The sequence below is a fragment of the Arachis ipaensis genome, chromosome B10, assembly GCF_059453495.1.
Source record: "Arachis ipaensis isolate K30076 ecotype BB chromosome B10, ASM5945349v1, whole genome shotgun sequence".
NCBI classification, from domain to species: Eukaryota; Viridiplantae; Streptophyta; class Magnoliopsida; order Fabales; family Fabaceae; genus Arachis; species Arachis ipaensis.
The window spans coordinates 143,383,165-143,455,253 of NC_142435.1; the positions used below are offsets into that span (position 1 = coordinate 143,383,165).

The following is a 72,089-nucleotide window of genomic DNA, read 5'->3' on the forward strand; positions in this document are numbered from 1 at the left end:
AGAAAATCCAGGTTTCTTATTGTTGGGATCACAATGTCAAGCTCGTCCTTCAGCAAAGGCGTCGGCGTCACGGCGGTGCCGGCCGTGTTGGCGGGGCCTAGATTAGCCATTATTGTTGTTTAATTGGAGAGAGAAGAGAATGAAAGTGAATGAATGAAGGAATTAAAGTGTGAGAAGAGAAGGTGAAGAGTGAATGAGTTTTTGAAGGAAATAAGCATGTGCAGTGGCCTAAGTTATCGGCACCGGTATGGGGCTTTTAAACATTTAGAGATTGGGGTGTGTTTGTGTGTGTGGATTTTTTAATGTGTAAGGAAACTGAACCAGTGACTCCTTCAAAGGTGTTGCCGTGTAATGTGGTAACTTTGTGGATGTAAAATTCCAGAGATCAGAGATCATCAATTAAACCAATGAAATATATTCGTATTAGTCTACTCTTTGCAACCAAATCATGAATCATGATGATGGGTTCATAATTAGAAATGAAATGTGTGTTACATGTTTGACTCTTTTGAGCCAACAACGAACCGGATATTTCTCATTCAATTATGTATTGTGTTTTTTTTTAGATAATTAAGGAATTCAAAATCATGATTTTTTTAATGGAAAAATGTAAGAGAGATTTGTGTTGATAATTTTATTTAAGATTATAGTCCAAATAGTCACGAATAATCAATTTAGTTCTTAAAAAAAAAAACCTAGAAATCTCAAATTTGTACCATAGATGACGGAAAGTGTATGTATCGTTATCAAATTATTATTTGATACGAAACAAAAAGATAAATAAGAAAATAATTATTGGAATTGAATAAAAAAAGATAAATTGAAAATGAAAATAAAAATAAAAAGAATATATCAAAATTAAATACCAAGAGAATCATTTTATTTTTTATTCAATTTTTTTGATGCAATATGAAAGGAACTCATTCAATCTAACTTATCCATACCGTAGTTTGCGAATTGAATCGAAAGGAATTACTCAATCTTTTTTTTAATTCTCTGAAGTAATAAGAGAATGACTCACTCAACTTTACTTGTCCATACCATAGTTTTATCATGAAACTAAAAAGTGCCTCGTCACTCTTCGAATATCTCTATACGAAGAGTATAATAGTTTATGAGATATTTATAACTTCTTATTAAGTTAAAAATAGAAAATTTTAAACCCATAAATATAAAATCCAATTTAATAACTAGATAAATAAATTCAAAATAAATTAAATATTCTAAAAATATAAACTAATAATTTTTAAATAATACTTAAATTTTTCATATTACAAACATTTAGAACACGTATTATTATTTATTCGTGATATATAAATATATCAAATACGGATTCGTGGCTGCCTGCTAATCTTTTTTTTTTCACCTTTATCATATATTAAAATAGAAAATAAAAGATAACCAAATTAAATGATATATCAAATTTGTGTACGCATATGTATATAGGAGCAAATTTTTATAATGATTCCTAAGATTTATGCAATGATTTAAAATAATATTTGAAATTTAAATTTTTTTATGGTAGTCCCTCAAATAGAGTTTCGAACACCATAGCGATTTTTGCATTATTTCTGACATTAAGTTAGTTGTTGGAATGTTGATATGTCACTACAATATTTTGGGTCTATAGTTACGGTTTTTTTAGTTACAGTAATTTATGGTCACAATTTTTTACTATAATAAAAAAAATTATGGTCACGGTTTTTTAAAAAAGAGTGACTATAGAGTACTTATGGTCACGGTTTTTAAAAAAAAGGTGGCCTAAAATGGTGTATGATCACAGTTTTTTGAGGTGACCAAAAAAGATCTATGGTCACAGTTTTTTAAAAAATGGTGACCTAAAAAGGTCTATGGTCACGGTTTTGGAGGATAACCTTAAATGGTCTATGATCATAGTTTTTCAAAAAAGGGTGACCTAAAAGGGTTTATGATCATGGTTTTGGGGGTGACCTAAAGGGATCTATAGTCACGGTTTTAGGGGTGAACTAAAATGGTCTATGGTCACGGTTTTGAAGGGTGACCTAAAAGAGTTTATGATCACGGTTTTACGAAAGGGTGACCTAAAGGAGTCTATGATCACGGTTTTAGAGTGACCTAAAGGGGTCTATGGTCACGATTTTGGGGGTGACCTTAAATGGTCTATGGTCACAGTTTATCAAAAAAAAAAAGTAACTTAAAAGGGTCTATGATCACGATTTTTAGGGGTGACCTAAAGGGGTCTATGGTCACGGTTTTGGGGGTGACCTAAAATGGTCTATGGTCACGATTTTGAGGGGTGACCTAAAAGAGTTTATGGTCACGATTTTATAAAAGGGTGACCTAAAAGGGTCTATGGTCACGATTTTGGAGAGTGACCTAAAGGTACCTATGGTCACAGTTTTAGGGGGTGACCTAAAGAAGTCTATGGTCACGGTTTTGAGGGGTGACCATAGAGTACGATTTTTCAAATTTTTTTTAAAACCCCTCGCTCGTCGTTCTTCCCTTAGGAAAAAAGGGTGAAGACAACCCTTGGTGCCAAAATCCCCATTCCTTCTCTCCCAGCCATGCACAGTACCACCTCAGGTCGTGCTCCAACTCCTCTCGTCATTCGCAAGTCACCAACTTCTTCCTCGTGGTCGTCGAAGCGTCGTCTGTTGCCAGCCCCTCTCCTCTGCTCATCAGTCACTAGCATAGTTCTGAAAATCGAACTGAAATGGCTAGTCGAACCGGTCCAACCGTAAACTGATAGATTTTATGGTTTGATTCTTTAAGTAAAACCGTTGATTCAAAAACCGGATGCAAATCGCTAAACCGGCCGGTCAAACGGAATCATGACCCGACCAGTTCAAATGAAATGACGTCGTATCGCTTAGAGAACATTCAGAAAGCATGCGAGTGCCCCCAGCGCTAGAGCCTCCTTTCTCCTTTCTCCTTCTTTCTCCCCAGACCCCAAAGAAAAACGGAAGCCCTAGCCTCTACCACCGCCGCGTCCGTCGTGCTCAACCCTAGCCTCCATTGTCGCTACCATTCTTCTCACCGTCCGATAGTCTCTCCACTGTCCAACCGGTCGCCTCCAACCCCTCTGTACACTCATGAATCACAAGCTTTTCTGCGTCGTTCATTGCACGTCGTGGGTCGTCATGCTCGTCTCCCGTCATTAAGGTGGGGTGACCATAGAAGCTATGATCATGGTGAAAAGATAAGACTATAGTCACAGTTTTAAGGAGGGATGACCATAAAGGCTATGGTCACGGTAGGTGGGGTGACCATAGATAAGGTTATGATCACGATTTTAAGATGGGGTGATCATAGAGGCTATGGTTACGGTTTTAATAAAGGGATGGCCATAGAGCAACCTATGGTCACGGTAAAAAAGGTGGCCTAAAGTGCCAAAATTTGAACACTACAACTGTGACCATAGAAACTGTGACCATAGATAAAAAAAACAGTGACCATAGGTCTATGGCCACGACAAAATAGGCCACGGTAAAAAAATCGTGACCATAGGTCAAAAACTATGACCATAGACCTATAGTGACCCTTTTCACTAGCTATGGTCACGGTTTTTCACCATAACCATAGACTTTTTTTGTAGTGTGTCCTCTTTTACCATGCTGGACAATTTTAATGGCAGATGACGTGAATTCATTCTGATTTGGATTCAAGTTAGTCCCTCCCCCATTTTATAACCACAATTCTAAATGTGCAAAGCGTGTTTTTCATCTTTTTCTTTATCTCTTTTTTTCTTCTTCGCTGTCTCTTTAGTTCAGGTACTCACCCTTGTACTAGTTGTTCTTTTGAGCTGCTTCATAAAACTTTAGCTGCCAATCACTAAGGCACTGTTTGTTTTTGATTTATTCGTATGTTCTCCCCTCATTTGCCTCCTATTGGAATATTTTGTACATCTACTTTGATGCATGCATGCATGTTGCGTTGGGTTTACTTCAATCTGTGAGTTGAGATTTTAAATTAGACTCGCTTTATTTTATTTATTTTAATTCCTGGATTTTCTATTAATTTATTTGTGAACATGAGCTATCGTTTAATTCTTCATACAAGGGTGATTTTAATCGGTGAAGTGCTATGTTATTCAATTTTTGTTTTAGTTATAATGCTGCAATGCTATGAGATGCATTGAAATTGTTGTTCACTTCTATTAAGGATGGTTTTAGTAGTTTCAAATTGATTTAATTGAACATTTAATTAGAACCATACCTTCATTCTATAGAAATAAAGAGATGGAGAAGAAAAAAAAAGATAAAAAATATGCTCTGCACATTTAAAATTAGGATTATAAAATGACGAAATGATCAAATTGAAATGAATCCAAATTACCTAACCGTTGGGACGGTTCAACGTGTCAAAAGATAGCTACATCAACACTTCGACAGCTGATTTAATGTAAAAAATAACGTAGGGATCACTATAGTGCTCGAAACTCTATCTAAAAAATCATTATAAAAAAATTTAGATCTCGAAGATTATTTCAGATAATTACATGAATATCAGAAATTATTATAAAAATTTACTCATATATATAAGTGTCCTTAATATTTTTTTAAGTTACCGAAAAATAATATGAATGGAAATAAAAAATTACACAAAATTAATTTTTTAATTAATTAATATTAATTAATTTTAGTGTTTAAATTGATAATTTAAAATTTAAAATTTTTTATTTAGAGTTTATATTTTAAGATGAATAAAATAATTTTAAAAAAATTAATTAATATTGGCTAAAAAAATAGTAGCTATGATAATTAATTTGTGACAATCATGAAAAAAAGGTAACGTAAATGTTAGGGTTGAGTGTGATGACGTTGATATGTAAGGGAGGTAGGTGGCGTTGGATTCAATAATCTTGAGTATTTTCATGCAGAGGATCGGAAATGACGAGGAAAAACTCGAAAAGCGTATGAAATTAGCAAAATGGCTTAGCTAGCTAATTCCTAAAGTTTATTAAGATCTTCAAAGAAATATTTTTTTATCATATTAATGTGTATTTTAGTCACAAGTGCTATGAATGCCTGAATTCCGATTACTTTACCGCACATGAAAGGAATAATGGAAGTTTCTTACACTGCGATCCATACAGGTAATTAGATTTTACGTTCTAAATTCTAAGCAATGTAATGTTTGAGAACGTGAAGCCCATAACTAAATTAGTGGTTAAGACTAATTGATCAATCTCTTTGTCTGGTATACTGGACCCCTTTAACCATATTGGAAGATACCTACCTAAGTCAAACAAAATATCATTCACCATTAATATATATGATTTCATTTTTATTTCCCTTCTTAGAAAGAAGATTCTTAAACTAAACTTCCATAAATAATAACAATGCATGTTATATTAATATTTATTTTATTATCTTTAAATTTTGGTTTTTTTGTATGATAACATTGTCCTATTTTGATTCTTGAAGGGATTAAGTTTCACTCTTCTTGTCTGATGACGACGAAGTATACTTCAAAAAGTATTCTAAGTTCAAATCAGTAAGTATTTAAGAAGTTTATAAAAATTATAGAATATAAAATATTAGAAGTAATAAGAACATAAAATATGATATTAGTTTGTATAAGTTTATAGATTTTTCTTTTTGAGAGATAAATAATATTTTAAATTGAACATTAGATTGATCAAGAATATTAATGTATGTTATGACAGTTTAGTCATCAAAATAGAAATGATAGTCATTAAACTCATCCGTTACATAAAACTAAGAATAAATAATATTTAAGGTTTACTTATAATTCATCAGGATGAACAATTAAGTTTGAGTTATAATTCATATTGAGTAACCGATAATAATAATAATAATAATAATAATAATAATAATAATAATAATAATAATAATAATATGGTGAACTCCAAATTTAGTCATATTCTTATATCGGTATTTATTCAAAAAAATAATTATGCAATGAATTCTATATGCTTAAATTAATGGTAGAAAAAATACTGTGTGAATCTTAACAAATAATCGAAGAATATTTCTTTGCCAAAATTATTTATTAAATATTGGATGAATAATAAAAATATTATAACATAAATAAGATATGTTGAAAATAAATATACATAAATTATTATAAAATAGGAAAATAAAAAAATGAACCAATTATATATCCATATTTCAAGTAATGATATTTGAATTTGCTTGGTGATTTATAGTATCACCGCTAAAAGTAAAATCTCCAAATAAATGAATCATTATTTATTCATGAATAATGGCTATATTGATAGTTATTCAACTACATGACTTCTATGCTAGAAAACTATATTAAAAGGAAAAGTCTAGGGATCAGTAATTTTTGTGTTTTTTGGCCAGCACTTAACCATCAAAACAAAAGTAAGTGATCTCTCACCATTAGATATAATCTCACACCATTAAAAATATTATTGATGGTTAATTGATGATTACAAAACACCAAAATTACTGACCTCCTAACATTCCTCATATTAAAATTCATATGATGTTATGATGGTGTTTAATTTATTTTCAAATTTTGTAACAGAAAAATTGTATAATAATAATTAATAAAATGCATTAAAAATTATGGTTACAAGCTACCATATTTAATAATGATCATCATATAGTTCTTCTAAAACAAGAGCTTTATTAGTTATATTAGTTTTCAAGAATTAATATAAACATAACAAAAGAGAAGATTAGTCATAGTCTTTTGAAAGATATAGAATATAGAAAAATGATGTTCGTTAAAATATATGTAGTTATTTTTGAGTTGATTGATGATAATGGAATTTGTTTTTAGAATTGATAGAAAGTTGAGTTTTATTTTTGGATTGATTGATTATGACATGTAAAATGATAAGATAGGTAAAAGTGAAGCAATTCGAGTATAGAGTACATATTTTATAAAAAATCACTTTGTATTAAAACTTGTAATAGCTAAATATTGTACATATTGGAGTCCAAGACAAATATTTAGAGCTGCCTCCCATAATTCAAAAATCGAAGAAAATAACTTTTAAAGTCATTAAAGATAAAGTTCAGAAGTAGATTTTAGGTTAGAAGAGAAGCTTGTTATAGTCGATTTTGTTCTCGGAGGTTTTGCTCTGGAATTGATTGATTATGACATGTGAAATAATAAGATATGTAAAAATGAAATAATTCGAATACATAGAGTACATATTTTATAAGAAGTTACTATGTATTAAAATTTGTAATATTGCGCTAAACATTGTACATACTAGAGCCCAAGAGAAATATACTTAGAGCTGCCCTCCATAGTTCAAAAGTCGAAAGCAACTTTTGGAGCCATCAAGTATAAAGTTCAAAAGAAGATTCTAAGTTTGAAGAGAAGCTTATTATAGTCGATTTTGTTCTCAGAGTGATAGAAAGTTGAGTTTTACTCTCAGATTGATTAATTATGACATGTGAAATGATAAGATATGTAAAAGTGAGGTAATTGGAATATATAGAGTAGATATCTTATAAGAAGTCATTATGTATTAAAATTTGTAACATTCCACATATTGATGTTAACAATGATATTAATAAGCTAATAGTTTATTAAAAAAAAGTTGTAGTTGTTAACAAATAGCATAGTCTTCCCATACTTACTTAGAGATTGTGGGTTTGAGTTCTTACATATTACAGACCGAAGAGAACAGCTAATGGATGATAACAACGTAAGAACACAACACAAAACAACGTTGTTGTTGTGATTGTATTGTAATATTGTTAGATCAATTTTACTTCTTCTACACCGACCGAACCCAAACACCTTCTGGGGTCCAGGGTTCTCTAATCCAATTCTCTATTTCAATCGTTCTTTGTTTTGGTGTTGTTAGCTGTTTTTTCTTCTTCTTCTTTTATGGTTCTGTTTTGTTGTTTGCTCTCAACAAATCATCACTTTTTAGGTAAACTCCCTCAACATTCTCTTTGTCAAAATTATTTATTAAATATTGGATGAATAATAAAAATATTATAACATAAATAAGATAGGTTAAAAATAAGCATACATAAATGATTGTAAAATAAAAAAATAAAAAAATGAGCCAATTACTCATATTTCAAATAACATATTTGAATTTGCTTGGTGATTTATAGTATCACTGCTAAACGTAAAAGCTCCAAATAAATGAATCATTATTTATTCAAGAATAATGGCTATATTGATAATTATTCAACTACATTACTTCTATGCTAGAAATCCATATTGAAATTCACATGACGTGATGGTATTTAATTTATTTTCAAATTCTGTAACAGAAAAATTGAATAATAATTAATAAAATGCATTAAAAATTATAGTTACAAGCTATCATATTTAATGATAAAATTCTGTTTAAACCTACAGAGTTGAATGATAAAATAGTGAAGCAAGCACCATATGAGAGGGAAGTTCTGAAAAGAGAGAAAAAGTCAGTTGAGGATGAAAAGCTGTGTTCCCTTTGTCATTACTATTATCTATATATATACAAGAACATTAGATACTCTAACCTTAATAAACATGCTCTATCTAACCATCTATATATATCAGAGTACCTCAGAAGTACTTAAGGAATACCTAATTAACAAGATAAAATACTATTTAATATATAACCTTAATTACATTTAATAATGCTTTCATAGTTCCTCTGAAATAAGAGCTTATTAGGTATATTAGTTTTCAAGAATTAATATAGCAATAACAAAAGAGAAGGTTAGCCATAGTCTTATGAAAGATATAAAATATAGAAAAATAATGTTTGGTAGAATATATATAATTATTTTCGAATTGATTAATGATAACTGAATTTATCTTTTGAATTGGTAGAAAATCAAGTTTTATACTCTAGTTAATTGATAGTCCATTTTGTTGGCTGAGTGATAGACTGCTCATGCAAGGATGGGTGCGTGCACCCCCAAGTATTCCTGTCATATTATAAGTGTGAAAATAAGAGTGTTCTACCGGAGAATCTTGGAGCAGCCCATAAATGCATGTGCAAAGTCAAGAACTGTGCTAGTACCGACTGTGGGTGCCATCGCCTTCACATAAGGTGTAGTGCTGAGTGTCTATGCCGTAGTGGTGAGCGGAACCCCACAATTGAGGGGGGTTCTGGTTGCATTGGGGCTCAGGTAAGAGTTCGAGTCAATGAAGCAATTCGAATACACAGAGTCACGGAGTACATATCTTATAATAAGTCATTGTGTATTAAAATGTGTAATATTGCAAAGATGCTAAACATTATACATATTAGAGTCCAAGATAAATACTTGAGACTGCCCTCCATAATTCAAAAATTAAAAAAAACAAACTTTCAGAACCATCAAGAATAAAGTTCAGAAGAAAATTCTAAGGTGGAAGAGAAATTTATTATAGTAATTTTGTTTTGGGAGTGATAGAGTACATATAGAGTACATAGAATATAAAAAGTCACTGTTTATTAAAATTTGTAATATTACGTAAAAATTTGTAATATTACGTAAATGTTTGTGCATGTTGGAACCAAGACAAATATATTTGAGACTACCCTATATAGTTCAAAAGCCAAAAAAATGCAACTTTCAGAGACATCAAGAATAAAGTTTAAAAGAAAATTATGAGTTAGAAGAAAAATTTGTTATCTTTGGGAGCCAGACACGCTCTTGAGAGCAGTGAGTAAAGCAATCTCTATATATACCCTATCTTGCTTTAAACTTGCCCAAAGAACAAAAAGAGGAGTTATTTACAAAGCAAGACTACTTCTCACAGCTCAGGGCTTGGAAAGAGCACAAGGGAGAGGTGTCCAAACACCCTGCCGAGGGCTCTCCTAAGCAGGCAATATGTGGTAAATCTTACCTCTAAATTCTCTCTGTTTTCCTTTGATTTCTTATTCATTCCGTTAACTTCCTGATATGAGTATCATCCTCTCAATTTCCAAGTTCAAAGCAATTGTCCTGCGAATCATTTTGAAACTTTATCATATCAATCATAATATCATTGTCTACTTTTATACCACTTTACCCATTTATTTCTAATGCAAAATCTCAGATAATTTCACATATCAGCTAATTAGAAAAGAAAACTCAAATACGGGCAGCAACAAAGTAAATGTAATATATAAGCTTTGCTGAGTGGAACACCATGGAAGCAACTTGCAAGAATAGGACTCTAAAAACTGAACAGCAGTTTCAAAAGACCTTGAATTTGTACTCGCCTGCATGAACCAAGCCAGAGTTACAGGCCAAAATCCAAAAGTAAAGCTCACAGTATTATTTAAGGGATTAACATGCACAAATATTTTTTTGGTAAAAAAACATGCACAAATAAACCCCTGGACTTCTAAACTGAAAGCTCACACGACATTCCACCCCCTCCCCATCTCAAAGGTCTCGGGCTCAACTCCTACCAATTGCAACCAAGGAGAAAAAAGTGGAAAATACAGCTCCTGTGAACCCTTGAAGAACGGTCAGCATATTTTTCTTTCAAGTCATGCCTGTCTCCGATAATGCTTTTACTTTGAGTGAAAGAGGTAGATTAATATCATTGATAGAAAGCAATTCTGCAGTTTTCTCTACAACCAAATTCTTACACACCATATGCAAGAATGAATCAAGGGAATGAGAAGAAGATTGTCATAACTGGTTTCCACTTTTACAAAGAACAATATCTAGCAAATACCCATAGATAATTTCTTGTCATAAATAAAGATTCTCATCATACTAGACATTTAAGTGTTGAGTATTTATTTTCCCAGCCTGAAAATTTCATGGCAGTTACACTAAAGATAAAGACATCTTAAGATTGAGGCCTTTAATCCCTTACCAAGAACAAAAGGTATCGTAGAAAGAAATCGTATTAAATGTATATATAAACAATATACCAAAACCACTTAACTATGACACTAAAAAGCATAAAAAAAATATTACTCTCTAATGTAGGTGTTCCCTTTCTCGCAAATGTCTTCAATCTTAGCCTTTGATTTACATTCTGAAACATCTGAGGTCCCATGTGGACAAAATCCTTCGAATCATCATAGTAAAAAAAATAAAATAGAAGAACTAATACACAATAATGAATTACAGAAACTTTCATAGCAAAACTAAGACCCCAACCTACTATTAGAGTAAATCCCAAAAGATACTGAATAAATTGAAGGAAACCCTGTCTACAGTTAATACTTGCAAATCAATTGTCACAATGCGTAAGGGATCCCTTACCGTCTGCAACGGAACTTCTTCCATAACCCTCATCCGACCACATAATCGAAGAAAAATTTTCCAAAAAAATAAAAAAAAACGAGAAAATTCCATATAAGCTATGGCTCCGCGAGAATTCATGTCTTATAGATAGATAAATAGATTACTATCTGGCGTTTAGAACCAACAGTGGCAAGTTTCCAATAGTACTACTACTACCATTGCTATGCATTGGAAACAATTTTTGTACCGAAGTTTCTGTCTTTAGAATAACTACTACAAAACAAGTGATTAAGAGTGATAACAGCGATTTCAACAAAAAACAAAGGTTTATAATATAACAATTGCCACCGGCAAGCAGAATATCGCAGAATTAGTTCATATGAAAAATGTGATCATTATTTGGGGGGGAACATAAGGGGAACGGGAACGGGCAGGAAAAGAATTACAAGATTTTGGGAATCAAAAATCCTTTTGAGTGTTCTGGAGCTGCTGCTGGCGCAACAATTCTTCTCTGACTCTTCTGATCTCAGCTTCCTTCTCCTGCCTTTCCTTCTGCAATTTAGGGTTTCGAAACATAAAACGGAAAGAGAAAGTGTATAAGTGAAATTGGAGATGCCAAAGTGGTGAGAGTTAGAAGAGATAGAGAAAAATGGAGAAGAAAGGGAGAGGAGAGAAGGAGAACCTTTTCGTCCTGATGAAGTGCGATCCAGACATGGACTCTGTCCATGGACTGCCAGAAGATGAATGCTCCAAGAGTCATAGCAAAATACGTGGCCACTTTCACCATCCTTTCTTCTTTCTCCTTTCTCTGAGCTTCGATTCACTCGCACCTTCTTCTCACTTTTGGGAATTGCTATCCTTCCGTTCCCTTCAACTCTGCCTATTAAGAAAGATCGTCAAATTTCATTCTACCCTTCGGCACCGACGTCATCCGCCCTTCCCTTTCCGAGACTCGCCTCTCCTGCGGCCCAAATTCTATTTTATGGGCTTCATCCATATATTCATTTCTTTAGAACCATTTTTCTCAATATTCTTATTTAGACCCAAAACCAAACAAAATATATCACAGTTTACAAAAAATTAAAGACTATAGTTCTCATTTAGTTCCTAATATTTAGTCAAAGTTTTAATTTCATTTTTAATATTTAAAACATTCTATTTTTATTCTAAATATTTCATTTCATTTTATTTAAGATTTTTAGTTAAAATTAATTTTTTTTTAAAAAATACTTTCTATTTCTATTATTATCTTGTATCTTTATATTATTCTCTCATTTTTATTTTTAAATAATTATAATTACTACCATGACTACTATAATTATATTTTTTATTGTTATTTAAAAAAATATAATAAAAAAAAGTTTTTTTAAAATTTAATTTTGATCAAATAACTAAAATATAATAAAATAAAATATTTAAAATAACAATAACACGTTTAAAATATTAAAAGTAAAATTAAAACTTAATTTAAATATTAAAGATTAAAATAATACTTTGTTTTAAATTAAGAAAACGACACACACATGCATTTTTTTTTACTAAAGATATGAGACTCGAACTCGCAACCTCTTAATTGAGTATGGAGAGACTATGTCATTTGAGCTATTACTGATTGGCGACACACACATGCATTAAGCATATTAAAAGTTTCATTTTAATACTATAATATTAGTTTCTTCAATCATCATTGCTCCCATATATTAGAGATTCTTTCATATTAAATTATTTTAAGTTGTTATGAAATATTTTTATAAGCCCAATATAAAGAACTAGATTTAAAAGTATGAGAAATTTAAGGATTGATTTGATGATTAAGTATTTTCGGATTTTAAAAAAATTTTTATAAAGAGAACACTAATTCTTTATCATTTGTTATTAATGTTGGCAATTAGTAGGATAAGGTAGGGTTTGGACTTTACCCTAATCTTATTCGTAAATTAATTTTTTTTTAAATTCTATCTTACTTTATTCGCGGGTTGAGAATTTTTCAATCCTAACCCTACCCGTTTCTTAAAGTTCTAAACCCTACCCTATCTGATTCTATCTGCAGAAAAATAAAAAATTTTTAAACAAATATAAAACTCAACCATTCTAAATTTTATACATATTAATAAAATAGAAAATAAAAAAATAAATTCAAATTAAAATTAAAAACAATAAAATTATAAATAATATGATCATCAACTATTTTAGTAATTATTTCAAGTTTTTATAAGAGGATCACAATCACTTTCTTCACTACATACATAACTTTTACATATATATTATATAATATATTAGGGGTAGGGGTGCAGATAGAGTAAGGTAGGGTATACCCTGAACCTGTAACCTACCCTATCTGCAGGCAAATTCGCACCGCACCGTATCCTACCCTAGGGGTGTGCATGGATCGGGTGAAACCGGGTTTGATGTGACCCAAACCGGACCCGAAATACATACCGGGCCTATTTATTAGACCCGAACCCGGCCCTAGACCCGATGAAATCTATACACTTTCAGGTCACGATTATACCGGGTAAAAACCGGGTGAAAACCGGGCCGTTAACATTACATTACCTTGATACCTTCTTATAAGCTAGCATGTGAAAATATCCAATTTCCAAGACTCCAACCATTATTTGACATGGTAAAATTCACTTAGAAAAATATAACAATAACCAACTCTTCTCTAAAATTAAAGCATAATCATAATCAATACTAATATTGTCTAATAACACCAAATATTTAATTTAATACAAATAACACAATATTATGTATTAGTCTAAAATCTTATGCATTTTAAACATAAAACATTAACTTATAGTCTTATAATAACTAATAACTAAATATTAAGGTTTACAATACTTAAATTTCACATAAGAATAGCCATCATCCATCACTAATAACACAAAATATTAATTGTGTATGATGACCGAACCACCAGGCTGACTTCGGGTGACCCGAGCCATGGCCCGGACTCGACCCGAAATAATGACGAGGTCTATTTTTGAGACCCTTACCCAACCCTAGTCCCGGTGAAATCACACCAAAATAGCCCCTAAAATATTCGGGACCGGGTCGGGTCGGACCGGGTCGGACCGGGTCATGCACACCCCTTTCCTACCCTACCCGCAGCGGATCAGATCGGGTTGAGAAACCTATTCGAACGGGTTGGTCCGAGTTAGGTACCCGCGAGTAGGGTATATATTATAAGTCCTACTTGTTATAATACTTAATAACTCAATTTTACGAGGTTAATTACTATATTGTAATCAGCATTTTATTATTAAAGAGAATGTTACATATAAATTCAAAAGAAATGAGTGTTAGGAGACCAACAAATTTTGTGATGTGCAATCATCAATTAGTCATTAATAGTATTTTTAATGGTGTGAGATTTCATCTAATGATGAAGAATTACTCTTTTTTCTTTTACGGGCTAAGTGCTAGCCAAATTTTAATAAAAGTGTTGCCCCTAAATTTTCTCTTCAAAAGATGAGTATCATGAGAATAACAACTCATTTTTCTACGTCAGCTTAATCTAAAAGACAATTTATTAATACAGTATTAACATAAAATTAGACAATTGTAACGAGTGTTAAATAAATTTCAGAGATAAAATTAGATATTATCTCTAATTTAAATATAAATAAATACATAAAAATATTAATTATCTAACGACTTTTATTGTATAAAACTGTAAAACGATGAAGTGGATGCAGATATATAGTGTAGATTCCACTTACACGTAGAAAGACAGAGAAAGACAAAGTGCATTTATCTCTCAACATTAAAGAAAGAAGGAAGAAGCACAAAGACACGCAAACTCATTACCATTTCTTCCTTCTTGTTTCTCTAATAAAGAGAAACAACCGGTGTGATGATGAGTGAGGCGTCATAGGAAGGGAAAGCATGCAAAGAAGCAGCATCATCATGATGAAACTCTACCAACATTCTGCACATGATGGAGACTCTAGTAGCGGTAGTAGTTTCATTGATTCTAGAACAACCGTCATGATTAAGAACATACCCAATAAGTACAGATAAATTTAATTATATTATCTATGATTGGCAATTTCATAAATATATTAAAGTTTTACAAACTTCTTTATTGAACCATTCTCAAACATCTTACAAACTTTTTAATTATAAAATAGTTTTATTTGCATAAGTCCATTAGCTAGGTGCCTAATTATTAGTAAGATGACACCCTTATATGCAGTCCATTAGGTGCTGAAACTCGAGGAAATTTCACTAGTTTATCATCTCCTGCTGCTTCCCACCTGCAATCAAAATTAAATATAAGGTGTCAGCAAACACCATAAAATAATAATTACTATAAAATTTCAATAGACGAAGAATAATAGTTGTATAATATATTTATGAGCTAGAACAACGGTCAAAAATAAATATATTAGAAACTAAAGGGACTCAAATTTGTATATCTCTATACTTTATTTTGTGTAATTGGATATGGCGTTTCCTTTTATTTTATAATTCAACATAAAAATCTTTATTTAATTTTCCTACTTTTTAAATGTAATTTTTAAGTTTTTCTTAAATTCTACGAGTAAAGGTTTGTTGTTCTATAAAAAAAATGACAATTTTATCCATTGACTTAAGAAAGAAAAAATTTAAAAAGTATAATTATTGTTTCTTTGATGATATAACTTCTTTTTTCGATACTCATTCGTATATTTCTTTAATCTATGCGCGGAAAAAAATTAACTAGTAATTAACTATCATATAGAATATTTGATACTCAAAAGAAATATTAAATTAAACTATCGTAGAAAAATGTTTGATTATTTAGTAGTGAGAAATTTAATTATTCTATTATGATATGTTTAATAGTTTTGATAACTAACTACTTTATTAAAAAATATATGAAACATATATAAATCTACACAAATATAGTCACCAAAGAAAAATCTACACAAATATACACAAGTATTGACTTTTTGTGTTTATGAAATTTTTTTTCTATTATTTTGTTATATAAAAAATAGAAGATAAGTAAAGAAAAACAACTCTGTGAATGCAAATAGCTAAACTGACTATTCTCTAATAAGGGAATATAATTTTATTAGGTTTGCATATAAGCATAATGAATAGGAAAATTAGTCACCTGTATCTAGTTACAAGATAGTGCAAGAAAGTTGAAATTTCAGCTATCCCCAAATCTTTCCCTGGACACAATCTTGTACCTCGTCCAAATACCAAGAAGTGGTTTTTTGACTCTAGGCTCTGATCCTGCAATTTTCAAACTTAATGATATTAATATACGTTTGATAAGCAATAATAGACAATAGAAATGCTATTTGTATATAAAATTAGCCACTACAATCAACTACCAATGTATTTGTGTATAAATATATGTGTGGTTTAATTTATTTTCATAATGTATTTATATTTCAGCATATATTTTATATTGATGGCTGACTTTGATGATTAATTTTAGTATACACGTAGCATAACCCTAGACAAATTAACAAGAGAACGAGTCAGTTGGTACTAACCTGCAGCCATCTCCATGGGTTGAACTTTAGTGGCTCCGGATATAGAAAAGGGTCATAATTTATCTCTCTTATGAACACATATATCTTCCACCCTTTGGGAATCAAATAACCTGAAAAAAAAAAAAAAAGCTAGTTAAACTTTAGATTATGAACTACGATTTTTATTGAATTGTCGTATTTATATATCATACACATTTTAAACACAATATTTATTGACATTTGTAGACATATATATCTTTTATATTTAACCATATCTTAATAAATAATAAATTTTTTTTTCAAACAAATTTAGATACACATAAATACCATTTAACTCCACATCTTGAATGGTTTTTCTTAGGACGCCATTAACTATTGTGGCCAATCTAGCAGTCTCAAAAATCACCTGCACAATACAAAAAAGAAAAATATCAAAATCTATAGCAATGTTATGTGATGCACTTATATTTACAGGTATGTACACATATAAAATATATAATTTACTATTATCTTTATCAAAATTTGTATACGTAGGTTAATATAATTTTTATTTATTAAAAACAATTTAATATATGTACTTGCCAAATGATAATAACTAAAATTACTAAAAAGTGCTGCACCTAGAAATTTTATAAACCTATGTGAACATTCAATTACAATATAGTATAAAAATATTACCGCGCGAGTAAACCTCATTGACTTGAGATCGTTGAAATCAATTGGTTCGTCTGGTTTTTTCCTTTCTCTAATGGCCAAATGCTCTTCCTGAAAAACCAGAAATTTCATCAGTGTCACAAAGTAAAAGTAAATTAAATGAAATGAATAATGAAACTGCAAATTATTTATTATTATTATTATTATGGAGACTGACTCTGAGTTCTTCAAGTGCTTTGGGATGGTCCTGAAGATACTTCACTGCCATCATTGAAGTGGCTGAAACAGTTTCATAACCAGAATACATAACTGCAATCAGTAGATCAATGATTTCTTCATCACTTAGTTTGTGTCTACTTTCATCATCATTTCCCATTAATACTCCAAGCATGTCTTTGTGTGTTTCTTGGGATTTTCTTCTTTCCTCCATTACCTCACGCAGAATGCTCACAAGAGCTTTCCTTGCCTGCAACAAAGTGTTCGTTACTTAAAATTATTGGGGTAAAATGTATTTTTTGTACTTAAATATTTTAAAAATATTTATAAGTTTTATTTTGTTTTAATTTTATTTTAAATTTTTATTTGCATCAAATATATCTTTGACAACTAAATTTTAAAAAATTTAGGACTAATCTAGCAATAACGTATATATGATAATTATCTCTAATTTGCTTGTATTAATGGTTGTTCTTGTAAAATTATTACTGAATTGGTCCTAAATTTTTTAAAAAATTAGCTGACTGCGATATATTTAATGCAAATCAAAAACGTTTGGATTAAAATTAAAAGAAAAAAAAACTTAAAAATATTTTAAAATTTTTTAGCAAACTTCAATAATAAAAATATATTTATTCAATTATTTATTTAAAAAAAAAGAGCTCAACACAATAAAATAAACCATATTTTCATACCGAATAAACAAAAAATACTCAAACAAAGGAGTAACAAAATAAAAAGATAGGCAAAGATCAAACCTGACATCCGCGACGATACTTCGTCCTCGGAAGGTCAATAGGGAGAGAAATGGTTCCTGAAACCATTTTAAAGTACTCCGGCATGATTGAATCTGATATTCTGCTTGATTCCATGCTTACAACCATCATGAGTGATAAAAGGAAGGTCATCTGTCCATAAAAGTTTGAGAATGAATTATATAGTAAAAAATGTCTCACGCTCATAAAATACTCATGTTTCTGTTTTTTCTCTTGACTCATTTAGATCAAGATCTTTAATTGATAATAATTAACAAAGCAATTATTATAACTATTATCATAGCTATTTCTTTTAAGTTATGTGCAGCTAGGATGAGTAACCTTAAAATGTACAACCAATATTGCTTACAATTTTTTTAATAAGAATAAGAGTTTAATTTTGGCGTACGATCACATCTGTTCTTTTAAATGACGATAATTTGTGTTCAATGAAAAAATAGTTATTTTTATTGATGTGACATTATGTAATTAAATACACATTTAAAACCACTTTTGTTCCAAAATTAAATTCTAAGAACAATAGTGATAATAATAATAATAAGAATAGAAGGCAACCTCTTTGGTTTTGCGTTGAATGTCGAGGACTTGATTGTCCCAATTGCTAAGGTGGGATCTCATGAAGTGATCAATTTTTGTCAAAAGCTGATCTCTGACCATGGCGGGACCAATAATGGAAAGCAAGGCACCTCTCAAGTACTTGTGAGTGGAGCCATGAACGGCTGCAATGTTGCAGTTTCCCAAGATGTCTACCATGGATTTAGGGTATCCTGGAACAATCCCTTTTGATTCATTCATTAGAATGTATCTATTGAGCTCTTCATCCATTGATATAATTGTAGGAGATCCCAATATGTGTGTTTTGAAAAAACTGCCATACCTGCCATTCATTATTCACAAATCACAACCAAAAGAATAAGAATAAAAAGAATTGGTTAATAGAAGATAAAAATGATCAAAAGTAAACCATGGGGTAAAAAAGTACATGCATGAAAAGTGGTTTACTTCACACCCCAAGTAGAGACAGTAGAGTGTGTTTGGCAATGTTTTTCTTTAGACTCTCATTTGTAGTTGATAACTTTTGATTAGTTCAAAAAACTTCATCAAAGTAATAAACCATGTTTTCCAGTACTTTGGACACCAATAAAAATAAACATGAAACAAGCCAACCCAACTAACTTCAAGGACTACAACAAAAATTTTTTTATTAAAAAGTTTTTAATAGCAATAACATAATAATTATTGTATATCTTATTTAACTTATATTTTTGTAGTAATTATATATTTATAGTTATTATTATATATTATAATGACAATAATATATTTTTTGTGATCATTAAAAAAGTTTTTATTGACAATTATCACTAAAACATTTTAGTATCGAAACATAAGACGTCTAATATTAGGGGTGGCAAATGGGTTGGGGTCCGCCCCGCTCCATCTACCCTACCAAAAATTCGTTCTGCTCAGTGAGACAGTCTCGAATTTCTCCTTCGCTCCGCCTAACGGCGGGTTGGCAGACTAAACTTGCTAATTCTTTTTTTTTTATTAATTTTTTTATTAATAAACTATTAAATATTAAATAAAATATATAATTTCACAGCTATTTCAATAAATGTATAATTTATAAAGACATAAAAAAATTATAATTTCAAAATTTACAAACATTAATGTCTTTATAATTCTAAATATGTAATAAACATAATCATCAACCCAATTTTTTGAAACAAAAATAAAATCAACATTTTAAAAAGTAAAATAAACATTGTCCAAAACATATAATTAAATATCTTCAAGTATCTATAATCAAACATAGAACATAATTCAAATTATAACTTAGAACATCTTCAATTACCAAAAAAAAGGACCTGTTGGAAAGCTCACCCTGTCCTGCCGAAACCCGCCAAAATTCGCGAATTAAGCGGTGCGAGTTAGGCGGACTTTTTAATCATACCAGTTTTAAATTTTCAATCCAACCCGTCTTTTTTGACAAGTTACGCAAGTTGATTGGCGAGTTTTGGCCCGCTTACCACCCTATTTAATATCTAATTATTGATAAATATATCATTAGCTATTTTTATTAATTGGCGAAAAAACATATGCTAATTGCAAAATGTTTTCATGTTCATTGGAATTAAAATGTTAAAATTAAATATTTTATATTTTGATAATATTCTTTTTATTTTTTAAATTAAAAGCCGTGTTACATAATAAAATTTATTATTTTAATTTTAACAACACTTTTAAGATATCGTAGTCACCATGATAAGTATCCTAACATGCCCCACAAAAATTTGTAATTCCTTTACTTATATATGAGTATATAATATATAATAAATGTTCTTATTTAGTTTAATTACTTACCCATTGTTAAAATTATTTTGAATTTACTTTCATTTTAAATTTTAAAATATAATTTCTATAGGTAAATTTTAGTGACTTATTTATTGTTTAATTATTTAGTTTTAACAAAAGAAAAATATAATGATCAATCTTTAAAAAAAATACAATAATCTTATTATTCTACTTACTTGTTTTTCTTTAAAAAATGGCTTCTTTTAATGAAAGATAATTAAAAAAATTAAAATTAAATATACTATTTTTAAATTCAAATGAGATATAAAAGATTTATTAATGCAAAAAATTATTATTATTATAGCAAAGAAAGTAAATAATTTTAAATATTGTACTAAAGAAAATAAATTTAATATACTATTATTGGTATTATTAAAATTATTATTTAATATTTTCATAATGTAAATTATGAAAAAACTAATTATAATTTTATTTTTTTAATCAAATTGGATTAATCACTATATTTTGATATATTAAATGACATATTTTAGATTAATATATATAATTATGTTCGGTTATATATGTATGCATGTATGCGTATATACGAACAATTTTTATTCCATTGATTAAAATTTTTGGACATTCGTATAAATTAAAACATCCTACAACCCACATGATCTCAAAAGAAAAAGGTGCAAAACATGTTGATAAGACCACCTATTTTCACCACATTATGCAAGTGAACATGAATTAATTTAGTTTAATTTTAATTGTTACCTTGCTCTTTGGTTTTTCATGAAGTTAGGACCTTGTTTAAGAAACTCAGATGTTTCTCCAAAAAGTGGCCACCCCATTGTACCTGGTGGCAAACCTTTATTCTTTTTCACGTACCTCACTTCATTCCATCTCAAGAGAGCAGAGAAAAAACAGAACAAGAACAAAACACCACCAACAATTGCAATGAATGTAAAAGCCATCTGGTGCTTTTCTTTCTTTCTAAAAGTTCTTGCAAAGGACTCAAAACAGAGAGAATAAAAATAAAAGGTACAAGCCTGGCTTAAAAAGAATGCACACAAACACACATATATATAGGTTCCCTTGACCAACCATTTTCATATAAGAAAAAAACCATATAAACAGAAGGTAGCATCACCAGCTATTGTAGGTCATGGCCATAAAAACAAAAAAAAAAACAAAAACAAAAAACAAAAAACAAAAAACAAAATAAAAGGGAAGACAATAATGTATACAAATAAATTAAGATAAATGATTTAATTAACCATATATTTTAAGAGTATAATAATATAAAATTTAAAATTTTTAATTCATTAGAAATATAAAAAAAACTTACTTTTACAATAATTTTTAATAAAAAATTTATTATTCTCTTAACTAATTAATGTCTTTAAAAAAAAGATTTAGCTAACTTGTGTGTTTAAAAACATGTTTAAACATATAATAATAATTTTTTAAAGTTTTTAATGTATTGAAAATGCAAAAAAAAATATTTTTAAATAATTTTTATAAAATATTTTTATGGTGTTTTTAATTTATGTCCTTAAAACATAAATTAGTTTAAAAAAAAGGATTGCTGCCTCATTTGTGAAGAATTTATTATTTTTTTTTGTATCTGAAGAATTTAATTTTGTAATAATCTAGCACATCATTAATTAAAAGATCTAGAATTTAATTTAGTTTCGGTATCTTCCTATTTTTCTCTTCCAGTGAGAAAAATGAGGGTTGGTACCTATTTTTCTCTTCCAGTCAATGCTAATTGATAATCGTTCAATGAGTTGGCAATGTAAACATTTTGACTATTATTATCTTATACTCTAAGAAGATTCTAAAACCTACAACCTCACTATAGATTTAGAGGTTAATGATGGAATTAGTTCTTGAAAGATGGATTATTCATTTTCTAAATTTATTTTTAAAAAATTTTATTAAATAAATTAGGTCTTTAAATATTATAAATTAATTATTTTTGTCCTTCTACCATTTGATTAATAGTTTTTTGTCAATAATTGATGATATAAACCGTTAATTGATAGCATATATGACACCTATTATGTCTAATTAAATGCTGAACAAATATATTTATAAGAAGGGAACCACTCAGATAAAAACGTTTAAAACGTTTTTTTTAGATATTTTTTAATAATTAAAATTCAATATATATAATTAATTAAACCATATTATTTTTTTTAAAATTAAATTATACAAAATGATCTGGCTAAAAAATCGATAAATTAAATATTAAATCTATCTAAGTTAATTTTTTTTATAAAAAATGACTATAATACCTTTATTATAAAAAATGACTAAAATACTCTTATTTTATATATATTAATATTAATTTTGAGAATGCTAACCCTCCTCTTCTCTCACCGCCCTTCATGAAATTAAGATTTAGGGTTCTCAAAATTAATATATATATATATATATATATAATGAATATTTTAATAATTTTCTATAACAAAAATTTTATAGTCATTATTTTATAAAAAATATTAATTTAGATCGATTTATCTGAGTGGTAGAAGATTAATTAGGTGTCTTTATCTGAGTGACTTTCTTATAAAAATCTATCAATTTTGTCTATTTTTTAATTATATAAATCATAATCTTAATATAATCTAACGATATTAAATTAATAAATTTTTATAAATATATTTATTTATTATCTAATTATATATTATAGGTATCATGTATAATATGAATTAACATTATTTCTCATTAATTGTTGATAAAAACTATTAATTTAATTAAAAAATATGAAAATAATTAATTTATAATCTTTAAAAGACCAATTTAATTGATAAAATATTTTAAGAACAAATTTAATAAATCATCTTTTACAGTATTTTTAATCTATGTTCTTAGAGAATAAGTTAGTAAAAAATTTGCTGTCTTATTTGTGAGGAATACTTTTTTTGTGAAGAATTTAATTTAATAATAACGTAGCATAGCCTTAATTAAAAGATCCAGAATTTAGTTTTGGTTTCAGTATCTTCCTATTTTTCTCTTCCGGTGGAAAAAACGAGAGTTGGCAGGAACAATGCTAATTGATGACCGTTAAATGAGTTGGCAACGTAATCTTTTTGACTATGATTATCTTATCCTCTAAGAAGATTCCAAAACCTACAACCCCATTATAGTCTCGTACAATTAATCTTCAAGTCAACCAAAAAAACAAAAATTAATCTTCATCTTTTCCTCTGGTAAATGCATGAACCATGGCTGAGAATTGCGAGATCTTGGAGTGAAAATCGCGAATTTGTCTCCCTCTATATTTATTGAGATGAATATGGTAGAAGAGAATATCTACAAAAAAGGAAAAAAATCTTTAAAATTACTGCAAAAAATTATTGAAATAGTATCTGATTTTAATGAAGGGAAAATTCCACTCCCCTCCCTTGCGAGATGCTAAAATGACACTTCCTCTCCTCTATTTTATAAATGTACATTTTCCTTCTTTCTAATTTTTAAAAAACCTCCTCTTTAGTCCATTTTAAACTTTTTGTGTTAACTAATGTTAATTTTATCCATTTTTTAAGAAAAAATTATTTTTAAAAAATACCCATTAACAAAAATTTTATTTTTATCATTAAATTTTACTTACCAAAATATCCTTTAATAAATTATTTTTTTATTGATTAAATTATATTTTAAAAAAATTTAATAATTATATTATTTTTTCTAAAATACCCTTCAATATTTTTTAATTATTAAATTATAATTTTATCAAAATTTTCGTTAACAATTTTTTTATATTTTACTATTAATTTTTTGATATCTATATATATTATTTTAACATTAAATAAAAAATTTTAGTAAGATTATTTTTTAATATTAATATATATTAATTGTTATACATATTAACAGTGGTAAGATTTTTTTATTTAATATTAAAATAATATATATTGATATAAAAAAATTAATAATAAATATAAAATAATTGTTAATAAAAATTTTAGTAAAATCACAATTTAATAATTTAAAAATTATTGAAGGGTAGGTATTTTAAAAAAATAATTTAATTATTAATTTTTTTGAAAATATTTTGGTAAAAATATAATTTAATCAATAAAAGAATAATTTATTAAAAGGTATTTTGGTAAGTAAAATTTAATGATAAAAAATAAAATTTTGTTTAATGGATATTTTTCAAAAAATAATTTATTTTTTCTTAAAAAATGGATAAAGTTAACATTAGTTAACACAAAAAATTTAAAATGGTTTAAAGAGGAGGTTTTTTAAAAGTTAGAAGGGAGGAGAATGTACATTTATAAAATAGAGGGGAGGGGAGTGTCATTTTAGTATCTCACAGGGGAGGGGAGTGGAATTTTCTCTAAAATTAATTGTTAGTAACAGCCCAATTTAGCAATTAATCGGTTTTTTATTACATAAAAAAAAGTTAGGCGTTAAATCGATGTCAATTTTTAATTTAGAAATTGTCACCGATGTCATTTTAGTTAATCGTTAAATTAAAAATTAGCGACTGAATTTAATGACTAACATTATTTTGGTTATAAAAATCAATTCAGTCACAAAGATCAATCGTTATTAGCGACCCATATAATTGGTCGATAAAATTGTTCGCGAATTTTATCATTAGCGATCGATTCAGCAACCAACATAAAAAATAGGTTAAAAAAATGTTAGTTACTAAATTAGTTGCTAAAATTTTGATCTCTAAATTAGTTGCTAATAATAAAATTAATGACCAATTCAAAAACTAACAAGAGAATAAAATGAGAAAATAGTTAGTCACTAAAATTGATTCCTAATTTTATCATTAGCGATCGATTTAACGATCAACATAAAAATTAAGCTAAAATTTATTTAATTAATTTTTTAAAACAGACAAATATCAAAACAACATAGGTATTTAAATTTGTACTAGGTTTTTGCATAAAAACGTAGAGAACAAAGTTTTACCATCATTCAATAAAAAATAAAAAATAAGATTCTAATTTCCTTCAAGTAGGCAAAATTATGATTTGATTTTGGTCTTTCGTTCCCTTGAGTTCTTTCTTTTCTTAATTTCATTAAAATTTTTCAATAAGTTAATTTTATAAAAAAGATAGATATAAATATCAAATTATCCAACTGAATAATCCTTCTAAAGTATTTAAAAATTTAATACTTATGTTCTTTTAAAATTTTGAAATATGTTTTGTATAATTTATATATTTGTTAAATTATCTATAATCTTATCATTTTTATTTTCATCATCAATTTTATGCTATCAAAATATTTTTTTACTAATTAATTTTAACATAATTTTTAAAATCATTAACAGTAAAAAGAACATAAAAACTGTAATTTCATTTGTTCATACCCTGACCCAACACTAAAACCCAGGACCAAATAAGATAAAAAGGCCCAATCTATAGATTGGCCTCCCACGCAACCGATCTCCTCACAAGAGGTCGGATTCGACACAGGCTCCACCAGAAGGGAGTCGGAAACGAGGGTTAGTTAGCAGATAACACTTATTCAAATAAGTAACTGTCTCTAAAATCTCTCAACCCACTCCCAGGAGTCATATCTCAACTTCCCTAAGATAAAGGGACGGTTATCCTCCTTAAAAGGTGGAACTACTCCAACGGTGGTTATTGGTTCACCACTATAAATACACTGACACCCCTCAGGTATCTCTAAGTTCCAATTTTCTCAAAACTTGCTTAGACCCTTGCTGACTTAAGCATCGAAGTGTCTTTGCAGGTACCACCACCCATTCTCTCTCACGTACAAGTCGGATAGAGACTCCCAAACGCAAACCTGCTCGGAGGCTTCCTCTCTCAGACGATTGGACTAACCCAACGAGTCTAGCCTATTAATCTCCGGTTACCCATCGTAACATTGGCGCCGTTGTCGGGGACCCGAGAGATCAACTAGTAATGTCGGACAATTCACCTGAAGATGGCCACACAGCGTCCGATTCTGAGCAAGAGAATTTGGACGTTGGGAACAATGACGCGGACATGGCCACCCACCAAGGAGTGACCAACCAGAACAGAGAGGGCACTTCTGGGTTGAAAGACCCAAAGGCAAACTCCTCTGACGGATGCGAGTCAGGAAAAGAGGGACAACCCCATGCGGCTGACTTCATGGGTTTGTTCCACGACCATCAAGGGCGCTTGGAACAATTGGAACAAGAACTGGAGCGGCAGCGAGAGGCAGAGAGAAACTTGAAGAACGAGATAGAACGGCGAAAAAAGCTAGAAGAAAAACTTTTAAGGCTGTAATCGGCTCTTAAAAGTCGAAGCTCCCGTAGCGACCGAGAAGATTCTCCCTTGGGGGGAGAAGATCCCTTCAGCGAGGACATAATGAGGGCAAAAATTTCAAGGAACTTTAAAAGCCCTGATATGGACCTTTATGACCGAACCATGGATCCGAAGCATCATCTAAGCAACTTTAAAAGTCGGATGTACCTGGCTGACGCTTCTTATGTTACTCGTTGCAAAGCTTTCCCGACCACCTTAACCAGAGCAGCGATGAAGTGGTTCGACAGTCTTCCCCCAAGGTCGGTCACTAGCTTCGATGACCTCTCGCGAAAGTTCCTGATGTGGTTCTCCATCCAGAAGGACAAAGTGAAGCACGCACCGAGCCTCCTGGGAGTAAAACAGGAGGTCGGAGAACCTTTAAGGGACTACATGGAAAGGTTCAATAAAGCATGCTTGGAGATTCAAGACCTGCCAACGGAAGCAGTAATTATGGGCCTAGTAAATGGACTTCGAGAAGGCCCCTTCTCTCAGTCCATATCGAAAAGGCACACAACCTCCTTAAGTGATGTACATGAGAGAGTCGAAAAGTACATCAACATGGAGGAAAACGTTAGACTACGAGAGCCGAGTTGGTGGACTGGGCATTCTCACTCCTCAAAAGAGAAAGAAAGAGATCCCAAGAAAAAAGAGGACATCGACCCTGAAAGGCCTAGGAGATATCACTCCTATACTCCTCTACGAGTTTCCTTGGTAGATGTATACAGGGAAATCTGCCATACTGAAAGGCTACCGCCCCTAGACCCATCAAAAATAAAAAGGGGGGAAGTCGTGGCGACTACTGTGAGTACCATAAGATGTATGGTCACTCAATGAATGATTGTTATAACCTTAAAAATGTGATAGAAAAGCTGGCCAGAGAAGGTCGGCTTGATAGATATCTCATGAAAAGGTCGGACCATCATGGAAAAAGGAAGCGAGACGGCGAGGACCGAAGAGATCCACCACCACAGATCCCGGAAAGACACATACATATGATCTCGTGAGGGTTCGGTGGAGGCGGCCTCACAAAGTCATCTCGCAAGAGGCACTTGAAGGAAGTCTACCAGGTCGGGGACGAGGCTCACGACCTTCCAACCATCTCGTTCACCAAAGAGGATGGGCAAGGAATCATTCCTGGACATGATGATCCAGTTGTGATAACTATAATTCTTGCCAATGCCCATCTTCACAGAACCTTGATAGATCAGGAGAGCTCAGCTGACATCCTTTTCAAACCAGCATTCGATAAGCTAGGGTTGGATGAAAAGGAGTTAAGAGCTTACCCTAACACCTTATATGGACTAGGGGATACACCAATAAAACCACTGGGATATATACCCCTTCATACCACTTTTGGAAAAGGGGAAAATCCAAAACTTTAAGCATCGACTTCATAGTCGTCGATGTGGGGTCAGCCTATAATGCCTTAATCGGCAGAACTACCCTAAATCGGCTCGGAGTAGTGGTATCCACCCTCATCTTTGCATGAAATTTCCAACACCAGAGGGAATAGCAACCATTAGGGGAGACCAGAAATTCGCAAAGAAATGCTACAATGAAAGCCTGAACCTAAGCGGAAAAGGAAAGGAGGTGCACACAATTGAGCTCGGAGGGGCCAGAGCCAAAGAAGAGTTGCGACCACAACCCGGGAGAAAAACTGAGGAGGTACAGATTGGAAAAGAGGAAGGAAAAACCACCAATATAGGAGCCGACCTGAAAGAAGAGTTGAAGGAGAAACTTATAAAACTCCTACAAGAAAATTCCGACCTCTTCGCCTGGAAAGCCTCCGACATGCTAGGGATAGATCCCGAACTCATGTCACACAAACTATCAGTTTATCCCGGATCACAACTTGTTCAACAAAGAAGGCGGAAGCTCGGACCTGAAAGGGCTCAAGTGGTGGAAGAACAAGTGCAAGCACTCCTAGAAGCCGGGTTCATCAAAGAGGTCGAATATCCAGCGTGGCTGGCAAATGTGGTGCTAGTCAAAAAACAAAACAGCAAGTGGAGGATGTGCGTCGATTACACCGACCTGAACAAGGCGTGTCCTAAAGACCTATATCCACTTCCAAGCATTGATACCCTAGTAGATTCCAGCTCAGGGTATCAATACTTGTCGTTTATGGATGCTTACTCGGGATACAATCAAATCCCGATGTACAGACCGGATCAAGAAAAAACATCATTCATCACGCCTAGGGCAAACTATTGTTACGTGGTTATGCCCTTTGGGCTAAAAAACGCTGGAGCCACATATCAAAGGTTGATGAATAAGGTGTTTGCACCTCACTTTGGGGGATTGATGGAAGTCTATATTGACGATATGCTAGTAAAAATCAAGGATGAGACCGACCTCTTGGCAGACCTCTTGCAAGTCTTCGACACCATAAGGTTGCATGGGATGAGGCTAAATCCCGCAAAATGCAACTTCGCAGTAGAGGCTGGAAAATTTCTAGGATTCATGATTACACAAAGAGGAATTGAAGCTAATCCCAACAAGTGTAAATCAGTCCTAGAAATGAAAAGTCTGACTTGCTTAAAAGAGGTCCAGCAGCTGAATGGCCGACTTGCCGCCCTTTTCAGGTTCTTGGCGGGATCAGCACTAAGACCCCTACCACTCTTCTCTCTATTAAGAAAAGGATGCCAGTTCGAATGGACTCCTGAGTGCGAAGAAGCATTCCAGGAGTTCAAAAGGTTTTTAAGCCAACCTCCCATTCTGACCCGACCCAAAATGAGGGAAGAACTCGTCCTGTATTTGTTCGTAGCAGACAAAGCTGTAGCATCAGCCCTAATATGGGAAGACGAGGTCGGGAAGCATCCTATATACTTCACCAGCAAAGTTCTACAAGGCCCTGAATTAAGGTCAAAAACTCGAGAAGTTTGCGTACGCCTTAATAGTAGCCTCTCAAAGGTTACGGTCTTATTTTCAAGCTCACACAATAAGAGTCCGAACGAACCAACCCATGAAGCAAATCCTCCAGAAGACGGATATTGCGGGTAGGATGGTTCAATGGGCGATAGAGCTATCCGAGTTCGACTTGAAGTATGAAACTCGGACGGCAATAAAAATCCAATGCATCACCGACTTCGTAGCAAAATATGCAGGAGACCAAGAGGAAGAATCCACTACATGGGAGTTATACATAGATGGATCCTCAAACAAAATAGGAAGCGGTGCAGGCATAATACTGGTCAACAAAGGGGGAACGCAGATAAAAGTTTCCCTCAAATTTGAATTCACAGCTTCTAACAACCAAGCAGAATATGAAGCCTTGATTGCAGGATTAAAGCTGGCAGAAGAAGTCGGTGCAACAAAAGTAGTGATATTCAGCGACTCTCAGGTGGTGACCTCCCAAATAAATGGAGAGTATCAGGCTAAAGACCCCAATATGAAGAGATACTTGGATAAAACCTTGGAGTATCTTAGTCGCTTTGCAGAAACCGAGGTCAAGCATATAACTCGGGATCTAAACAGCAGAGCAGACGCCCTCTCCAAACTAGAAAGTACCAAACCAGGAGGGAATAATAAGAGCCTGATCCAAGAAACTCTCCAAGAACCCTCTATAGAAAAAACAAAGGCCAAGCAAGACGTCCTTGAAGTCTCCGGATTAGACCTCGGATGGATGAATCCTTTAATCGAATACTTAAAATTCGACATCCTACCCAAAGAGAAAAAAGAAGCCAAGAAAATCCGGAGGGAAGCACAAAACTACACTTTGGTGAAAAATATCCTCTACAAAAGGGGGATATCAACACCATTGTTGAAGTGTATTCTGACCTCAAAGACGACAGAAGTCTTAGAAGATGTTCACAATGGTATCTGCGGAAATCATCTTGGAGCGAGGTCCTTGGCTAGAAAAGTCATCCGAGCTGGGTTCTATTGGCCGACTTTGCAAAGGGATGCTACAGAATTCGTGAAGAAATGCCAGCCATGCCAAATGCATGCAAACTTCTACGTTGCTCCCCCCGAGGAGCTCATTAGTATAACTTCTCCATGGCCTTTTGCAAAATGGGATTGTATTTGTTAGGACCATTCCCCCAAGCGCCTGAACAAATAAAATACCTAATAGTGGGGTAGACTACGTTACGAAGTGGATAGAAGCAGAACCATTGACCACCATCACCGCCCAGAGAAGTCGGAAGTTTCTCTACAAAAACATTATCACAAGGAATGCAGTACCTCACTCCATCACCACTGATAATGGCACTCAGTTCACCGACTCAACCTTCAGAAACCTAGTAGCCAGCATGAAGATCAAGCATCAGTTCACCTTGGTAGAACGTCCACAAGCAAATGGGCAAGCCAAGGCAGCTAACAAAGTCATACTGGCAGGATTGAAGAAAAGGTTGCAAGATGCAAAGAGAGCTTGGGCTGAAGAACTCCCACAAGTACTTTGGGCTTATCGGACTACACCTCAGTCTGCCATAGGGGAAACTCCCTTCCGAACAAAGTCCAAGGGTGAGCTTCTACGATGAGGTTGGAAATATACAAGGGCATAAAGAAGAACTTGAACTGCTCCCTGAAGTTCGAGAACAAGCCCAGATAAGAGAAGCAGCATTGAAATAAATGATGACTACCAGATATAATAAAAAAGTCATTCGAAGAAGTTTCACCCCAGACGACTTGGTTTTGATTAGAAATGACATTGGAGTCAATAAATCTGGGGATGGAAAGCTTGCTGCCAATTGAAAAAGACCATACAAAATTAGTGAGGTCTTGGGAAAAGGCTATTATAATGTGACCGACTTAAACGGCGCCGAGCTACCTAGGTCGTGGCATGCTTGTAATATGAAAAGGTACTATAGTTAAAAGCGAACTCCGCTCCATGATGTACTCTTTTCCCAACTTCATGGTTTTTTCAAAGAAAGGGTTTTCCTGAAGGGGGTTTTTAACGAGGCATCAAAGTGTGGACTAAGGGGGGACAAATTGTCAAAACCCTTAGTAGCAAAAAGTACCTTCGCAAGTAAATAAAGATCTTTTTTTCATATCTCTTTATAAGTTCCTTTTTACATTATTCTCACTTTTTCTACGAAACGCGCCGACTTAAGCTCGACAAAACGTGAAAATCCCATGAACCGACCTAGATGGTCGTCAGAATAAAACGACGAGGTACAAGTCGGTGTAAAGAGGTTATAAAAGTAGATCATGAAAGAACTCGGAAAGTATTCGACTTATAAGTCGTAAAAACTGAGAAGAAATGAAATGCATCGCAAAAATAACCTAAGTTATGGAAACTCAATAGAAGAAAATTGAGTATGAGGAATACCAAAAAGAGATAAGAAAATCCATCAAAAAACCAAAGGCAGAGGCAGTCCTAAATCTTTGAGGAAATTTGAATCACGTCGGTTCCTAAAAAATTACGTCGGTTCTTCACCAAGTCGGCTACGATCCCGAGTTACATACTCGAGCCCAACTCACAAAAAATCTTGGACTCAAGTAGGGGCACTGTTCATACCCTGGCCCAACACTAAGTCCCAGGACCAAATAAGATAAAAAGGTCCAATCCATAGATTGGCTTCCCCACGCAACCGACCTCCTTACAAGAGGTCGGATTTGACACAGGCTCCACCATAAGAAAGTCGGGAACGAGGGTTAGCTAGCAGATAACACTTATTCAAATAAGTAACTGCCCCTAAAATCTCTCAACCCACTCCCAAGAGTCATATCTCAACTTCCCTAAGATAAAGGGACGGTTATCCTCCTTAAAAGGTGGAACTACTCCAACGGTGGTTATTGGTTCACCACTATAAATACACTGACACCCCTCAAGTATCTCTAAGTTCCAATATTCTCTAAACTTGCTTAGACCCTTGCTGACTTAAGCATCAGAGTATCTTTGCAGGTACCACCCCCCATTCTCTCTCACGTACAAGTCGGACAGAGGCTCCCAAACGCAAACCTGCTCGGAGGCTTCCTCCCTCAGACGATTGGGCCAACCCAACGAGTCTAGCCTATTAATCTCCGGTTACCCATCGTAACACCATTCATTACACGAATCTTTACATATAAAGCTTTGAGTTATATAGACTTATTTTTTAAACAAATATTATTTACACGTGAGCAATTACCGTAAAAATTACTAAACAAATCGATTGAAAATATATTTACTATTGGAATTATCGTCAGAATAAATCTGACAGAATAAATCTCATTGATAATTATTTACTAACAGTTAACATCATCGTACCAAAAATTCAGGCATTACTTACCTCTAATCCTTTAATTTGATACTATATTTATTTAATATTGAGCCTTCACAAATATGAACCGAATTTTTAATTATGAAAGCGAAAAGTCTTTACTTTAAAATTACAGAGTCACATATCATATTCACGTAATAATAAATACATAGACTTATCCAAAACTTCTTAATATACAAGTTCTGCACCTCTAAATTCTCAAAATGACAAATGACAAGGGGCAAAATAAAATCTAAGACTAAATCATATACAGAAAATAAAAACATATATATACGTAAAGTTCTGTAGTTCAAATCGCGCCTTCATGCCAAAACTTCCTGAACCTGTCACTGAAAAAGAATTTCTATAGGGAGTGAAAATATTTTCCTCAAAAAGGTTTTCAGTAGAGGGTTTAAGAATTGTTATAAGAAGATACGCTTAAAGAGAAGATTTGATTTCAAGGCAGTGATTATCGTTCGTTCTATGAATATTTTAAAAATCAACAACTAATCATCCAAAACTTTTTCAAAGAAACAATGTTTAATTTTTCAAAAAATTCAAAATCTTTCTTTCCTTGTAAGAAAATCTTAATCAGCTTCCTAGATTGTATGAATGACCAACCTATTCCAAACATAGGTTTATTAAGTCTATGCTGAACCAGCTTGATTTTTCATACTTTACTAATAACTCAATTAAAAACCAATCACAGCCTTCAGACCATCATATAATCAATGAACACAATCATTATCTCATCACCAATAATCTCAAAAGTACCACATCAGAACAAACACAGGCAAAATAGATAAGAAAATTATAGGTATAGATAGCAGTTACAGTAAATAACTTAAATAGCAGTTAATAACAATTTAACAATTAGGCAAAACAAAAAAAATTCAAACTCAAGCAAAGCATACAAATGCATATGATGCATGTCTGTCCTATGGCTAATGAGCTCATCTGTCGATTATACAGCCAACCCGACATGTCCTGGTAACTAACTATTGCACAGTCCCTCTGTACGCGCATCCCCAAGCTCAAAAATAATATCTATGGAATCAAACTCCAAGCTCAAATATAATATTTCATGAAGTCAAACTCCAAGTTCAACAATTTAATATTCCATGGAGTCAAACTCCAAGCTCAATAATATTCCATGAAGTCAAACACCAAACTCAATAATATTCCATGGAGTCAAACTACAAGCTCAATAATTTAATATTCTATGGAAAAATCCCAAGCTCAATTCATATATATATATATATATATGCATGTCCATGGGAGAATTCGAGGAGTTAAAGTCAATATCATTTAATTTATTTAAAAATCATACTTTAAAATCAATCCTCATCATCCTTCATTCAAATTCAATCATCATCATTCCTCCCATTGCATCCATCAATAATTTCAAACTCAAAACATAATCATTTTCTTAATAACTCAAAATCAAGCCTTATAACCCTTAAATCCAAGTATTTTTAAATAACCATCCAAACAAAATTTTCAGTTTTTATAAAAATTTCGGCAACATCCCCTTTAAACCTCGGACTCTACCACCCTTTTCAGGTCCCATCCAAACATTTCTTAAACTCTTTTAAATCATTTTCAAAATCAAACCAATTTCAATATCTCAAATTATTTTCAATTTCTCAAAAATCATCCCCGATAAATCAATAATCCAAATCCAATGTCTCAAATTCTTTTCAATAAATTAAACTCATTTCCAATATCAAAACATTTCCAAATCTCAAGAAAATCAAGGACAACCACCAATTTAACAAAATTCAATCAATAACCCAAATTATTCAATATCCTCAAAAAATTAATAATTCAACCATGCAAATAATTACAATGGTCCAAAACAACTCAAACCAATCCATAAGACTTACGAAATTACAAAAATATATATTTCGTAATGATATCGATTTATAACAATTTTCGGAAATAAAATGAGTTTAAGGAAAGTGCCCCTACCTCAAATAGTCGAAACCCAAAATCTATATAGCGTGTCAAAACCCCTTTTTCTTTGACCACAACAGTGGTAGCCACAATCACAGCTTCAAACTACTTTCACAGCAACCACAACAACTCTAGTCGCAACATATATTAACTGAAATTCAATCTTACAGCAATTAACGCCGCAAAACCTCAGCGTAAGATAATAGAATAGTGACTAAAGGACTTTTTAAAACGAAAACGCTTACTGCAACAAAGGAAGAATGACTAAATCAAGTAGCGACACGTCCGGTGGTGGTTTCGGCAACACCCGCGCCATTCCTGGTGACCAGAACAGTGGCAGCGGCAGCAGAAGAAACTCCGGCAGTGACGGCGACCACCACGACGGCGTTCATGGCACGATAGTGGCAGAAGATGACTCCCTTCCCGTCGCGTTCTGACCCTTCTTCCATAGCTCAGTTCGGCGACAGAGCAGATCCACGGCGCGATGATGGCACAGTGGCGATGGGTCGACTCAAGGGAGGCGCAGGCAATGTGAGTTCACAGCAGCAACTTCCCCGACTGCTAACTCTCCAGCATGACGACAACAATGCGAGAGGCTTCCCCCCCTCTCTCTCTCTCTCTCCTCGTGTTCGTCTCTCTCTCCCTTCTCCATCGTTGGTGACGATGGCGGCGACTGGCGGCGAGGCGTGGCGGTGAGGCGTGGCGGCGACAACTCTTCCCTCCAGCTCGACGACAACGCGACGGCGCCCAGGACCTACTGGCGACGCGCCTCCCTCTCTCGGATCTCTTCTCCGTGTATATGAGTGTATCTGTTTTGTGTGTGAGTGGGTGAAACGCAGAGAGAGTGAGGAAGGGGTTCGGGGCTGCGCAGCGTGAAGAGAAAAAGGGAAGGGGTGAATGGCAGCTGTGGAGGCATGGCGGTGGGGACAAGGAGGTTAGGATTAGGGTTTTGTTTGTAATTTAAAGTTAGGGTTAATGGGTTTTAATTTGGGAATTTAGGGTTAATAGATTAGGGTAACTTTAATAAAATTAGGGTATAATGTATAAATTTAAAATATAATTTAATTTAAAATTATTTTAAAAATATTACTTAACTATCAATTTGTTAATTGGCTTTTAATCAAGTATTTTAATATAAAATTGAAGATAATATAATTAATTTTCCTTGCTTATTAAAATTAAAGTATTAAATTCTAAAATCTCAATTATTAAACTAAATCATATAAAATTCTTATTCTTTTACCACGGCTAAGTTTTATAATTTAAATATAAAAAATTATTCAATAATTATAACAATAAGTAAAATTTTTAATTTAATTATCAAAACTTGATTTAAATACTTTTAATAAAATAATTTCAAAAAAATGAAGTCTTTAATGAATAAATAAATTGAAATTAACTCTTAATAGAATTTTTCGAAAATTCTAGATTTTACATCCTACCCATCTTATAAAAATTTTCGTTCTCGAAAATTTAAAGTAATACATAAGATATTACATAAATTTCAAATATCGGACAATCCATAAGATTTAGATATAAGAAAAGAGTATAGGATAAAGTAGAAGTTATAAGATCGGCTCAAAATAAAGAGGTTATATGATGTTAATACTTTTACTAAAACTTGAATAAACACAATAAGGTGCAAATTTTTAAGATAGGTGTTTGCAAAAATAATGTGTCAACAGGCTAACGCTCTTGTTCCCTTAACTAATCAATCACTAGGTGCTTTCTAGCTTGCTTATCACTCCGTTTTAAGTTCACTCAAATATCCTACATCATTCCCGACATTTTATCTTATATGAAAAAGCTCATCAACCTCCATTCCTTTCAAATTCTCATCTTTATTCATGCTCAACCATTAACTTTGACTTTCAGCTAACTCACTCAAGGTTTTATACTCACTTGTCGTCAAGCAACGATCTAACCATTCGATCTAATTATTTCAAAAACTTTAATAATATGACACGCACTCAAACACATCAATGTAATATCACTATTTCACATAGCTCCGGTCACTTAGGTAGCTTACTGCGAATCAACATCTTGTATGCATCGAGCTATTGAAAACTTGAATTAGATTATGCAAGATTTGTGAAATGAAAATTAATTAGACTAAGGATATAATATTTCCTCATAAACCTTAAAAGATACTTTAGGTACATAATTATACCGTCGAATTTTTTTTTGGTAAATCTGACAGTAATATATTATTAATTAATAATTAAATTAATAACTACTGGCAGATTTAACCAACGGTAAATTCAACCATAAACTTAAATTTTGAATTTTTTAAAAATTTGTTTAAAGATTAATATATAATTTTAAATATTTAAATTCAATAATTTTTTAACTAATAAATTAGAAAATACAATACTAATTAACTTAAAAAATAATTAACTCATATAATAATAAACTTAAAAAATTAACAATAATAAATAATAAGTCAATAATTAACTCAAAAAATAAACAAGTTCAGATTATCTCAGACAATTAATAAGAATTACCTAATTAACTTAGAAAACAATTAACTCAGATAATAATAAATTTAGAAAATTAACAACAATAAATAATAAGTCAATAATTAACTCAGAAAATAAACAAGTTAAGATTAACTCAAACAATTAACAATAATAAACTAATTAACTCAGATACTAATAAACTTAAAAAATTGACAACAAAAAATAGTAAGTCAATAACTAACTCAGAAAATACATAAGTTAAGATTAATCCAGACAATTAACGACAATCAATTAATTAACTTAGAAAATAATTAACTCAGATAATAATAAACTTAGAAATTAACAACAATAAATAATCAGCCAATAATTAATTCAAAAAATAAACAAGTTAAAATTAACTCAGACAATTAACAACAATCAACAAATTAACTCAGAAAATAATTAACTCAGATAATAATAAACTTAGAAAATTAACAACAATAAATAATAAGTCAATAATTAACTAAAAAAATAAACAAGTTAAGATTAACTCAGACAATTAATAACAATCAACTAATTAACTTAGAAAATAATTAACTCAGATAATAATAAACTTAGAAAATTAACAACAATAAACATTAAGTCAATAATTAACTAAAAAATAAACAAGTAAAAATTAACTTAGACAATTAAAAACAATCAACAAATTAACTTAAAAAACTTAACTCAAATAACACTAGAATAGAAATTAGAATAATGCAGTTGGAGATTTTACACTTGCATAACAATACACAAAAATAAAAGCAATTAAGAAAATTCAGAATAGTAAACACAGAATCATCAAAACAAAATTCAAAATCAAAATTATAAACAAAATTTTAAACATAGAATCATCAAAACATAATTTAAAAAATCCTAAACGAAAATAGAATTAAAAGATCCTAAATCTAAACTAATATATGAACTAAATCTGAAAAATAGTTAAATCTCTAATACAAGCATCCTAATTGCAAATTTTTTAATACATAGCAGATTAAAATTAAATAAATTATGGTTTAAAGTTTAACTACCCAAAACTAATTAGTGAGTTACCTGGAGACAGTGCGGAGCATAGGACTTTTCTAGCGTGGTGGCAGCACAGAAGACAAAGTGGCAGCAGCAGTGACTAAACAGCAGGACTGCATTAGAATTTTTTAAATAAATAAAAAAAGTAGGAACAAGGAGAAGGGGACAACATACCTAGAGGGAGGAAAAAGCCAACTCTAGCAATACAGGAAGCAACGTCAACAACGATGGCAACAGTGGCGGCGGCAGCAGTGGTGGGAACAACGCAAACAGCGGCAATAGAGTGACCAACGCGACACAAAGAGTCTACGCAGTCCTTGAACGCTGTTGGTGGTGGTCGACGTTGGAGGAGGGGATGCTGGAGGTGGTTTGTGGGGGGGGGGGGAGAGAGAGGAGAAGGTTAGAGAGAGAGTAGTTTAGAAATGAGGGGGAGGGGCTCGTAATTCGGATTTAGGACAAGATTACCGTCGGATATACTGGCGGATAAATCCGACGGTAACGTTTTGCGAATGACCAAAACGCAATATATATTCCACTAATTCGGATTACCGGCAGGTAGATTTTATCTACCAGTAAATCCAACAGTAATGATCGCGCCAATTTTTCTTTTTTTTTTACCTTAATTATTACCGGTTAATTTTCTGTCGAAAAACTAAATCCAACGGTAATTTCTTTACCCGACAATTTATTGCCGAATTCGCCGGTAAACACATCACTAATGTCCGACACTAAATCCAATAATAAATCTGATGGTATTCAATATTTTTCTTATAGTGAATATAGGCTGAAAGAGTCTTATACATTGGATAATAATTTTTTATACACGAAGACTTTTTAAGTTAAAAGTAACAATTATTAGTATCAATGAACATGCACCAACAAACTTTTTACTATAGATCAATATTTATTCCGTGCGTAGTGTGAATTTTACACTAGTTAAATTAAAAATGACTTTCAATAAGCATAGCATTTGGTAAAATAGTTTCAAAAATTTAAAAATACTATAATAGACATTAATGTAAGAATTAAATTTGGATATTAATTAATATATGAAGTTGTATTAGACTTTTTAATTTTGATAAGCACAAATCATCTTTAAAAAATTCCACCTTAAGTATTTTCAAAAATACTCCTATCTTTTAAAAATTGTAAATACAAACATATAATTTTTTTAATTTACTAAATATAAAATAAAAAACTTATAACACAAACACCTCTGCAAAAGGCACTCGTGGAAATATTAAATTTAGATAACTTGTATTAAAAATTTAAAAAAAAATCAAACTTGGTACATATAATTGAAAGGTATTATACCCCTTTTTGTTGGCACAATTTTAATGGTAACATGTGTATTGTGTCAAACTTTTTAAAGAATTTTTAATTATTTTTAAATCAAAATATTGAAACTCTATAAAGTATAAATTATAAATACAATAATATATATTTTTTTACTTCATTTTTTTAGTGTTCTTAGTTTAGATTATCGATCTTTTTTGTGTTTATTTGTGATTTTTTTACATGCTCAAACTTTTTTATCAATTAAATTGGTTCATACTCAATAAAAGTTATGCACCTAAAATTCTCATTTTTTTTTTGCATTTCTTCTTTTTTTTTGCATATTTTTTTTCATCGTCGTTCTTTTATTATTGTTGTTTTTTTCTCCTCCTCTTCTTGGTGGATTATTATAGCATTTTTTTGTTTAATTTTTTTTATTTTTATTCTTATTAAAAGGATAAAATAAAAAAAATTATGAAAAGATAAAATAAGACGGAGAAGATGAAAAAAGAAAAAGAATATGATGACGAAGAAGAAGAGAAAAAAGAAGAGAAAGAGGAGGAAGTTTTAAAATGTGTATAATTTATCAGAAAAATACCCCTAAAATTTTTTGATCATAACACAAAAAGTATTTTAATTTTGACATAGGAACTTTTTAATCATGACACAAGTTTTTGTTAAGAGGGTAAAATAAAATAAAAAAATTATGAAAATTTGAAACAAGAAAGAGAAGATGAAAAAGAAAAAGAATAAGATGATGATGATAAAGAAGAGGAGAATGAGGAATAGTTTTGAATTGTACAAAATTTATCAGAAAAATATCTCTAAAATTTTTTAACCGTAACACAGGAAGTTCTTTAATTTTGACACAGAAATTTTTTATCTGTAACACAATAATTTCTTAATCGTGACACACAAATTTTTTAACCATGTCATTTCCAACTAAATTATGTACTTTTCTTATTAATTATGTACTTTTCTTATTATTTTGGATTTGTGGTTCTTTAAAGATTTATTGTGCCATTTTTAACTAAATGATGTGTTTTTGTTATTACTAAATTGATTGTGTGGTATTGAACTAATATATATGACATTTAGTCATTTATGTGTCATTTGCAACAATTTAATGTGTCTTTTAAATCTAAAACATATTTAATATATTTTGTTAGTTAAGTGAGTTAAGGTTTTAGACTTGTGGTCCTTTGAAGATTTCTTGTGTCATTCATTAAAAATGTTGGTATCATTCACTAAAATTTCTGTGTCATTTGTAACAATTAAATTGTGATATTTAATTAAGAAGAAGACGATAAAAGTGATGATGATAATAATAAAGAAAGAGGAAGAGAAAAAAAAAGAGGAGAAAAATAAAACGAGAAAAGCAGAAGGAGGTGGTGACGATGGCGATGACAATGACAACGATAATAAAAAGGAGAAAGGAAAAAAATGAGGAGAAGAAAAAAAAAGCGGTAATGCACATATAAAGAAGAAAAAGCCATACAAAAAAAAAAGCATGGAATAACTTGTTAAAAATTGCTTGAGTGGATAACTTTTTTTTGTTTACTTACGATTATATCAATATAAAATAATCAAGCATCATTTAAAACATTTATATATTTTTGTGATTTTTTTGTGTTCATATATATTTGTTGTGATTTGACCCCAAAAGATAGTAAAATTTAAGGATAATTACTGTTTTTGTTCTTAAAATTTTGGTCAAAATCGAATTCGTTCCTAATTTTTTTTAATTCGAAATCGTTTTCAATGTTTTATTTGATATTAAAATCGTTCTTTTAATTTTTAACGGACAAAAATATCCTTACATTTATTCTTACTCCAATATCACTATTCACCAACACCACCTCTCTTGCTCTACAAAATAGTCAAATACTAATATCAAATTCAAAAATACAATATTCAACAACAATAGTACATTTAAATTTAAATTCAAGAACAACATCAAATTTAACAACAAAAATAACACACAACATTTATATATATATATATATATTTTTAAAGAAAAAAAGAAAGAGAAAATTAAACCAGAGAGAAAAGAGAAATGGAGTGACGGGAGAGAAGAAAGAGAAAGAAAAAAGAGGAGAAGGATAGCATGGTATCGGTGTAGAGAAGAGTCGTCGACGCCACTGGAGAGAAAGACAAGAGCACGCGAGCTAGAGAGAGACAGAAAGAGGCAAAAATATTCATTGCATTTCTCTTCCCCCATTTTCTTCTTTAGTATTCTCTTCTCTTGCGTTTTTGCAATCGAGTATTAACAACCATGTCTTCTTTGCTCCTCAAATCCAACAAGCCCAAGCTCTTTTCTTCCAACAAGTCTTATCTTTCTAGAACCCTAAACCCATCCCATCGTCTCTCCTCTTCCTTATATTGGAGCCGTCTCTCTCCTCTTCCACCACACTAACTCTTACTCCTGCTCTTTCGGTACTTCCATTACAACACAACAACTAATTTATTTAATTAAAAATAAAGAAAAGAGAACGAGAAAGAGAGAGAGATTGAGAAATAGAGATAAACAAAGGAAAAGAGAAAGAGACAATTGCAGAGAAAGAAAAGAGAAGAAATAGGAGGAGATGTCACGCTGGCGAGGGTAGACTCATCGCGCCGTCGTCACCGGAAGAAAGTTTGAAGAGAAACGAAGACGAGAGAGATAGAGAGAAGCAGGGATAACAAGGTCATGTGAGAGGTTCCTCAACTGTTATCACCGTCATTCAACAACCTTAGTCGTCGCTAACATGCTCTGCCACTGTTGTAGTCGAAAAAACTGCCAGATTTGCTAGACTAGAAAAAAGGATGGAAAAGGAGAAATCTAGAATAAAAATTGGAGATGAAAAGAATAGTGTAAGTTTATATTTTTTGGGGGGTAAATATGTCTTTTCAATAATAAAATGATGATTTTAATACAAAGTAAAATGACAAAAATCATTTTGAACCAAAAAAAATTAAAAAATTTTAATTTTGACTCAAAATCTTAAAAACTAAAATAATAGTTACTCCTTATATTTACTTTCTAATTTTACATATTAATTTCTTTTCTTTCCTAAAGAGTGTAGAGAAAACCAGGATGATGATTCAATTTTTTGCGCTCAATGAACTTCTCTCTCTCTTTTTACTTTGATGCATATGGATAAAGTTAACCGACGTACTCCGTACTCTGTACAATTTTAAAAATCGAAGATGAGCGGTGGAGTGAGCGGGGAAGAGACTTTGAGGGTGAAACACGGTAAGGCAGCCGATAATGTCGGCGGAAGAGATAAGGGGAGAGCGGGGGAGCGATTGCATCAGGGGAAAAGGAGGATCATATTTCGGGAGGGGTTTCTAAGCCTTTGAAGGTTTCTTTTAGGGACAAAGTTGTGGGTTCCAAGATTGCTAAAGCTTTTTCACTTGTTGAAACTTTATCGGGAGATAACATTGCAGTAGTTTCTGGGAAGCAAGGAGATCTCTTGCCACCGAGTGTCACGTTTACCCAAGAAGCTAAGAATTGCTTGGCAGAACCTTATAAGGATGCTATAGTGATTAAGGTGCTAGGTAAACATTATAGCTACACTGCATTGTCTCATAAACTCCGAACGGTATGGAGGATTAAGGGAGGTTTTGATTTATTGAACGTGGGATTTGACTACTTTCTCGTGAAGTTTGATGTAGCCGAGGAGCGAGAAAAGGTTATCTTAGGAGGTCCGTGGATGATCGAGGGAAATTATGTGGCTGTGAAGCCTTGGGATCAAGAGTTTAGATCAAGTGAAAACTGTGTTGGAGCAACTTTAGTGTGGATTAGAATTTCCGGATTACCAATTTGGTGCTACCAAGAAGATGCAATGCTCCGTGTTGCGGCTGCAGTTGGCATTCCCATTAAGGTTGATTTGGCAACAAAATTAGCTGAAAGAGGACGATATGCTCGAGCCTGTGTTCAGATAGATTTAGGATTGCCAGTGACTAAGAAGATTCTTGTTGAAGGCGTTGAATATGAGGTTGAATATGAAAGTCTTCACCTTATTTGTGGCTCCTGTCTCAAGTTTGGTCATGATATGAAGGTGTGCAAGACTGACAGCAATGCAGGAGGAGGAACTAATGCCAAGGTGATCAGCGATGTAGCAAAGTAGCCAGAAAGCTCAAATTCAAAAAATCCAGTACATATAGAAAAGGCAAGTTTTCATTTTGGCAAGAATCTTGGAGATGAGACTGTAAATATTACTGTCTCGGATTTGGTGGAGAGTGATTTGCATGCTGTTCATGTAGACCATGCACAACATGAGGATTTGGAAGGTTGGACTCAAGTGATTAGGAAAGGAAAGTATAAAATGGGTCAAAAGCCTTCTCTTAGCACCCATCAGGTCCAACCAAAAGTAAAGAAGACACCTAACAAGGCTACCAATACTTGGACAAGGCCTAATCACCAACGTACAACACATGCTACTGGATCCAAAGTAAAATTAAGCAGGGGCATCAATATTGGAAAACCTGTTAGTGTGGCTTCTTCGGGGACCCGGCACAATGTTCATCATCAGCAGCAAGGTGAGACAACAAATGGCACTGTGCGAAAGCGTCCTCGCCCAAACTCTTTGCAGAATTCACTAGTAGATAAGGATGGAGCATCGACGGCGGGTATGGTGCAAGTTTCGACGGAAAAAATTGGGCTGCAACTTGAGAGTCCATTAAAGGCAGGATCGTCGAAGACAGGGACATCATGTTGAGTCTCGGGTTTGTTATTGGAGCTCCCTTTTTGCTGTTTTTATGGATAGTTTCAATATCATAGCCTGGAATGTGAGGGGTGCGTCTAACAAGATGGCCCGTGTGCATTGCAAAAATTTGGTGAGAATATATAAACCATCTTTCCTCTTTCTCTTTGAGACTCATACCATGTTTAATAATTTGAAGAATTTTTGGGATAAGTTGGGTTTTCATTGTGTTGGTATTGAGGAAGCAGTAGGACACAGGGGTGGCATTTGGTTTTTATCTTCTATTGCTAATGCTTCTTGTGTGGTTATTGATCAAATTGACCAATGTATCACAGTGAAAGTGAGTGTGGGTAACTTAGTTTGGCTTTGTAGTGCAGTATATGGGAGTCCTCAATTCGAAAAAAGATGTATGCTTTGGGATCATTTGTGTTCTATTAATTCAGGCCATAATAGACCATGGATGGCCGTTGGTGATTTTAATGAGATTGTGGCACCAGATGAGAGTACAGGTGCTTATTTTTCTTCTCACAGAGCTAGTCTATTAGCTACTACTCTAGATGACTGTGAGCTCTTTGATCTTAAAGTGACTGGTAGGAGATATACTTGGTATAGAGCAGTTCAGGCTGGCAGGGACTTGGCTAAAAGGTTGGATAGAGCTATAGTTAATGAGGCGTGGATGACAATGTTTCCTGAGGGTTATTCTGAAATTCTTAGCAGGCTTCATTCTGATCATTGTCATATTTTAGTTCGTTGTCATGGTAGCCCCAGAGTGAAAGGTTTACGTCCTTTTAGGTTCCAAGCTGCGTGGGCAACACATCCTTCTTATAAACATGTTATTAGTAAGGCTTGGAATCAAGTGTTTGGAGGCGTTACCGAAAGGCTTAAGATGGTTCAACAGGCTTCTTTGGACTTCAACTCAAAGATTTTTGGAAATATTTTTGTGCGAAAAAATAAGCTGGAATATCAGATTGATCAGATTCAACGGCGTTTGGAGGTTACCGATGTGTTATCTCTGAGAATTAAAGAAGCTGAACTGAGGGAAGATTACAATAGGCTTTTGTTGCAAGAGGAACTTTTTTGGTACCAGAAATCTAGAGAGCAGTGGGTCAAGTATGGGGATAGAAACACTAAATTCTTTCATCTTCAGACTTTGGTGCGTAGAAACCATAATAGAGTACATGGATTATATGTTAGCGATAGGTCTTGGTCTACTGATCCAGATATTCTCCAGGAAGAAGCCCTCTCTTTTTACAAGAATCTCTTTGGTACAACGGAAGAGGTTGAGGTTGATTATTTAGGGGATGTTCCGATGCCCACTCTAAGCACTGAGGCTTGTGCTAGGTTAATTGACCCTGTCTCTTTTGTGGAAGTCAAGTCAGCAGTATTCAGTATGAGCCCTTTTAAGGCTCCTGGTCCAGATGGCTTTCAAGCTTATTTTTTTAAAGAATATTGGGAGATAGTAGGCACTGAGATTTGGAATATTGTCCGGAGCGCTTTTTTGGGAGAGTTCTTAAATCCTAGCATCATGGAAACTCTGATTGTGCTTATTCCTAAAATTGATAACCCTACCTTTATGAAGGATTTCAGGCCTATTAGCTTGTGTAATGTCGTTTATAAAATTATCACCAAAGTATTGACTAACTGACTTCGGCCTTTTCTTCCAGATATTGTTAGTCCTTTACAAGGAGGTTTTATTCCGGGTCGTGGTGCTCCTGATAATATTATTGTGGCCCAAGAAATTCTGAATTTCATGAAGCACACAAAATCCAAGAAAGGTACTCTTGCTTTTAAAATTGATCTTGAAAAAGCTTATGATAGGGTGGATTGGAGGTTTTTGGAGAGTACTCTCATTGCTTTTGGTTTTCCTATCATCACTGTTAATTTGATTATGACTTGTGTCCGTGCATCATCTCTTTCTATTATGTGGAATGGGAATAGATTGGATAGTTTTGCTCCTAGAAGGGGGCTTAGACAGGGCGATCCAATGTCTCCTTACTTATTTGTGCTTTGTATGGAAAGACTTGCTTGCTATATATCTCATAAGGTGGTCGAGGGTGTGTGGAAACCAGTTTCTGTCACTAGGGGTGGCCCAAAATCTTCTCATTTGATGTTTGCAGATGATCTCTTACTCTTCTGTCAAGCTACAAAGAGTCAGGTCCAAATGGTCATGCATTCTCTTAACATTTTTTGCAAGGCATCTGGCATGAAAGTGAATCTTGAAAAGTCTAAAGCTTTTTGCTCTAAAAATGTGACTGATCGTAGAAGAGATATTTTTACTTGTGTTTCTTCAATACGTTTTGCTTTGGATTTAGGAAGATATCTTGGAGTTAACCTTAATCATTCCCGTACCAGTAGGGCTTCTTTTCATTCGGTGATTGAAAAGGTGAGGGGAAGATTAGCTAATTGGAAAGGAAGGCTTCTAAATAAAGCAGGGAGACTTTGCCTGATCAATTCTGTTGCAGCATCCATTCCTGTCTATCATATGCAGGTATCTTTTTTTCCAAATTGGGTTTGCGATAAATTATCTTCTATGATGAGACAGTTCCTTTGGAAGGGTCAAGTTGATGGTAAAGGTCTTTCTCTTGTTAATTGGAGGACCGTGATCACTCCAAAAAAATTTGGTGGCCTGGGTGTTAGAGATCCTGCATGTGTTAATATATCTTTACTTGGTAAATTGGTGTGGCAACTTTTTCATTGTCAGGACAAGCCTTGGGTTGCTCTATTGAGGGCGAAGTATCTGAGGAATGAGGGAGTTTTAGATGGCCCTGTCCCTTGCAATGCTTCTCATGTTTGGAAGAGTATCTCAAAGGCTTTTGGTGCCCTTAAGGATGCCTTCTCTTGGTGCGTTGGGTCACTTGATCAATCTTTTTGGTTTGACAATTGGAGTATTGATGGCCCAATTGCTCAAGATGTCCCTTTTGTACATATATCTGACTCTGATTTAACTATTAGAGACGTTTGGAAAGATGGTCAATGGAGTCTCCATGATATTTTCTCTATCATTCCAGAAGATGTCAAACAGCGTTTGAATGCTTATAATCCGGATTTGAATGCTGGAGAGAGTTCGGGTTGGTCGTGGGGTGTGGCATCTTCTAGACTTTACTCAGCTAGGAGTGGGTACAGTTGGCTAGCCAAAAGAAAGTTTGACTGGAATGAGCATGATGATTGGTTGTGGGTATGGCGACTGCATATTCCTGAGAAGTACAAGTTCTTGATTTGGCTCAGTCTTCATAATGCTATTCATACGGCAGAGTTTCGTTTGGGTCGTGGTTTAGCTTTATCTAGCACCTGTCATCGGTGTCAGAATGGTTCTGAATCAATTCTTCATTGTCTTCGGGAGTACCCTAGTGCCAAGGAGGTCTGGAACCTTTTAGACCTGTATTCAGATAACTCGAATTTACATGATTGGCTCTACAGAGGTGCAAGGAGTGAAAATGTTTTTCTTTTCTTTTCGATCATCTGGTGGATTTGGAGAAGCAGGAATCATGACTTATTTAATATAGATGATTCATGGAGTGCTAATAAAGTGGTGAGTTTGATTCGTAGTTCAGTAAGGGAGTTTCACACTATTTTTACTATGCATCAATCTCTGTCTCCTCCTTCACTTTGTTTGCATTGGGTTCCACCTCCAGTTTATTCTGTTAAATTGAATTGTGATGCTAGTTGGTTTGCTCCTTCTGGCTATGCTGGTTTTGGTTGTATCATTCGCAATCCTGATGAATGTTGGTTGAAAGATTGCACTGGGAAAGTCGAAGTGTGCAGTGTTCTTTTTGTTGAATTGTATGCAATTTGGAGAGGTTTACTTCTTGCTTGGGAGAGTGGATTTCGTGAGGTTATTTGTGAAACAGACTGTTTAGAAGCTCTTTTCTTGGTAAACCAAAGAATGCTTGGTAAGGATATTCCGGAATGGGATTTGGCAAAGCATACAGGAGGTTATGAATTGGAATTGGAGAGTCTCTATTCTTTTAATTCAGAGGACTGCAAATAGTGTTGCAGATTGTATGGCTAAAGCAGCTGCTTCTGTCGCGGACATTCACTCGAATTGGAGCCAACCATGGAGTGAGCTTCAACATCTAATAGATTTAGATATGACCCTAGCCAATTAATTTGGTTTTGTCTCTTTTTTTTTTCTTTCTTTTCTATTTAGTCACCAAAAAAAATATGGATAAAGTTAACCGAACTCCATTTTCATTGTTTAAAAACCAAAATTTCTTTGTTAAATACAAAATCGTTAGTCACGTATTTTTATATATACACACGTGTTATTTACATATTTTTATAATAAAATAAAACCATCAAAAATACTAAACTTTCGATTATCAAATTTGTTATAACAGAATAACGGTATAATTGTATATTTATATTTTTGTTTTATTTATAAATGTGAATTAAATTTAACTATATTATTTGTAAAATTCAATTATATTATCTATGATCAGTACTTTCATATTCTAATGAGCTTCGTTTCATAAAATTTGAATCATTTACCCAGAAACTAGCAGTCTATCTATAATCTTACAGAAGGTGTTACTACCTGAAATTCTCTAAACGGTTACACTAATTAACATGACAATTTTTTTATTGAACCATTTTTTTTTCTAAAAAAGTTTTGTACATAAAAGTCACGGCCTAATTAGTAAGATGTCACCCTTATGTGCAGTCCATTAGGTGCCTGAACTCTAGGAAATTTCAGTAGTTTATCTCCTCCTACTTCTTCCCACCTGCAATCATAATTAATTATATAAAAAAGATGTCAGAAATCACCATAAAATAATACTAGAATTTAAAATGTTTTATACAGTCGTACAATTACATCTATTATTTTAAATGATATAATGTTACATAATTGATATAAAACTACTTTAAGATTTTTTCTTTTTGTACTTTTATTATTCTTATTTAAAAAAAAAAAACAACTATGTGAACGAAATAGTTAAGACTGACTAGTCCCTAATAATGCAATATAATTTTAGTAGTAGAAACTTAGGTGCAGTCAATTTCACGTAAAATTGATAATTGAAAATCGTTAGATGAAAATTTAATCAAATTATTCAAATCATTTAACAACTCAGTTATTAACTTTGCATAAAATTGACTGCACCTGAATTTTTATCAATTTTATTAGGTCAGAATATAAGCATATTGAATAGGAAAATTAGTCACCTGTATCTAGTTACAAGATAGTGCAAGAAAGTTGAAATTTCTGCTATTCCCAACTCTTTCCCTGGACACAATCTTGTACCTCCTCCAAATATCAAGCAGTGGTTTTTTGACTCTAGGCTCTTATCCTTTAATTTTCAAATTTAATAATATTAATATATGTTTGATAAGCAATAATAGACAAATTAATAAGCGGTTGAGTTGGTACTAAGTACTAACCAGCCATCTCCATGGATTGAACTTTAGTGGATCAGGATATAGAAAATGGTCATAGTTTATCTCTCTCGTGTACACATATATCTTCCACCCTTTGGGAATCAAATAACCTGAAAAAAGAAAAACAATATATTAATTGCTATAAGAAAATACATTTCTATTTTTCAATTGTGACACACTAGGATTGTGTTTTGGTAACTCTAAGGAGACATAGATATAGAAAACAGAGAGATGAAAATGTATTTATATTGAATTTAAAAATAAAATATAATAAAAAACTTCTCGAGGCCATTAATTTTTAGTATATTTGATCATCATTTAACCGGTATAAACACTAAATTATTTACATAAATTTTAAAAAATGTGAATACAAATTCTATTAATTTATATGTGTAAATTCTTATAAATATAGATAGGTATAAATTATATATTTTTTTGTACAAAATTTTTGTAAATATGAATATAAATTATTGTTGATCAAATATTATAAAAAATGATAATATTTGCTTGTTATATAACATTACTCTAATAATAATTTATTATAAGATATTCTCCATCTTTCTAAAAGATAAAAATAAAGAAAATATAATATATATTTTTTTAAAAAATTTCTATCAATATATTTACTACGTGTTATAATTGCCAAAATCCTGTGTCAGAACAAAACTCCTCAATGGCCCCCCTCCTGGGTTCGTCCTCTTCTCTTCTCCATTTTTGGGTAATTTTCAGTCTAACATTTAAAGTAAATGCTGAAATGGTAAAAGAAAGTTTGAGGGTAAAGATATACATAGTGGAAGGGTCTTTGACTCTTTGTTAGGTTTGTTAACAAGTTAAAACTGATGGCCAAAATGCCAGAGTTCTGTAACTGTAACTGTGTAGCTCCCCCTTTGGTGATTACAATTTCATTTCATTTCAACAATTTCTCATTCTATGTATTCAAAACTACACACGTGCCTATAATAGTAAATTGAAAATCGACTTCTAAATTAGTTTAGGACAAAAATTAATAAACGGGTTCCATTTTTATGGATTAAATGATTTAAAACAGTAAAATCAAGAAATTATTCAAAAAAATATTTCAATCATGAATATTTTTATTAAGCTTTTAATTTTTTAAATATATAATTTTATCTATTTTTAATTCTTTTTTTAAAGATTTGTATTTTTTTCTTTTTTAGAAAAAATAAAAAGAGTAAAAAAACACCAACCATTTAGTTCCATATCTTGAGTAGTTTTCCTTAGGACCCCATTAACTATTGTCGCCAATCTAGAGGTCTCAAAAATCACCTGCACAATGAAAAAAAAAATTATCAAAACCCTTTTAATAATAATAAGTAAATATTCTTTATATTAATGGCCGAGCTAATAAATTCACAAATAAACCTATCTATTACAATATTATATAAGAGTTTAATTTTGATGCATCTGAGTCGTGCAATCTAAATCAAACCCTTTTAATAATAATAAGTAAATATTCTTTATATTAATGGCCCAGGTCGTTATGAATTTTTCTAATAAATTCACAAATAAACCTATCTATTATAATATTATATAAGAGTTTAATTTTGATGCATCTGAGTCGTGCAATCTAAATCATTTTTTTAAATGACTATACGTGTAAAGGACATATAGTTTTGTTTTTTTTTTTTTTTTTTTTACCAAAGATAAGAAACTCGAACTCGCAACCTCTTAATTGAGTATGGGGAGATGCCAATTGAGCTATTACTCATTGGCACAAAGGATATATAATTATTTTTGTTAATAGGAGATTTAAAATTAAATTCTATTTAAAATTAAAAAGAAAAAAAATGGGAGTAATTGAAAAGAAACGAGAGAGAATAGAATTTTTACCGCGCGAGTAAACCTCATTGACTTGAGATCGTTGAAATCAATTGGTTCATCTGGTTTTTTCCTTTGTCTAATGTTCAAATGCTCTTCCTATAAAACCAGAAATTTCATCAGAGTCAGAAGGTAAAGTAATAAATCAAATGAAAGGAATAGTGAAACTGTGTAAATTATTTATTTTTTATTATTATTATTATTATGGAGACTGACTCTGAGTTCTTCAAGTGCTTTGGGATGGTCCTGAAGATACTTCACTGCCATCATTGACGTGGCTGAAACAGTTTCATAACCAGAATACATAACTGTAATCACTAGATCAATGATTTCTTCATCACTTAGTTTGTGTCTACTTTCATCATCATTTCCCATCAATCCTCCAAGCATGTCTTTGTGTATTTCTTGGGATTTTCTCCTTTCCTCTATTACCTCACTCACAATACTCACAATAGCTTTCCTTGCCTGCAACATTCACTTCTTTTCTTAGTAATTCTTTTTTTTCTTAAAGAAAGAGCTCAACACAGTAAAGTGGAATATACTAAACCTGAAATCCGCGACTATAATTCGTCCCCGGAAGGTGAATAGGAAGAGAAAGGGTTCCTAATACTAGATTAAAGAATTCTGGCATGATTGAATCTGATATTCTGCTTGATTCTTTGCCTGCAATCTGCCTCAGTGATGAAAGGAAGGCCATCTGTCCATAAAAAGTTTGAGAAATAAAATTACCAAAAAATACAATTTTTTTTTAATGAGAATGAGAATGATAAGAATAATAGAAAGGAACCTCTTTGGTTTTGTGTTGGATGTTGATGACTTGATTGTCCCAATTGCTAAGGTGGGATCTCATGAAGTGATCAATTTTTGGCAAAAGCTGATCTCTGATCATGGTGGGGCTAATGATAGAAAGCAAGGCACCTCTCAAGTACTTGTGAGTGGAGCCATGAACAGCTGCAATGTTGCATTTTCCCAAGATGTCTAACATGGATTTAGGGTATCCTGGAACAAGCCCTTTTGATTCATTCATTAGAATGTATCTATTAAGCTCTGCATCCATTGATACAATTGTAGGACACCCCAATATGTGTGATTTGAAAAAACTGCCATACCTGCCATTCATTATTCACAACCCAAAAAATAAGACATAAAAATGGTTTATAGATAAAAATTATAAAAAAAGTAAACCATGATTATTAATAGGGTAAAAAAGTACATGCATGAAAAGTGGTTTACTTCACACCCCAAATTTAACTAATTTAAGAAACCTCATTAATTGAGAAAATGATTTGTCAAACATCCCCCACCCCTTTTCTTCTTTCATTAAAAAAAAAATGGATAACTTTTGCATCTCATGAAATCATTATTTTCTTTTCAAGGAGAAGGATATTAGAATTAGACACTAGAGTGTGTTTTTCTTTAATCTCTCATTTATAGTTGATAACTTTTGATTAATCCAAAAAAGTTAATCAAAGTAATAAACCAAACATGAAACAAGCCAACCCAACTAACTTGTATGCTAATAATGCTGTAACACAAAGATATAAGGGACATGTGGTTTGCAAAATGTTTTCATATTCCTTGGAATCTGAACCTAATCATAAATTAAATACATCCTACAACCACATGATCCCTTAAAAAAAAGAACAAGGTGCAAAAAATGTTTATCAAACCACCTATTTTCATTTTTCACCACTCTATGCAAGTGAACAGAGGAAGAAGGAAATCCAAACATGATTTTAGTTAGTTTAATTTTAATCTTTTACCTTGCTCTTTGGTTTTTCATGAAGTTAGGACCTTGTTTAAGAAACTCAGTTGTTTCTCCAAAAAGTGGCCACCCCATTGTACCTGGTGGCAAACCTTTATTCTTCTTCATGTACCTTACTTCATTCCATCTCAAAAGAGCAGAGAAAAAACAGAACAAGAACAAAACACCACCAACAATTGCAATGAAGGTAAAAGCCATTAGGTGCTTTTTATTTCTTTCTAAAGTTCTTTGCAAAAGACTCAAACCCGAGAGAGAGTGAGAGAGAGACAGAGAGAACTCAAGAAAAAAATGAAAATCAAAATATAAGTAAAAGGTACAAGCCTGGCTTTAAAAAGAGTGCACATAAACACACACATATATATAGGCCCCTTGAGCTACCATTTTCATATAAGAATAAGAAAAAAGCCATACAAACAAAAAGTAGCATCACCACCTATTCTAGGTCATGGCCATAAAAACTAAAAAAAACAAAATAAAAAAGGAAGATAATAATGGATACAAATGAATTAAGATAAATGATTTAGTTAAAAATATAATTTAAGAATATAATAATAATACAATTTTTTTTTAATTTTTTAAGCATTTAATTCATTAGAAATATTAAAAAAATTTATGATACTCTTAACTAATGTTTTTAGAATATGTTAATAAGACTTAAGTTGAAATAAAATAAAAAGATTGTTGCCTTTTTGTGAAGAATTTAATTTAGTAACAACTTAGCACAACAGACATCTTTTGGCAAATTAATTAATTAAAAAAATTTCAGGATCTTCCAATTTAGCTCTTCGAGATTTGAAGTTGCAAATGTTTTTGTTGGTTGCTTTTTCTATATAAAGTGGGGAAAACAAGGGTTGGTTGGAACAGTGCAAATTGATGACAGTTAAATGAGTTGGCACTGTAAACTAAGTTACCTGCATCAGTTCTTTTTGTATTTTGTTGCATGGATTAAGTGTTGGGTTTATCAAGGAAAAGGGATTACAGAATTTCAAGAAAATATAAAGAATTTGTTTAAAAATATATCATTCTTGATTCTTTGAATAAACAATAAATAAATCTCTAACTTTTTATTTCGAAGATAAATAAATTTTGAGTAATTACCCAAATCAGTCCCCAAGAATTTTAAAAGCGGACACTTTAGTTTTCAAGAAAAATTAATATACAGATCAATCTCCAAGGTTTTATTTTGGCGGACAAATCAGTCCCAGTTCATTTTTCGGGCAAAGTAATTACCCAAATCAGTCCCCAATGATTTTAAAAACGGACATTTTAGTCCCCAAGAAAAATTAATTGGGGACTAATTTGTCTGCCAAAGTAAAACCTTGGGGATTGATCTGTGTATTAATTTTTCTTGGGGACTAAAGTGTCCGCTTTTAAAATCCTTGGAAACTGATTTGGGTAATTACTCATAAATTTTTGACTAATTAAAAATACAAAAATATATTTTATTTTTTAAAATACGAGACATCTAAATCTTTTTAAAGAATTGATTTATCTTTATATATTTTAGATAAAAAACTTAAGGACCAATTTGTATTCTTAATTAATAATAAACTTATGTATCTTCGAATTAAAAAGTTAAAGACGTATTTATTGTTTTCTCTAATTCTTTTATACATATGACAAAAGTTTCCACAAGAAATTATATATATGTATATTATAGTTTTTAATTATTTATTAAATAAATAAAAGAAAATCTCTAATTTATCCTCAAGGCAGAAGAAGGATAAAAAAAAAGGGAAAATAAAGAAAAAAAAGAGAGAAAATAATTTTAATGAAAAAAGCACATGCATGGCACCCCATTGGACCTAAAAATTAAAGGGTGGTCATAGCCAGCCCCAGACCTTCACATGTCTGTCAATAAGATCTAAATTACATAATTTCACTACAAGACAGTTTTGCTTGGGTTACCATGTGAGTATGTGCTGATAGAAGGGAGAAGAAAAACAAGAGAGGTTTTCTGTTCCATTGCATTTCTGATTACTAGCTTTGACACTCTTAAAACTGGTCCTTAATTTTGTAATTGCTAGAAAACCATGTTCAACATTATGGTGGTCTTCTTCCAAAGGGTGAAATATCAACACAATTTTAATGAAAATTTTGTAGGGTTAACAATCAAATAGTCCTTAGGATACAGGCATTTTTTAAATTTGTTCTTAAAAGATTTTTTTAATTAAATTGGTTCATTAAAAATTAAAAATTAATCATACTTATCCTTCAATTATTCCATTAATAATTTTTTATCAACAATTGATATTGTGAAACGTTAATTGACAATATACATAATATTTGACATGTCTAATTGAATATTAATAAAATATGTTTATGAAAATCTATTAATCTAGTTATTTTTTTCAATTATATAAATCATATTTCCAATATGACCTAGCGACTAAATCGATAGATTTTCATAAATATATTTAGTTAACGTTCAATTGGATATGTTAAATATTATGTATAATATCAATTAACATCTACATCATCAATCGTTGACGAAAATTATTAATAGAGTAATTAAATGACAAATATGATTAATTCGTGATCTTTGAAAGACTTTTTTGATTGATAAAATCTTTCATAGACAAATTTAAAAAACGTTTTATCTTTTCAGGATTAATTTAACTATTAACTCAAATTTTATACGATGGATTTTTAAAATCTATGAATAGTCATTATTAAAAGAGGTTTTTTTTTTATAAGAGTTGTATATTTTTTAAAGTTTTTTTATTTTATAAATAAAAACTTACATATAATTTAGTAAAAATATTAAATTATCTAATAATTTTTAACTATCAATTTCATATAAAGAAAACGGTATAAAAATTTCTAGCTTTATATGTTGTTTACTTATGAAATATGTATTTATAAAAATAAGACAATGACAAAAATTCATCCATAATTGTTTGTTTTTCTATTTTATCCATTTTAAGACTTTTTTTTTATATGCAAAAAAATGATAAAATATATCATATTCTAAATAAAATACTAGATGAACAAGTCATCTTTATAATCAAATCCAATTAAGTTTTTATTCTAAAAAAAAGTAGCAGCATGAATTCAGATCGCACATATATGACTAATTTTGGTTGTGCCAATAAATTATTGGACCAACTTGATTAAATTTAATTACTAAAATAATCTAATTAATGATATAACATCATTATACTATAAAATATCATTAGTATAAAACTTAATTATATACAAAAATGAATGTACTTGTATTTGTATACAGGGGCAAGTGCCCCATTGAATTTTTGGAAACTCTCAAATAATTCTTAGTAATAAATTTTAGAAATGGATTCTCAATTTTTTTTTTTAATTATTTGGTAATGTGTCATATTTCACTTTATACTTTTTAAATAAGATTAAAAAAATATGTAAAAAAAGATATTAAATAATAAAAAATCACACTTTATAACTAAATAATTGAGAGAATAAGATTGAGAGATTCACTCCCATAACTTTTATTTGCCCTCGTTATACAATTAAATTTAAACCCATAGCCACAAGAACACATTGTTATTGAACTCTCCACAACCACAAGCCAGCAATGTTATTGAATTAGCTTGTTATATTTTATTTTAATCCTTTATAAATATATAAATTTGCTTTCAAATATTTAATAGAAAATAACATAATATTTATTAAAAAATTAATTTATTTTTATAATTTTGTTTAGTATTAAAAAATATTTCAAAAGAATATCACCATTGCGTATCATAAATTTATTTTTTTTAGCAACGATATCAGTTGAAAGAACTTTTTAAACTATGAATGTAATAAAGAGTCGACTTCTAATTGTATGTAAGATAAATTTTTAAATATTTTTTTAGTGACATTTAATTGTATTGATAATAAAAAAATTATTCAATTTTTTCAAAATATAAAATCTAAAAGAATAGAATTCTAAATTATATGTTATTATTTAAATTACTATTTTAGTATTTTAACTTATTAGTTAGATAATTTCAAGATTAATTATGGTTTATAGTAACAAATTTTAATTATAAAAATTATTGTTATGTTATGTATACTTTGCTCTTACGGATAAAATTTTTTGGATTTGTCACTGATTGTGTACATACACAAAATAAATGAAGTAATATTTATTTCATATAACCTCTAATATTTATAATTACATATTTTAAAAAAATATTAAATCTAATAAATATTTTTTTAATTATTGTACACATGTTAATTAACCTTTTTTTTTTCTCTTGACACAATGCAAGGATAGCTAAAATTGATGAGCAATGCAAGGATAGCTAAAATTGACGAGCTAATGGTTGGTTTTTCAATTCACTTACATGAGAATAATGATTTTGGTAAAATGAGATACGTATTAGAATAACAACTGAAATAATTAGCTAACAAAAATTTCCTCACAAAAAGATTAAAAATAATACACATTTAAAATTGAGGTTGGCTGATTATTGGTTTTAATTGTTGTGATCATTATTCACATAAAGATCTTCATCTAAAAATAATAATATAAAATTATTAAATATTTAATATATTTAATTAAAATTACTTAATATAATATGTGTCTCCATTTTAATTATTATCTTCATATAAAGCTATTTTTAGTTCTTTTTTGTTTTTTTTATTATTTTGTTAGATTTAAACAATGACATTTCATCATATTGTACATAATTAACTAACAATTTTTTTAAATAAATAATTAAAATAAATATTTTATTTACCAAAATATACATTTTGTAATATTTTTATCGAAATACGTAGTATCTCTTATCACGTTTACAGTGTAAACGAAATAAGATTGTACGTATCTCGTTTACACTGTAAACAAGATAAGACATAAAATGATAAAGGTGTATATTTCATTTTCAGTGTAAACAAGATACGTACAATCTTAATTCGTTTACACTGTAAATGAGATACATGAAAAATTATGACGTTTACAGTGTAAACGAGATACGTTACGACAAATTTTCAGCAGCTATAAAAGGATGTGCAACCCTTTGTATTCTCCACAAACATTTCTCTTCTGCTTCTATACTTTTTTTTCCTTCCAAAAAGTAAGCCAAAATATCTAGTAGTAGTGGATATTTGGTTGTAAGTCTGTACCCTAATTGCCATATGAGAAATAGTGATACTGTAGTGATATTTGAGTGTGAGAATCTCATTCTGTTGCATCCGGCGAGTAAGTTCTTTGTCAGAGTTGAAGAGTCTGATATTGAGTAGCGTCGGTGGTAGCAGGAGAAAAGAGATCCGAAGGGTGGGGTATTGGTTGCTAGCATTGATGGGAAACAAAATTTTTCGGTTCCGTCTGTTTTGGCTTCATGGCGACGAGCATGTGCGCCTGATGTTTGACATCCACGGGAGAATCATGGTGGAAGAAGTGATGGAGCTTTCTGCGAAAGTTGGTGATGTCGGTGGCAGTAGATCTGGCCAGTTGGACTTTGTGCAAGAAGACCCACCTCTTGCACCACCACCGCTACACGTTGCTAGTCCAGTAGAAAACATAGACGTTGACGGTGAGGAGTCTAACGAGGAGTATATTGCGGACAGCAACGAGAGCGGTTCTTCTGAAGATGATGAGGAGGAGAAATTTGTACCGAAGATCTCGGTCGAGCCATCACGTTGGTATCTTCTTCCTATCCTCTAACCAATTCCGGCCTTGTCATCTGTACCCAGTCACTATCATACATTGGATCTGGATACGATGCAAGAGAAAAATATATTTTCCAACACGAGTGAAGACAATTACAATTTAGACGGTGGTGTGGAGTTTCAGGTTGGGCACAAGTTCAAAAGCAGAAATGCAATAATGTAGGGTGTGAAGAATTACAACATTCGTAGAAGCGTTGATTATCGAGTCGTGGAGTCAGATTGATTAAGGTACTATGTGCATTGTCAGCATTATGAAGCATAACATATCAAATTACATAAATGAGGATGAAGAAAACTATAAATCACATTTACCTCATTGCCATGGGATACGTATAAATCCGTCGCTCGGGTAGACACCACTGAGATAATTTTTGGTATATCCAAGAGACTAGCAGCAGAATGCATCATGCATTGTCTGTGGTAGTATGTCCATACAAACACCGCAAAACTCCAAGACAGAGAATGCCACCTTTGAAAGTCATCAACGAGGAGTAGCCACGGGAGATGGACCTGATTGTTTGACTTGTCAGTCATCAGGTAAATCCCAATCAACAACATAATGTAGCACCTGGTGTATTATCGGAGGGTGGATAGATCATCCGTAACGGACATCTGCCGGAGTCTCTCCCAAAGCCACGTTAGCTTGAGGGAGAAAGATTCCTTCCTCTGTGCACCCTGCTGCTGAACCACTGGAGGCCTGGCACCAAGTAGCAGCTCCACTAACTTCCAAGTCTTCATCTCATACCATGTGTGAAAATCGCAAAAACACCCACTTACTGGCTCTCTATGCGCCCATAACTCGAGGTGGTATGCGACGTTCTGTAGGGTGATGGTATACTCATCCCATGACAGAAGGAAAGCGTGCGTCACCGGACGCTAGCGCTCCACGAATGCTGTGATCAAGGAGTTGTCAAATACAAAATTCCTGAGAGGCACCGTGTCACCAAAGCCAGCCTCCCTCAAGTAGGGGACATTGCCGTCCGATGGGACAAGTGTGTGACTCACTCATCTAGGAAAAAGCAGTCAAAGCCTCTGATAAAAGATAAAAAATTGAATAAAAAATCTATAAAGTTATAAAACTATCAAAGTTAACACAAAAAGATAATCACAATTAACATTCACATAAGAAATTAATTTAATTGATAAATAAAAATAAATTTAACAAACAAATAAAAATATTTACTTAATTAATTAATAACTTTATTAATAAATATGTACTTAATAAATAACTTAATTTAAATTAAAAAATTATACTAAATAATTAATAACCAAAATACTACAAATCTACTTTATTAATAACTAAATTAATACATAAGTATAAACAAATTTGACAAATAAGTAAAAATATTTATTTAATAAATTAACTTAAATAAAAATATTTATTTAATTAATTAATAACTTTATTAGTAAACACTACTTAATAAATAACTTAATTTAAATAAAAAAAATCGTACTAAATAATTAACAACCAAAATACCACACATCTAGTTAGGGTGACAAACAGGCCTAAACTCATCGGATCAGTCCGTGTAACCCGCCAAAAAAAGTGGATCAGGGCTGAAAAATTGAGACAACCTCATTTTGAAAGGCCGTCTAACCGGCACTGCAGGCTTTGGCGGGACTTGCCTCCTCGGCGGGCTCAGTACTTTTTTTTTGCTAGAGACATTTTTTGAAAATGTTCTAATTTAGTGTTTGGATTATATTTTATGTTTGATTGATTATGTTCTAAACTTGTAGATGTTTAATTATATGTTTTGGATAATATTTATTTTACTTTAGACAATATTGATTTTATTATTTTGTTTCAAAAAAATTGGTTTATGATTATGTTTATTACATATTTATAATTTTAAAGACTTTAATATTTGTGAATTTATAAATTATAACTTTTTTTTGTATCTTTAGAAGTTATAAATTTATTAAAATAATTATGAAATTATACATATTATTTAATATTTAATAGTAAAAAAAATTAGCAGGATTGGCCCGCCAACCTACCATTAGGCGGAACGGGGTACGTGAGGCTTCAGGACCGCCTCATTAGGTGGGACGGGGCTGGGCGGGCTTCCCCATTTGCGACCCCTACATCTAGTTAATTAATAAATTAATTAATAAATAAGTAAAAATAAATTTGACAAATAAGTAAACATATTTACTTAGTAAATTAATAAACATCTAATTAATAAATAAACTTAAATAATGACATTTACTAAAATAATTAATAACTTAATCACCCAACGTCTACCTAACAACTTACTCTAAATAAAAACAAAATGAATAACAGTTACTTACAAACTTAACTTAACTAAACCCTAAAATCAAACCCTATCAACCCTTCCTAATAATACATTCATCCACCTAACATGTTTTGTACACTAGTTCTATAAGATAACGTTTGGTGGAGAGACGGAGACGGAAAGACCAAGACTGAGAGATAAAGACTAAGGTAGCATTTGGTGGAGAGATAGAGACAAAAAGACTGAGATTGAGAGACAGAGACTATGAGACAGAGATTGAAATAAATATCAGTATTCTATTTGGTGCAAAATGGGAGACAGAAATTGAAATAAGAATGAAACTCTAATTTAATTTGCACAAAGGGTAAAATTGAAATTAATTAATTGAAATTAGGGTATTTTAGGTATAAAATGTTATTAAAGTTTCAGTCTCCATTTCTAAAAATTTTAGTCCCTTGTGTCCTCAGTTTTTGGAGGTACTGAAATACTAAAATTTTGGAGACAGAGACAGAAATTTTAATACCAGTCTCTGAACCAACAAACATGATACTGAATCTCAGTCTTTGTCTCAGTACCTCAAAACAAACGCTACCTAAGAGACAGAGATTGAAATAAATCTCAGTATCATGTTTGGTGTAAAATAAGAGACAAAAATTGAAACAAGAATGAAACTCTAATTTAATTTGCACAAAGGGTAAAATTAAAATTAATTAATTGAAATGAGGGTATTTTAGGTATAAAATGTTATTAAAGTTTTAGTTTTTATCTCTAAAAATTTTAGTCCCCATTGTTTCTACTTTTTGGAGGTACTGAAATTTTAGAGACAGAGATAGAAATTTTAGTCCCAGTTTTTTAACCAACAAACATGATATTGAGTCTCTGTCTCTGTACCTCAAAACAAACACTACCTAAGAGTATCCTAAGTATGGCTTCACATACATACTCAACCATAAACACAAAGAAAACAACACTAATCTCAAAGTTAGCTGTCCTGTGATATGTCATGTTACGTTCAAGCAGTTAATGTCCGGATCATATGCATCTGCACACGCATGCTCGCCGAGTAAATACGTAATATGGTAAAAATAGAGTAAAAGTTGGAAAAAATTTGAAAAAAGGGCAAAAACACACATCCAAATGGCGCTGCAAACCAAATGTATATATAGGTTGTGTATTTGTGTTTAGTCTTATCTCGTTTACCGTATAAACGAGATACGTGTAATTTTATTTCGTTTACACTGTAAATAAAATAAGAGATACGATGTATTTCGATAAAAATACTACAAAATATATATTTTAGTAAATAAAATATTTATTTTATTTATTTTAAAAAATCCACTAACTAACTCATAGCTCCTGAAAAGAAAAAGGTTTTTGTTCAACAAATGTGAAAATCTTTGCTGCAAAAAAGACTATTAAAATAATGATTATATATTTTATAATTTATGTTTTGACCTTTCATTATTATTAGTAATATCCTGATGATGAAGATCAGAAACATCTTCTTTTTTTTTTTTTTTTTTTTTTTTTTTTGAGGAAACCAATTAAGGATTGATTTTTGCCTCGTACATGAACGTACAATTGGACATTAACTAATAACCATAGAAAGGATGGTGATCAATCATAGTCAACTGATCAAGATGGGATGAACATATATATTGCTCCATCTTCCACTGTTATAAACATTGTCATTTTCTTCTTAGAATTTTATTCGTTTTGGAATTAATTAACAAAAATTTTTTATTGAAGCAATCTTCACTATTCATCAGCACATATAGTTCAATCGCAATCAAATAAGCATGATTTGCTCAAGAAACACTGTAGGGTCGAGGCCACATATATCTGAGGAGAAAGACCTCTTTATCTTTTTTCCCTTTTAAATTTAATTTATTATGTTTCTCCCTTTTTAAAAGGAGAAAGTAATTCATTATTATCATCCTATGCTAATGCTAAATATACCTTTTATTTGACAATAGTATAAAGTTATTTTATTTAATTTAATATTTATAACTTTATAGATATAATATTTATAATTACATATTTATTATATTTAATATTTATTAAAATTTTTAACAATAATTAAAAAATATAAATAAGATAAAAATTAAATAATTAAAAAATAATAAATAAAATAATTTTAAGCTCTTCATACTCATTTAAAAATTACAAATTTAAGTCTTTTTATCTTTGGTAAAAAAAAATTTTAGTTTATTTTGAACTGATTTATTATTATTGTCTAAATATTTTTACATATCTTTTAACAGGCAAAAAATATTCTATTTTTTAAAGTTAACGCTGCACATATAATTATAAATAGTTAAGGGTGTTTTAGTTAGTTAACAAAATAAAACTATATTCCTAATAATATGTAGTATATTTTTATCACCATCTTATGTAAATATTCTCTAGCTATTGTTTCAGATCACACGATTCGTGTCCCTAATAAGGGGCCAGATGATATTCCGTACAATATTAAAGGTTGGTGTACATCAATGTCATCACCATGCATGTATATATTATGATTTTAATCAAACATTCCTTCTGGACTGTGACTTATGCTGAGAATTGATATATTATATTTAATTAATCATATATATTAATTAAGAGTGTTTAAATTTAAATCAATCGAAATAAAAATTATTTATCTATCTCAAATCATTTCGAAAAATGATCAAAATTGTATTTTTAAATTTGATTGGATTTCGTTTTTAAAAAATTATATGTATTAAATCAGATTTTGGATCCATAGTTATTAGAACTGAACCAGTTAAATAACTAAATCATTGGATTACTGATTTAATCGGTGGGTCATAGATTAAATTGACTTGGTTATAATTAAATAATTATATAAAATTTTACTATTATCCTTATAATAAGTACTTTTTTTAATTTAATTTTATATTTTAATAATTTATTAATTATTATATTATTATATATTATAAATATTTATCAAAAAATATATTGTGATGAGTAAATAATTTTTTTTCTTAATTTGTATATAATTAAAAATATAATTAATTTAATATTTAAAAATAAGTGATAAAATAAAATTAAATTAATAATAAAAACGATATAAAGTATTAATATATATAATAATTAGCATATAAAATGTTAAAGAACAAGATAACCTGATGGTAATGATAGTAGCTTGCTATACTAAGGTCAGAAGGTAGAGAGTGATCCAAATTCTAAAACAACACATGAGGACAACCTGCTGGAGCACGAAAGATCTTTGGAACGCTGGATCATTGCAGAATCTGTTCACCCGTTGGAATCGAACCGACGAGTTTTGTTCAGGTTTTGTCGAATTGACCGGTTTTAAGCGGTCCAATTGCTTATCCGGTCTACACTTCCATCCGAATCGATTAGATATTCGGTCGAATCAACTGGTACGATTCGATTATGATAATTATGTTTGGAGTTATTTCTTAAAATCGATAGAATCAATTTAAATTTCACAATCTAATATAATATTATTATTTTATTATTATTTTATTATTTTACTTATAATATACTTAATTTATTATATTTTTTTATCTCATTTATATATTATTATTTAGTGAATATTTTGTAAATATGAAATAAAATTTTGTGAATGGAAAATGAGAAAACGAAGGACTGAGATGTAATGATTTTATTCAATACGCTGTATTAGGTATTTTTCATGCATACTACAATAAATGAGTGTTTTTTAATGGTTAGAGATATAATTATTTATATACTTTTTTTTTATCAATTTAAATTTTTTTAAAAAATAATTTTATGACATGATATTAAAATTTTTAAGACCTAAAAATCTAGAATTCGATCTTTATTGACTCAAAAAAAAAATCAGCATAAGACCAAATAAAAGAAAAAATACTTATGCAAAAAATTTTCGCATGTCTTTTCTTATCGATTTAAATTTTTGAAAAAAATAGTTTTATAACACTTAATTAGGATAAGTTTAAAAAAACAACTTAATTAAGATCTTTAAAAAAATAAGTCTAAAACATAAAGATTTATATTAAAAATATCTTATAAATAAATTATTTTATATTTATTTTTTAATTACAAAAATATTTAGTTAAAAAAATAATAAAATACTTTTTATTATAAAAAAAATCAATCTTTTTTTAAAATTTTTTTTAAATACTATAAATAATTTTTAAAAAAATTACAAATTAATTTTTAAAATTATACAAAATATTAATACTATTACTTTTTATAAGTTAAAAATTAAAATAAATCACCCATAAAATTATCCAAACTAGCCCTACTTTTGATTTCTCCTTATGTGCTGAATTTTGGAGGAATCTTCTCTTTTTGAAGATAATCTTTAAGTCCATTTGTATCTATAATGTGCAAGATATTCTTGTCAAGCTTACGAATAATTGGAGGAGAAAGAACAATTTTATTGTTGGCGGACACTAGTGGTAACGGGTATACTGTAAGCCATGGACCTTTACTGTGCTCTTGAATCATGAAAGTGTGTTCAAAGAGAGGATTGAAAACTAGAGAACACGAACAGAGCAGCAAAAAAAAAAAAAAAAAAAAAAAGAACTGAGATGTAGTGATTTCATTCAATATAGTGTATTAGATATTTTCCATGCATACTACAATACACTGGTGTTCCTTATAAATCAGATATACCCTTAGCTAACATACCAACTAACTACTATCTTTCTAAAGTCCTAACCGTGGCTATTTTTTTTAATGAAAAATATATTAATATTTTTGTTAAAAATAGAATTATTTGATGTAATTGTAGATAGATGAATTTTGTAAGTAGAGAATCAATATGTAAAGTGTGTGTCCTTGTGTGTTAGACACATGTCATTATTCTAGCAATATACAGGGTGCGTATTAAACACGTATGAACATTTTGGATACGTTTTATGCACATCTACAATAATATAATACACTTTAAATATTAATATTCAATTAAAATATCATCTTTATTTTTATATTAAAATAATTTTTGCCTAACTGTTCTTAACTGATTTTTTTTTAATAACAGATTCTATTTTTAATTTCTTCTTATAAAAAATCAAAATAATATTGAAAATTGGCTAATTTTTTATATGAAAAAATATTTATGTTTTTGTTGAAAATTGGATTATTTGGTGTAATTACATATAGGTGAATTTGCAAGAGAATCAACACGTAGAATGTATGTTGGATATGTGTCATTATTCTGACAATAAACAAGGTGCGTATTAAACATGTATTATAATTTTGATAGCACATAAAATGCGTGTTGGACATCTTTTTTATACTTTTACAATACTGTATATATCTCAAATATTAATATTCAACCAAAATATCATCTTTATCACTATATTAAAAATAATTTCGGTTGAAAACCCATATGAATGTTTGTTTGTTTTTTTTTTATTTAATTTATTATCATTATTGTTGCTATTAAGAAGTCCTCCACTGTAACCATCATTTTGTTTTTTGACTTTGGTTGAAGCAGAGAGGGCTTGTCATCAAGTGGCACAAAAAGGTTGATTGGATGGTGACGAGAAGAAAAGTGTGGATCCACAGGGAGATCCGTAGAAAGAGATTTGACATTATTAATGACATATTTTATTTAGTCTTAAAATTTGAATTCTCTAAATTTTGAATTTTCACTTTAGAGAATAAAGTATGATCTCTCACCTTTAAATAATTTTTTTTTTATATTTTCTCTTAGTTCCACCTATAAAATAAATAGTGAAAGATCACATTTTATCCTCTAAAATCAAATTCAAAATTTAGAAGATCTAAATCTTTAATCCTAAACTGATTCCTGTTAATAAATCATTAATTTCTTAGTTTATTTATGGATATTATTTATATCAATCATAAAAATAATAATTAAGTTATTTTATATTAAATGATTTATATTATAATTATAATAAACTTATTTATTATTATAAATGTTGAATTGAATAAGTCATAATGAATATCACATTCAAATATAAATAGTGACTTTAGAATTTTGATTCTCAACGTATCAAAATCGTCTCAACAGTTCTTTTTCCATTAAAGAAATTGCAATTCAACTCTATTAGAAATACAAAAGGTTTTAGTTGAGGAAGATCAAAAAAATAAACTCTTTTAATCATGTTTACAAATTTAAATATGCTTTTGTTCTCATTTATTTATTTTTTAATGATTTAACATAGATGGTCTTGGAATTAAGAAATTTAACAATTTCTATCTACTACTATATCTAGAATTATAATAAGGAAAAGTATAGGTAGACAATGAAAATACTAAACAATGTAAACAATGGATATATCGAATGTTCAATTCACTAGGTGTGCGGATGATTATTCTAATATTAAGATTTAAGTGGGTAATTTAGGATGTAGTGTATTTTTACTTTATTTGACTAATTTTAGAATCTATTATTCATATTATTCACAAAACTCATTATCTACCTAACAAAATCCTTATAATAATCTCATTTTCCGTAGCTCACTGATGACTAGTTAATAATAAAAGTAAATGTATTTTTTAATGTTTGATAATTTGTTCAAAAGACAAAGAGTTTTTTTATAATTTAAAATTTTTTAATTAATTTATAATAATTTAATTAATTAGTTTAAACCTAAATGGTGAATTGATAATGTGTTAAAGACTGCTCATTCTAATATTAAAAACGGTTTAAACTAATTACTTAAATAATTAGAGGTCAATCAAAAAAATTTAAAATTGTAAATAAATATTGTATCTTTTAAACAAATTATTAGAGACTAAAAAAGATATTTACATAATAATAATTACTTCGAAACCAAGCATATACGTGGGTGAATTTGCAAGGTTCATTTATGGAATGAATTTCCTAACTTGTTAATTATTTCCTGATCTGAGGTGAACATTAATAAGCTAGTGGATTTAATTTAGAGAACCTTGTAATGAAGAGATAAAAATGGCTTAACAGGGTCCATTTTTGGACCGCAATAATTAAAGATCAAATAATTGAACTGAATTCTGTCGGACCAATCATAGTAAGCAAACTTTAAAAGAAAAAAGAAAGAAGAAGGAAAATACAGATAGAAACAGTATATATACAAATACCCTTGATTATTTAATACAATATATATACAATACATGCTAATATTTAGATCAAATTATAAGACAGGAATGTGCATATGATAGGACTTAGGTGGATCATAATAAAGATATTCACGGAACTACAGATAGGATAGATAGATGCACGTTTGGGTTGGAAGAAAAGGCGTGGGAATAATTGGTTGAATACATATATAATTGTAGGAGATTTTTACTGTGATAAAGATTCCAAATATATTACACAAAAATACAAATTCAAATATTTTTTGTTTCCCACTACATATAGGCTTTATAGCCGTTTATTAAATCTGTAAATATGTTCCGATATTAGTAAATAGAAATATGTTGAATGTATGCTAAAAAAGTAGATATAGATATAAATTTGGTTTAATACCCCCAAAATGAGATATGTGGGTAAAATATAAGAATATAAATTTCAAGTTTTTTATATCTAAACTTGATATAGCTATTTTTTTTCTTCTTGTAACTTGCAAAAAGCATTGCAATTTGACAAAAAAAAAAAAAAAAAAAAAAAAAACTAGACTAATTTAAACACATAGAGAACCTCGTACCAAGCATTTTCATTTTTCAAGCTTACACTAGCTACACTCAAATTAATTCTATTTTAAAATTAATTTATGCAAATTTATTAAATTTTTTTTATTTATAATAGAGAAAATTTAAGGAATACATAATTTTTATTTATATTAGCCAATAATTTTAACAAACACACATACGCTACTAGTATATTTAATTTTTTTTAATATTAGTTTATAAAAATATAGTAATGACTAAATACTGATTAAAAAAGTAAATTGTGTTAATTTATAGTGTTTGTTTAGGTGTTATTAAGTTAATAAAAAAATATATTTTTTCAATAAAAAAGAATTTTTTTAACGTATTTACTAAAAAATAAAAATATATTTTTTTAAAAAATTTATAATTTATATTTTTTAAAATATTTTTTTAAATAAAAATATAATAAATAAATCATATTTTTATATTATTATATTTAAATATAATTAAAAATAAAAAATTATATAGAATATTTAAATATAAAATTATTTTTATTTTTTTAAAAATTTAACAAAAATTTAAAATAATATATTTTTTTAAAAAAAAATCATCCAAACAAGTGCATAAATGTTAATAAAAAGAAAAGAGAAATTGGTTGAAAGAGAAGAGGGGGCCCTGTAGGAGAGGGGTGCAGAAGAGAGGGAGAGGAATGTCTACCCACACGCACACATGTAACCTCTTATACCCCTCTCTACTTACTTTGCTTTCTCATTCTTTATTTATTATTAAATCCGAAAGTTTGTGATGTACATTGAGGCATCAGTTTGCACGAGGGCCTCTATTTTGTTCTCTTGTACAATTTTTCTTTTTTTTTTTTTTAAATTTTTCCTTCTTCTCATATCAAGTTGTTATTTCTTTCTTTAATAATTACAATTCTCTCTCTCTCTGAAGCGTGCAGCTATATAGTGATGTATGGTTGCACATTATGTGCACCGTACGTGAGTGGCATTCCACGTAATAATCATGCAAACTCGAGGACAACTTTGGGTACCAAAATGGACTTGACAAAGACAGAGAGTCAACATTTTTACCTTCCCCTCTTAAGTCTTAAGTCTTAACCTATCCAGTTTATTTAGGGAAATGTATCCTGCACATTTATACAATAGTACTTCTTTATTAAGGTATACTCTATTCTTCTTAAATTTTAATAATCTCTACTAAAATTTAAACTTAATTTTTATTTCATTTTGAATCATTTTAGCTGATGATAATATAACTAATTTGGATTGATCGTGTAGTTTGAATTTTGCATTGGAAGTTTAATGACAAAAATATAATATAATATATGAGATAAACAATCTTGATGTATTCAACCTTATTTAAAAAGAAAAGTATGAGTCTGAATCAAACTCTTAAATGAAGTGCTTGATAGAGATAATATTGTTAAAAATTTCATCGTCTTCCTAGCGTGATCCTAATTAAAATTATATGAGTCTGAATCAAACTCTTAAATGAAGTGCTTGATAGAGATATATTGTTGAAAATCCATGAGCTATTTCTTCGACTCTAGGAGGTTGACCATTAACAAACTCTTAAATGAAGTTTAAATTTACAGCGAAATAATTTTGATCTGTCAGAGTTTAAAGATACTATAAAAAATAAAAAATAATATTAGTTTTTAACCAATTGCAAAAACTTTTTTTTTAACTCTCAACATTTGTAAAAAAAAAATTGGTTTTGGTATTTAGAAATTAATTAATTTTAAAGGTAAAATTGAGTAGTTACTAAATACTGTGAACAAAATGAAAATAATTTTGAAACGTAGAAATAAATTTGAAAAGATATAAACTTTAAAAGTAAAATTAAAACTTTTAGTCAATTATTCTGGTGGGTTTGTGATGTAGTAGTTATCAGCATTGCTTGGCTGCATATTTTGAACTTTCACAATCAAAGCTAGCTTGTCCCATGATTTATACTAAATGCTACCATAGCCCCATCTTTTTATCTTTTCACTGCACTAGTTTTATGGGAGTGAGAAAGAGAGAGAGAGAGAGAAACATTCATGGATCGCCATGTCTCAATAAGGCCAATGCATACCATTTTGATCACGGCTCTCATTTTGGCTGATTCTATTCAATAGCCTCCAACACAATTTCCAGCTTTGTTTAATTTTCATTTTTTTTTATTTTATTTCTCTGGTTATTCTACAATGATAAAAACATTATCAATCAAATTGCAGTGCAAGAAGATTATTATTGTTTATTTGTCTTTTTGTTTTTGACAAGATCGTCATGAACCATCTCATTCACTTTCTAAATTATCAACCAAATATGATGAAACCATTTTTTTTTATTCTAGCTTTTTTTTTTTTCACTTAATTAACTATATGTGGTGGAGGCAACTTGGTTGTTATCTTTCTCTTACATATATATTCACAACAATAGGTTGCTATTTAGTTTATCTATAGTTTTACCCAACCTTAAATTATATTTTTACCATTTAAAATTTGTAATTAATATTTATTATATATATTAGATAAAAATTTTCAGTTAGATATCTACTCATATATAATTACCTTGTTAATAAAACATACAAACAATTAGCGTAAAAAAAGAAGAAAATATATATAAACTTTTTAAAGATATATAACTATTGATAAATATCTAATTAAAAATTATTATTTAATATAATAATCTAAATCTAAATCTAATTACAAGCGTTTAGGGTGGAAACTTAATTGAAAATCGGCAAACCAATACCATATAATAATTAAATCTAGAGTAAAGCGACAACTATATAATCATGAATATTTTGACTTTGAATTCATTAGTCTTTAATTGAATGATTAAATTATTTACGATAACAAACAGTAAATATATTATGTCTTTTCGTTAATAAATAGTGTGAAATAAAACAAAAAATTTTATATATTTTATTATTTATAGTGATGTATTTTATTATTTTTACATAAGCATGAGAATAATATTATTTTAAATAATAAAAATGTAAAATATTTGTTATCTTCTGAATTTATATATAACATTTATCGACTATTTCTTATTTAATATTTATCATTAATTTTAATAAAATAAGTAAAATTTTACTTTAAAAATTATTATTTCTGTGATAATTTTTCATAAATTTTATACGACAAATTGTTAAAAAGATATCGTATTCATTGTTTATTATCGTAAAAAATTTAATTAATATATTTTTCTTTTGATAAAATTAATTAATTTAAAATTAAAATTCTGACTCAATTTTCATCTACTCTTAAACCTG

The 72,089-nt window shown here is 30.5% G+C and overlaps 4 protein-coding genes across 4 annotated transcripts in view; all 4 read right to left on the reverse strand.

Moving 5' to 3' along the window:
- LOC107623639 (UDP-arabinopyranose mutase 1) overlaps window positions 1-518 on the reverse strand; it is a 2,397-nt gene extending 1,879 nt beyond the window's left edge. The window contains exon 1 of the mRNA XM_016325979.3: window positions 1-518. This exon is cut by the window's left edge and continues 238 nt beyond it. Coding sequence (XP_016181465.1) covers window positions 1-110 — 110 coding nt within the window. The 5' untranslated portion in view covers window positions 111-518.
- A 10,900-nt stretch (window positions 519-11,418) lies between these two features.
- Window positions 11,419-12,051, reverse strand: LOC107623640 (uncharacterized). The gene is made up of 2 exons (XM_016325980.3): window positions 11,794-12,051; window positions 11,419-11,663 (listed from the first exon to the last, which is right to left on the reverse strand). The coding sequence occupies exons 1-2, from the start codon at window positions 11,896-11,898 to the stop codon at window positions 11,571-11,573; spliced, it is 198 nt and encodes a 65-aa protein (XP_016181466.1). The 5' UTR covers window positions 11,899-12,051; the 3' UTR covers window positions 11,419-11,570.
- Window positions 12,052-15,165: 3,114 nt separating this feature from the next.
- Window positions 15,166-21,592, reverse strand: LOC107623811 (cytochrome P450 85A-like). The gene is made up of 9 exons (XM_016326186.3): window positions 21,304-21,592; window positions 18,790-19,111; window positions 18,217-18,366; window positions 17,460-17,708; window positions 17,267-17,353; window positions 16,916-16,994; window positions 16,610-16,719; window positions 16,219-16,343; window positions 15,166-15,373 (listed from the first exon to the last, which is right to left on the reverse strand). Exons 1-9 carry the CDS (start codon window positions 21,501-21,503, stop codon window positions 15,286-15,288), a joined length of 1,410 nt encoding a protein of 469 aa, XP_016181672.1. The 5' UTR covers window positions 21,504-21,592; the 3' UTR covers window positions 15,166-15,285.
- Window positions 21,593-48,848: 27,256 nt separating this feature from the next.
- On the reverse strand, window positions 48,849-54,181 carry LOC148581986 (cytochrome P450 85A-like). Its single transcript, XM_088497395.1, has 9 exons — window positions 53,378-54,181; window positions 52,402-52,723; window positions 52,162-52,311; window positions 51,831-52,079; window positions 51,627-51,713; window positions 50,984-51,062; window positions 49,779-49,885; window positions 49,563-49,687; window positions 48,849-49,120 (listed from the first exon to the last, which is right to left on the reverse strand). The coding sequence occupies exons 1-9, from the start codon at window positions 53,575-53,577 to the stop codon at window positions 49,033-49,035; spliced, it is 1,407 nt and encodes a 468-aa protein (XP_088353521.1). The 5' UTR covers window positions 53,578-54,181; the 3' UTR covers window positions 48,849-49,032.
- Window positions 54,182-72,089: the final 17,908 nt, after the last annotated feature.

Coding starts and splice junctions, on each gene's coding strand:
- LOC107623640 (XM_016325980.3), bottom strand. CDS start 11,898: ATGGTGAAAGTGGCCACGTATTTTGCTATGACTCTTGGAGCATTCATC. Junction 11,664..11,793: donor CACTTCATCAGGACGAAAAG/GTTCTCCTTCTC, acceptor CCTAAATTGCAG/AAGGAAAGGCAGGAGAAGGA.
- LOC107623811 (XM_016326186.3), bottom strand. CDS start 21,503: ATGGCTTTTACATTCATTGCAATTGTTGGTGGTGTTTTGTTCTTGTTC. Junction 17,354..17,459: donor AAGCACTTGAAGAACTCAGA/GTCAGTCTCCAT, acceptor CTGGTTTTTCAG/GAAGAGCATTTGGCCATTAG. Junction 16,344..16,609: donor ACCCATGGAGATGGCTGCAG/GTTAGTACCAAC, acceptor TGAAAATTGCAG/GATCAGAGCCTAGAGTCAAA.
- LOC148581986 (XM_088497395.1), bottom strand. CDS start 53,577: ATGGCTTTTACCTTCATTGCAATTGTTGGTGGTGTTTTGTTCTTGTTC. Junction 49,886..50,983: donor TCAAGATATGGAACTAAATG/GTTGGTGTTTTT, acceptor TTCTTTTTTCAG/GTTATTTGATTCCCAAAGGG. Junction 49,121..49,562: donor TATCTTGTAACTAGATACAG/GTGACTAATTTT, acceptor TTATGATTGCAG/GTGGGAAGAAGTAGGAGGAG.